General features: G+C 37.7%; 5 protein-coding genes and 1 pseudogene across 7 annotated transcripts in view; 1 reads left to right on the plus strand and 5 right to left on the minus strand.

The window, feature by feature from the left end:
- Nucleotides 1-2,574: 2,574 nt before the first annotated feature.
- LOC117722491 (olfactory receptor 52N2-like) lies at nt 2,575-6,374 on the minus strand (annotated as a pseudogene). Its single transcript, XR_013104877.1, has 2 exons — nt 6,323-6,374; nt 2,575-3,923 (listed from the first exon to the last, which is right to left on the minus strand). The product of XR_013104877.1 is annotated as an olfactory receptor 52N2-like (transcript).
- Nucleotides 6,375-21,059: 14,685 nt separating this feature from the next.
- On the minus strand, nt 21,060-25,590 carry LOC117722365 (olfactory receptor 52N2-like). The gene is made up of 2 exons (XM_076915870.1): nt 25,471-25,590; nt 21,060-23,332 (listed from the first exon to the last, which is right to left on the minus strand). Exon 2 carries the CDS (start codon nt 23,280-23,282, stop codon nt 22,326-22,328), a length of 957 nt encoding a protein of 318 aa, XP_076771985.1. The 5' UTR covers nt 23,283-23,332; nt 25,471-25,590; the 3' UTR covers nt 21,060-22,325.
- A 6,813-nt stretch (nt 25,591-32,403) lies between these two features.
- On the minus strand, nt 32,404-38,961 carry LOC117722355 (olfactory receptor 52N2-like). The gene is made up of 2 exons (XM_076915924.1): nt 38,884-38,961; nt 32,404-34,732 (listed from the first exon to the last, which is right to left on the minus strand). Exon 2 carries the CDS (start codon nt 34,680-34,682, stop codon nt 33,714-33,716), a length of 969 nt encoding a protein of 322 aa, XP_076772039.1. The 5' UTR covers nt 34,683-34,732; nt 38,884-38,961; the 3' UTR covers nt 32,404-33,713.
- A 2,876-nt stretch (nt 38,962-41,837) lies between these two features.
- Nucleotides 41,838-45,639, minus strand: LOC117722189 (olfactory receptor 52N2). Its single transcript, XM_034521102.2, has 2 exons — nt 45,481-45,639; nt 41,838-43,350 (listed from the first exon to the last, which is right to left on the minus strand). The coding sequence occupies exon 2, from the start codon at nt 43,298-43,300 to the stop codon at nt 42,344-42,346; it is 957 nt and encodes a 318-aa protein (XP_034376993.1). The 5' UTR covers nt 43,301-43,350; nt 45,481-45,639; the 3' UTR covers nt 41,838-42,343.
- Nucleotides 45,640-49,731: 4,092 nt separating this feature from the next.
- LOC117722360 (olfactory receptor 52N2-like) lies at nt 49,732-53,327 on the minus strand. The gene is made up of 2 exons (XM_034521438.2): nt 52,706-53,327; nt 49,732-51,172 (listed from the first exon to the last, which is right to left on the minus strand). The coding sequence occupies exon 2, from the start codon at nt 51,120-51,122 to the stop codon at nt 50,166-50,168; it is 957 nt and encodes a 318-aa protein (XP_034377329.1). The 5' UTR covers nt 51,123-51,172; nt 52,706-53,327; the 3' UTR covers nt 49,732-50,165.
- A 13,850-nt stretch (nt 53,328-67,177) lies between these two features.
- Or52n5 (olfactory receptor family 52 subfamily N member 5) overlaps nt 67,178-72,089 on the plus strand; it is a 7,094-nt gene continuing 2,182 nt past the window's right edge. The window contains exons 1-3 of one of the 2 annotated variants that reach the window (XM_076916064.1): nt 67,178-67,313; nt 68,714-68,854; nt 71,191-72,089. The exon at nt 71,191-72,089 is cut by the window's right edge and continues 2,182 nt beyond it. In XM_076916064.1, coding sequence (XP_076772179.1) covers nt 71,232-72,089 — 858 coding nt within the window. In that variant the 5' untranslated portion in view covers nt 67,178-67,313; nt 68,714-68,854; nt 71,191-71,231. The remainder of the gene's footprint in view (nt 67,314-68,713; nt 68,855-71,190) is intronic. The other variant, XM_076916083.1, reaches the window with a different exon arrangement.

Here is a 72,089-nt window from a genome sequence, read left to right on the forward strand (position 1 = left end):
ATCTGAAAAACATATGTTTCAGTTTTATTGTGACTATTATAACCTTGAAAATATTTATTTGTCTGGAAAGAAATTCCAGAGGAAAACATTGAAGAGCTCCACTCTCCCAAGAATGCACAAAGTCCAGATAAGAACCTATAAAGATACTAGCTGAACACTGGAATGCTAAGAAGAAATTGGATATATATTACAGAAAACGGAAAAAGCTGAGGAGCCACAGAAAAATGAAGCAAGGACTCAAGGGGCAGAGGCTATGGTGGAGATCTGAGCCACCAAAGATGCTGACTTCTTGGCAGTGGATTAGGGTTAAATGTTATTCTCATTTAATATCTCAAAAGTGAATGGCAGAGCTGGCTGTCTCTTGTATCCTGTGGAAAAACATACCCCACCCCTCCCAGACAGGCCTTCTACTGCCCTCCTTGCCTTTGTTCTTCCTACTTTCTAAAACATTTATAACCAAAAAGATTCCCTTACCCTTAACATTTAACAGATCTCTTATTTTCCTGTACTCCCTGAGTACTAAATACACTCAAGATTCACAGCCCATATTCCCTGTAAACTCTTCACTCACTGCCTCCAATAAGTAACAATGAACATTCATTCAGTTTTAATTTAATCATCCCAAGACCTCTCTCTCTCTCTCTCTCTCTCTCTCTCTCTCTCTCTCTCTCTCTCTCTCTCTCTCTCTCTCCCTCTCCCTCTCCCTCCCTCTCCCTCTCCCTCTCCCTCTCCCTCTCCCTCTCCCTCTCCCTCTCCCTCTCCCTCTCCCTCTCCCTCTCCCTCTCCCTCTCCCTCTCCCTCTCCCTCTCCTTCTCCCTCTCCCTCTCTCTTTCTGAGACAGAGTTTTTCTAATCTTTACCTGTCTCAGAAAGGATATACAGCTAGGCATATAGAAGTCATTAAAAAAAAAAAAAAACGGCTATACATCAGAGAAGCTTCCTCTAGCAGCAGACAGGAATTAAGGCAGAGACCCATAATTGGGCAATGCACAGAAAGAGAAAGACTTTGGAGCACTCAGTTATAAATGGGATGTCTCTAATCAAACTTCTTCCCTCAAGGTTCACAAATCTATGCAGAAGCAAGGGTGGGGAAGACTGTCAGAGCCAGAGGAGGTGGATGAATCCAAGGAAACAGAATATTCTAGACACAACAGAACTGGTACACATATGAACTCACAGAAACTATGACACACATACAAGACCTGCACATATTCAAACCAGACAAGATCCAAGCACTGAGAAGGGGAAGTAGACACAATACTGCAACACACACCAAAAAGGTTGCTGCAATTGATAGCTACTAGAAAATAAAAATCAGTTTTCTCCAATAGAACCTTACTGGATATATCAACCACACTCCAAGGCAATCCCATGCCAGGAAAAGTGGGGTCAACAAAAAAATTGGACTTCATGTATTTGTGCATCTTTTGTTTGGTATATTTTGTCTAATTTGCTTTGCTATTATTGTTCTTAAACTAATGATTTTATTTTTATTTTGTTCTTTTGAGGGAGAGATAAAGAACATGACATTAGTGGACAGGGAGATGGGGAGGATCTGGGAGGAGTTGGAAGGAGGGAAGAATATGATCAAAATATATTGTCTGAAGAATATTTAAATAAAAATAAAACTATATGTACTGTACTAACATGCTTGTGAGAAGCCAATGAAAGCTCAGCCATAGAAAACTAATCCTCTACTGAATGATTTCTTGTCATTAAGACACTAAGGTTCAGAATTAATGAGTTGAAACTAACAAATCATAAACAATACTGTAATTTATTAAATGATTAGAATGTACCAGAAACCATGTTATGTTATTTCTTAAAATTGGCATATTTATATATGTCATCAGTAAGCCATTTTTATATTTGAAAGAAGTATAAAATTGACATAGAAATACAGAAATTTATTAATATGACATTTCATGTTTAGAAATTAAACATTTTAACCTTCAGACAAACCCAATCCAAGATCAATAAAGCATTCAATTAATTGTCTACTAAGATGTCCATCTTCCAGAGAGAATCATTTTTAATCATCTCTTTTTGGTTTTCATACATGTTTCCTTTCATGTTTCCTTCACAAGTGTGTCTCTTCTCAATGCCCTGTGACATGGTATTTTTGGACATTCTGCTCTGTATCGCTCAAATTAAACCCAGTTTATAGCTAATAGTAGTATTGGTCAATTGTATTTAGTGTCTCAAGAATAAGTTAATGAGTGAAATAATATGAAATACCATAGAAAACTGATTATATAACCTCTTTAATCAACAAAACAATTACATTTCATAAAACCAATTTTCATAGAACTTAAAAACTGAATATTCAGAGAACAGACCTCTTGAACATTGAAAAAGAGAGAGAGTACTTAAAAGCTAACAAATTATTAGAATAGGGATATTCCACAAAATATCAAAATATAGCTTGTCATATATATACATGTACATATACATATACATATATATATATCTGTGTGTGTGTGTGTGTGTGTGTATTGAATTGAAGAACTGAACCTGTTTTTTTTTCTATATCAACAACATACTTGATATAAGAGTTTGTCCTTAACAGACAGGACAAGGTTGTCCCAAATTACTGCATGTTTGTCTTTTAACAACAGAACAAAGAATGACATTTAGCCTCCATGCATCATTTCATTATTTTTCTATTTATATAGAATTCAGTATGCACACATACACACACAGAGAGAAAATGGAATGAGTGCATTGCATTTAATTTCTACATCCTATACTTTGGCAGAGCTTGCCTTATAAAGAATATTTCATAATTTCACTTGTGCAGACTTCAGAACATCTACATATTAGATGACTTAATACTATTTCACCCATACTTTATGAAAATTGTCTCCACTATTTTCCCCATCATAAACAGTATGCCTGGTATTAACATGCATTTGTTTTAGGTAATGCCCATTTTGTCTCCAAGTAAAAACTTGATTACACTTTCCCGAATCTGCTTAGTCTTGACACCATAAATAATTGGGTTCAATGTAGGGGGCAGTAGCAGGTAGAGGTTAGCCACTATGATGTGGATGTGGTGGGGAATTGTGTGTCCTCCAAAACGATGGGTGAAGAAAGTGAAAAAGGCAGGCACATAAGTGATCATAATAGCACAGATGTGAGATGTGCAGGTGCTGAAGGCCTTGTGACGAGCATCAGCAGAGGACAGGCTCACCACTGCTCGAAGTATCATAGTGTAAGACACAGAGATACAGCAAATGTCAAACACACCAATCAGTAGAGCAACCATGAGCCCATAGATTGCATTGACCTTGGCATTGCCACAGGATACCTTGGCCACAGACATGTGATCACAGTAAGTGTGGGGGATAAGGGTGCCTCTGCAATAGGGCAGGCGCTTGGTGAGGAGAGTAAATGGAAAAATGAGCATTACACTCCTCAAGAAAGTAGCAAGGCCAGCCTTGGCAATCACAGGGTTGGTGAGGATGGTGGTATATCATAGAGGGTAGCAGATGGCTACATAGCGGTCCAGAGCCATGAGCATGAGCACGCCAGATTCCGTTCCAGTCAACATGTGGACAAAGAGCATCTGGACAAGGCAGGAATTAAATCCAATCTTCTTGAAATTGAACCAGAATATACACAGCATATTAGGCACTGTGGATGTGCATATTAGGACATCAGTGAAGGATAGTAAGGCCAGGAAGTAATACATGGGCCGGTGCAGAGTCTCCTCATGGGCAATGAGGTAAATAAGCCCACAGTTCCCCATCACAGCAATCATGTACATGAAACAGAATGGCAGTGAGATCCAGACATGTGCATCTTCCAGCCCAGGAACACCATTCAGGATAAAGAATTCTGGGGTCAGGCTGGAGCTGTTGGCTCCAGACATAATGGCTGGCAAGATGAGAGCATTTTATACTCAGTAATAATTTCAGTGTCCTGGGAAAAATATAAATAAAAGATAAGAAATAATAATAAGGTAGAAAATAAATGGAGCCCTGAAAAATGAGAAATTATTAGGAGCACCCTCCAATATGAGAAAATTTGAAGAGTCTTGCAGGATTCTCTTACTCCAGACTCTCCAACCATTTTCACTTAATGTGAACTATGAGGTTTACTAGTTGATTACCCCACTTATGTTTCAGCTTTCACTCACTATAATCAAATAAGTGCATCAAGCTTAGAATGTTGTCAATAACATTTTGAGCTTGCACTTATCATATGATTATGATTTCCAAAAGTATTATTTATACAATGTGCTAAGATGATGAATAATGAATACTTTATAAATATAAGCAGTAATAATAACTATTACACCCTATTACAAAAAGAAAATCTAGTTTCTATAGGCTCCAAGTAATTCAAATTATTCCTGTGTTATATATATATATTATATATATAATAACATATTATTATATGTGTATATATTACATATATATTACATATAATATCATATATATAATATTACATATATATTACATATAATATATGTATATATATGTGTATATATATATATATATATATATATATATATATATATATATATAGAGAGAGAGAGAGAGAGAGAGAGAGAGAGAGAAAGAGAGAAAGAAACCATATCTTTAAATATTGAACAAAATCCATGGAAACCTTTTAAGAGTTCATGAAAGGCAACTATTATTAGCAGGTAACTAAGCTAGTGGCTACTGTAATTTCTGTAAGAGAATTTGTCTCTGTTTGGAACTTAGGTTTAATGGCTCAATCCTAACATAGCTAGAGGGTTCTTATGCTGACTCGTCAAAGGGGCCAGTATATTTTGAGAGGTCTGAACTGTTAGGTCTGCATTCTGCTTGCAATTTAAAACTAATCCACAAGTGCAGAAATCTAACTGTCTCTCAATGCACAGTAACAAAAATCTACCCACAATGCCCATTGTATCACAGACAGACAACTCAAATATAACTCTTTCTTTGCCTCCCCTACTACAGGGAATTTTGTCCCTTATTTCCCACACTGGGCTTCACTCAGCTCCCATATAGTTATTTTTACCATGATTCGTGGCACTAAAAATATTCCAAAGAAGAAAAAGCTAAGTTGCTAAAAGTCTGTACTCTAAAGGTATCAGAGCTTCTTTCTATAACATATTTACAATAGATATGGAGAAATCCTGACAATTAATGCCAGCTTGTTTACAATACAAAATAGGAGGATAGAGTTGATTTTGAAGGAGCAAATGATTTTTTGTACAGTTTTTTAGAACCCTTAAAAGGAAGTAATCTTTAGTACTACAAACTACTGATATGTTTACACAATAAGAGGAGAATATACTCAGTGCCTGTAATTAGGTACTTGATGTATATTATTAGCTGTTACATTAATAATATATGTGATAAAGTATATACTGTCCATTGACTTGATAATTTGATTGCCCTTTATATTCCTGACAGCATTCTATTTTGGGGAAATGAATTAATTAAGCAATTAAGAAAAATCCCATACATTAGGTTACTAATATTTCAGAGAAGGCTGGTTCCCTTATTCAAACCTAAATAACACAGACACATATTATGCCTTCATAGTATAGATTAAAAATAACACAGGTGCAGAATGACAACATTTAAGATGGCAAGGCAAAAAATCACATGAAAGTTTGAATTTTCTACCAAACATTTAATGTTTGTGTCTGAGACCATGAGTGACAGATCCTAATGCTGATGGGAAGTTTCACAAGCTGAGTGTAACAGGTTTAACAAATCATGATGATGTAAGAACATGATTTTCAAATGCAAGACAGACAAACCTTACCCTTAATTGTCACTTCGAGCAGAGACAGGACAGGTGTGTGAAGTGAGCGAGAGTTATTCTCTCACTGAGGGAGCTCTCCACACAGCAATGTCTGTGAGGTAGCTGCAGTCTCATCTGGCACTCTTTGTGAAGATGCTGTGTGACCTGTGGTTGTGTGGCATTTTGTGTAGGAGGAGTTTTCCAGAGGAGCCTCCTTCAGCAAGTCCTCAATATCCTTATTATTCCAGTCTTGGTTTGCATTACTTTCCTCCTCTCCTCACCTAGAACAGTCCCGCTGGATGCAAATCTGAGCATATCTATCAGTAAACGTAAAGAAAACACACTTCACCCTTGTGGGGACCAATGACTAACTGAGTTTCATTGTCTCCACATAATTATGAGGTCAGTTTACTATTGCTTTACAACTGTGGAAGCCTTTCTACCCCTTTCTCACAGGAACTGTGTTATGGGAGCTCAGGGAGAACTTCTGTGATCTACAACTCTTGAGTTTCTTCATCTTAACCTTTTCTCTCATTTTCTAAAAACAAGTGGCATTAGAAGTCACTCAAACTCACCTCAGTGCTAGGAGAGACCAGAGCAGTGCCCATGCCCAAGAGCCCGAACATGAGGGGTTGTACACCCACCCAGCATTCCTGCATCGTTTTCAATGTTCTCCATGCTGGATAGTGTGCACTTGATTGGGTCTTTGCAGTTCAGTGTCCCAGAAGACTGTGGTTGGAGAGATGACATCCTTTGGGATATCTGAGAGATGACATCCTTTGGGATATCTGAGATGATTTTGGCATTTATTTAATCCTCAAGAACAGGAGAAACTAGGAGAAAATTATAGCTAAGTTACACATTCTCTCTCAGGTGTAGATTCTGAAAGAATTTTGATCGATATAAATAATTGTCTTCCATTTTATTTACATTGTTGACATTCAAAACTCAGGACATCACAACATCCACTGTATATGTCTTTATATGTATGTGTGTACATTTTAATTTATATATATACACATATATATCGATATTCACTTTGTATTTGGTACTTTTGAAAAAGAGAAACATAATAAAGACATAATCAAATATAATATGTAATTTGATGTAGAAAAAATTTCTAGTTTATGTTTTATGTTGATTTAATTAATTAATAAGACAGACCTGGCCTGTCACCAGGAGGTGTGGGCCAGCTGTAGTGGCAACTCTAATGAACAAGTATGCTGTGGAGAGATAGGAGGGAAAGAAGCTGTGCTTGTGTGTTCTTAAGAGAGGCAGAACTAGAGACACATGGGCAGTGAGGAATAGCCTGATGTGAAAGTCCTGCACTGCCATTTGAAGCCATAATGATGTCTGGGCCCCTGCTGCAGGTGACAGGCCATATCAGTGTGTGGCACTTCAGCAGCCTCTGTGTTGATATGGTCTCTGTTATCACCAAATGCCAGGAGAAAGTCTATGGTTTGGGCTTACAACTGAGGCCATGTTGATATCTGAGGGCCAAGCCCAATTGCTCCAGCCCTTACCAGCCATTGAAGTTGGCACCAGTAGTGCCAATAGCTCCCCTGTACTTTGTGAGCTACATCTCATCTATGACAGATATTTTGTCTGGCTTAGTGTATATGTCAAGACTTCCAAAAGCACAACGCAGAAAGTCATCTTTCTATTTTTACTGCAAGTGTATCAGTACCAATGTCTGAAATTACAATCCTAACAAACCAACTAAGAAAATGTAAAATGGCACAATTAACTGAGAAATTTCATTAGTTCTGCATATATCATCTCTATGATCTAATGTGATCATTCTTAGATTTTTATTAAAAACTTTGGGCAATAAAGGGATTTGTAGGAATGTTTATGTAACCTAAGTCTAATGGATATGCTATGAATAACTAGCATATGTATACAATGGCATGTAATTCAGAGATAGTAGGTATTTTTTGTTATACTCTATCTATTGGTGAGAATTTGGGATTGAAGACATTCACTACTCTTGTGCTAAGATAGTCTTTCTCTGTAGTAGTAGTTTTATGACAGTAGGTACATTCATGAATAAAATTGCAGTGTATTCTTGATGAATTGTTCCTTTAATCAGTATAATGTAAATGTCTTTCTTGTCTAACTAGTTTTGATTTGATACTTATTCTTTTCAATCACAAAATGAAGCAAAAAAAGTCCTAGGGATGGGGAAACTTCTTTCTAATAGTTGGTCTGGATACACCAATTACTCCTCAAAACAATGCATATTATTAACGCATCATTTAGTTGCTACCCAGGGATTGTTTAGGCCCCATTGATACAGACACTGTACACTTAGAACACAGGACTAAGATGAGTCAAGCTGGATCTGACACTAAGGCCTCTTTCCTGTGGTCTAGCTTCCATGGTTTCATAAAACACTATGAAAGCTGCTGAGGAAAGGAAGCTATTAAACAGTGCTATGAGATGTAACACCTGACAGTTATTAGAATAACAGGATGTGCATAAAGGTTTCATGAGTGGCACTCACATGTTGGTGGCAACCAACAACTGTCTCATTGGATTTAATGTACACTCAACAGGAGGAAAATCACTCTTGGTATTGGAAATCTAAAAAGAGTCCTGGGATTAGCTAGGTCATGGACCTTAGAAAACAAAATTACTATCCAAACTTTGTCAGCCATAAAGTTTAAATCATCCTTATACCTACAGATTAGTGTAGTTACCATCAATCATCAAAAAGTATATCTTCACAGCAAATAGAGACCATCACAGAAAACCATAACTGGATACAGTGCAAAGTTCAATCAATTGTAAGGATCCCAGCTCTAATAGATGTATATACATCATAGCTCCTGCATATGTCACTCGGGGAACATCCAGGAAGAGGGGACAGGAATTTTGTAAGAGCCAGAATGCCAGGAATACTCCTGTGAACACTTTCACCTAGAAATGGCTACATAAACAAGACCACAACAATGGCAATATCAACAGATGTGATCATTTGGAAGGGGGACTCTCACAGGGTTTCACACCTAGACAAGAACTACATGCAACTGAGAGCTGCTGAGAGAAGAATTAGCCTCTTCTAGAAATGACTCCATTAATTGTTTATATAATATAAACACTGGTGAGCTCTGAAACCATATACAAAAACCAAGTAATGTACTCAAGTTGTCTGTGGATACACATACATACATTTACACATGTATATGTGTAATAATAGTAATCAAAGCAAGAGAAGATATAAAGTTGACAGTGGAGCATGAATATGATGTTCTACACAGAGAAGTCTCAAGGGGCTGAGGGAGAAAAGGAGTGAGAAGATGATGGAATTCTATTTCAGTTAAAAACATATTTTCATATGCAAAAATTAAATGGTTAAAAAAATTTCCCTACAAAAGAAACACACACACACACAGACACACAGACACACACACACACACACACACACACGTGGGAGAGAGAGAGAGAGAGAGAGAGAGAGAGAGAGAGAGAGAGAGAGAGAGAGAAAGACCTTGATTGTTTCTTGAATCCTTTTGTTTAGACTACCTTTTGCCATCCTTTGTTTACTTTAAGGTAAAGTGTATTTGTTGGTGGCAAATGTTGGTAGATGGACTAATCACTTAATCCATTCTTGAGGCTAGTCTATGCTTTTGATTTGCTAATTGAAGCTATTAATATTCAGAATTATTATCCAAAGATGTTTATTAAATTACTGACATTTGTCCTTTTTATAGTATTTTGAGTCACCTATTTTCCCATCTGCTTAAACACTGATAGCATGCTTTCTGCTTTCTTGTACCCTCATGGGTATGTTTCTCTTTCCCTTCAGTCTAAAGATCTCCTTTCTAGTATATTCTGTAAAACTGGCTTAATAGTCATGAATTCCTTCAGGGTTGTTTTTGTTTGTTTGTTTTCTGTTTGTTTGTTTGTTTGGAGAGTTTTTTCTCCTTCAGTTGTAACAGATAGTTTTGCTGGATATAGTAAACTGACTTGGCAGTTACTGTCTTTCAGAGCATGAAATACACCATTCCAAGGTTCCCAGCTTTCAGTGTTTCTACAGATAAATATCTTGTTCTGGTGGGCTGGCATTTAAATGTGAATTGTTTTTTTTCTCTTTAAGCTTTCAGTATGTATTTGTTTCTGTATTTTAGTGTTTCATTTATAATGTAACATGAAGAGTTGGTTCTTTTTAGGCTTCTCTGTTTGTTATTCTAAATGCCTCCCATATTTCGATGGTATCACATTCCCTAGATTTGGAAAATTTACTTCTAAGATTTTAATAAAAATATTTTTTATTTTTTCATAATATTTTTCTTCCATGTGCATGGTTCATATATTTGTTCCTTTCATAGTGTCCCATAGATCTTCTGTGTTCTATTTTTATTTTATTTTTTTTGTCATTGTGAGTCATCTATTTTTCCTTCATCTACTGATATTTTTGTTCATTTACTGACTTATGCATACTTTTTTATTTAACTTATTGAACTTTTACAATTTCAGGTTATTTTTTAGTGCTGATACCTGTTATTGAAGTCTGCTTTCACATCCTATATTGACTGCCTCTTTTATCTTCCCCCATTTTTTCTTTCCATTTTATTTTATTTTTTCATTTTCTTAGGATTTTCCAAAGAACACAGGCTGCCTATTGGTGTCTCCATGCATCAACCTCCTGGAACTACAATTACTTCATTCTTCACCTCTCTCTCTTTTGTTGTACCTTGAGGCACAGCTTCCTCATCTTTCCCTTTGCCCCAATTGTTCTCCTTTCTCTCCTTCCTCTAATGTACCAGTGGTAACTAAATTTATTTTGCATTTTTCTTTCTTCTTATAATTGTGGGGGGGAAAAGAGGGTGAATTTTTAAAAAGATAAGGAGATGGAGAGAGAGGGGACAGAGATAGCCTACTAAACTGGAACAGGGCACTAAATAAAGGTGGCATAAATATTAAGGAGACATACTTGAGTGTGGTACAGATTCTGAAATGATCTTTACACTGCTTGCTGGGTCTTGTCTTGACTATTCATATTCTTTCTTGGGTCCCAGATAGCAGTCCTACCCCTGAGCAGTCCTTTAATAGTTGTATCACAGGTTCTTGTTCCATCTGCAGAGAGGTTCTTTATAGTTGAGTTGAGAACACTCATCTCACTCTTGGACAGTTCCATTCAGTGTCTAGCATGCTGATAGAACATGCATTGTGTTTTCTACTGCAGCCTCTGGCTTCCACCAAGACACATATTATTTGCTTCTGATTCACAGTGTCGTGCCTGCATTCTACAGGTATTCTGATGCCATATTTTAGTGTATAGCTCTATGACACCTGCTCTTGAGTTTTTCCAAGACATTAAACCGCTAGACCAGCATTTAAAAAGTATTTTAAAAACACAGTTGGTGTCCCTTCAGCGGAGGCAAGTAGAGGGGTTTCTTAGTGTTTATCCCTCCCACTGCCAGCGCTGTCCTTTGCTTCTTTTATCTTGTCAACCACCACTTTTCTACTCTTAATATTTTCTGTGATGATAAGTACAGTGTAGACTATTCTAGGCTCTGTCTTGAGTTGAGTTGTTGGCTCTTCTGTTTCCTTACTGAATCCCATACATGTATATGTGGGGAGCCGACAGAAGGCGGCTATCATCCTTGCAGCCATCTTGAGCCGTATACCCTGACCAGAGACTTGATTGCATTAGCCTACAACAGCTGAGCACACTCTCATAACATTTTGCTTTAGATACCCAGGAATTTCCCTTGGGTGTGTGAGACATAAAGGTGTGAGACTTAAGGGCGTGACTTAGAGATAAGATTTAGAGACAAGACCTAAGGGTATGACTTAAAGGCGTGGCTTAGAAGTAAGACATATAAAAGGCGAGAGGCAGTCAGAACAATTTGGAGTAACAGAGATTCAGACACTAAGAGTAGGTGTAGACATTAGACACTCAGAAGAGTACAACTGAGAGTACAACTTGGAACTAGGAATTTGGTTATAGAGTACAACTTGGAGTACAACTTGGAACTAGGAATTAGGTTAGACAGTACAACTTGGAGGCACTAGGGACTAGGAACTAGGGTCTAGAAACTCAAGACTTGGGACTTGGACTAGGAAGAGAGACTGAAGAATAAACAGGATTGAATCACACTCTGTCTGGTCTTCCCACGGACCAGAGCAGCCTGGGGCAGTGTGGGCTAACAAGTTAGTTCTCAAGGCTTTTTGGCAGTGCAGGTCCAACATTGACAGAACAGTCTGAGACATTTTGGCCCCCAAGTGTGGGGCAGAGTGGTTCTCAACATTTCTGTCCCCCAAGCGTGGGGTAGCTCGGGCCACAACATGTATACAACAACATGATTTCTCCCCCCTCCCCCACCAAATACCCACCTCTAAACTTTGTGTCTTTTATATTTTAGAATATATAAGTCCATTTGACACTGCCTACATGTCATGAACATAATAATCATTCTTGTCTGTGGCTCTGCTGTGACTCAAGTGCAACTTTTTAGCTCTTAAATATTTGTTTTATGAAACATAGGGAGGTTATATGTGACTGGCCAAATGTATTCTTGACAAGATCAGTATATAAACTTATTTCAGATATGATTATCTCTTGGTAGACAATCTTTATGGGAACATTTCAAATATGTTGACTAGGGTTGAAGAAAAGCATTGTTATAAAAATATGTTGGCATCCACATCCCTGAGTTGTTGAGCCTCAATTTTTCAAAACACACAAATGCGACACGCCACCTCGCCAATAAGGAGCACGTCACACTCAAGATTCTTCTGACAGCGTCTTTTATTGTTACAGCTCTTTTAGTTAGAAGGATGCAAGATGGGGAACAAAGGAAGGACCCCAAGCCCCAGAATGTACTGACTTATATACTATCAAAGAGACATGATCTGTCCTCATTGGCTTACAGACTGGGGTCTCATTTACATATCCACTGATAGTACTATCAGCGGGAGAATTCGCGCCTAGCGTGGGCACAGCTGCAGACACCAAGGCCAAGAAGAACCAGGAACAGGAAGCCAGCGCCATCTTCTAATGGCGAGCGTATAGCTACTTCAGCAAACGCAGCATGGCTCCTAACATACAAACCAATTGATATGTTTTCTCTTTTAAAAAGATTCATTTGTTTCTTTTTTTTTTAATTTATTTTATTTTTTTGTGTTTGAAGAATTCTTTTTTTTTTTTTTTATTGGATTCATTTGTTTCTTATTGCTTGGTTTGTACCACATGCCTGCAGTTCCCATAGATGTCAGAAGAGGGCAACTGATCCTCTGGAACTGAAATTACAAATGTTTGTGAGCCACCAAGTGTATGCTGAGAATTGAACCCTGATCCTCTTCAAGAATGGCCACTGCTTTTAACCTCTGAGCCATTTCTCCAGCCCCTGGTGCATATTTTCTTGATGTATTAATAATGAGTTTGTGTTCAGTATAGTATTTAACAAGATGCTCATGGCCTTCTTGTCACAAACAGAATCACATTTGACTCAAAAGACAAGAGCAGTACTCATTTGGAGAAACAGTATTCTTTACAACACTGTTAAATTTCCATAGTGTAAACTCAGGAAGTAACAATTTCTGGGGTTTTCAGATTCCAAGTGGCTATGACAGGAACATAGGAGTATAGAAGGTACAGATGGCTTAAAGATTGACACAAGAGCAAAATTAATCAGAAATTCTGCAGACATGATGGATTCCCCAAGTCGGGCAGTACCTGACTGGCCCCTCCTTCAGTCTCTGTTCTATCATGTCTGCAGACACCAAACCCAACACTGTTGCTGTGGTCAAGAGGCACTTGCTGACAGAAACCTAGTTAGGTGGTACCTTGGGAGGTCCAGCCAGCAACTGACCAATGCAGATGTGGATGCTTGGAGCCAACTTAGACTGAGCTCAGGGAACATGCTGGGGAGCTGGTGGAAGGACTGGAGGAGCAGAGGGGGATTGCAAGCCCATTGGAAGAACAACATGGGTTGGCCTGACCACCCAGTTCTCCCAGAGTCTAGACTACTAACCAAGGAGTGTACCTGGAATGATCCATGGCTCTAGATACATATGTAGCAGAGGATGGTCTTATCTGACTGTAATGAAAGGGGAGGCCCTTGGTCTTGGAGAGATTTGATTCCCCAACATGGAGGATGCTGGAGGAGTGGGGTGGGAGAGTGTGGGTGGGCGGATGAGCACCCTCATACAAGCAAAGGGGAGGGGAGGGCAAAGGGCAGATGTGAGATGGGGAGGTGGTGGAGGGGTAACTGAGAAGTGGGATCTCTCATTTGAGATATAAACAAATGGAATAATTAATAAAAAATGAAAAGAAAAAAATATGACACTGCTTTAATACCACTAAAATGATGCTGAAGACTACAGTTTTTGGTGTGGGGAAAGTGGTTAAGTATAAGATTATAATCTTTAAAATGCAAATAAGAACTTCCATACAAATCTCAATTCTGCTCATTAATAGCAGTGTGATATTCATTAACTTATTAACCTTATAGTGTCTCCATTTGCCTAACCAAATACCTATTATTTAAACTACCATCTTCATAGTTACTTTGAGAACAAATGAGCACACTGTATTTATGATTAATAGAGTGGTCAATGGCTATTATGGTTGATGTAATTTTTAAATCTTTGGGTTTTTTTTTTTATGAAAATGGTCAAAACTTCAAAAGAAAACAAGTACAGAAGAAGACATAAGAAATCCCCATTTCACACATGAGAGCCTTGAGTTTAAAGAACCTAAGTTAGGATGCTGAACAAGTGAGTAGAGAAGAGAGAAGAAAGCTGAGGAGGAACTGGGAGAGAGAGCCAGGGCTTAATAGTTAACAATCAGTCACAGCTGTCTGAGGGTTAGCTACTGTGAGATGTCAGTTATCAAAGGGGATAAACCACCCCTTATCTGATGACATCTGGTCATGACCCATACCTGTGGTGTCTTGAATAAAAATAACCCCATTGACTCATAGGGAGTGGCATTTTTGGAGATGTGGCCTCATTAGAGAAGTTGTGTCCTTGTGGAGGAAGTTCGCCCCTGGGGGCAGGGGTCAGGAGCTTTATGTTTTTAGAAGCTCAAGCCAAGGCAAGTGTTACTCTCTTCCTGCTGCCTGCCGATCTGGACATAGAACTTTCACCTACTCTCTAAGACCATGTTTGCCTTCATGCCACGTGCTTCCTGCCAGGATAACAGTGGACTAACACTCTGAACTGTAAATCAGCCCCAATTAAATGTTTTCCTCATGGTGTCTCTTCAGAGCAATACAACTCTAAGATAACACTCCAGGCTCTTTCCTATTCAGCCTCTGACTACAAATCTGCCCATACCTTCTGTTCTTCCTCCTTACTACAAGTGGAGTGAAATCCTGATTGTTGTTACTTAGCCATCTTCTTTGCTTATATAGTTTATTTTTCTAATTTATTCCCATCTGCTGCTTTTTAAACATCTGCATACATTCATGATTTGCCTCATATCTTTCTTTTGTAGTAGTCTTTACTCACCTCTGAAATTAATAAGTGATTATCTTGAGTATTACAATAATCTCTGTGTTACAATTAACGTGTGTTGGTTTTAAGGTGGTCATTCTTTTGCCTTTTCTATTCTAGATTAAATTAGAAATTAGCTGTACTTTGTGAAATCCCTTATTTTCTGTGTTTAACTAACATAGATAGTCAATCACAAAGAACATACTCAGGAAAACTTGGTAGCCAATATTGATAACATTTTTGTGACTAGTTAATGAAAGATTCTCCCTAGAAAACTAACCATCTATGTTTTGAAACGTAACATGGGAAACCATACATGGAACAATTTCCCTGCTGACTGTGATGTGCAGAAGGAATCGGTATTGATACTAGCTGCTCATAACATTAGCAGTTTAGTCACTTTGCTAGTGTTTATCAGAAGCTGAGCTGTGAGGGATGTGTAAGTCAACCTTGTAAAGGAATAAATTGGACGGAGAGTGAGTCTCCACAGGCTTTTGCAACTCCTCAAAGAGTCCTGACCTGCCACACACACACATGGCATTAGATCTAAGATAGCTCCTGGCACACCTGTGAGACAGCAAAAAGGAACCCTGTCAGGGTGGTAGCTGCTTCCCCCACTCTCATGGAAGTCTTCATATGTGACAATACTCCCCCAACTCCTCCTGAGTTACTTCATTAGGCAGGGCTTTCTTTGGAGCATAGTGATGATGTGGCAAGATACAATTGGCCAAAGATTTAGGGGCTTAGAATTGGCTCAAATACTGTATATAAGCTTATGGGCCAGGCAATAAACTCAAATCTGAACCCTGATGCTGGTGTCTGGAGTCAGATTTCCCGGGGATTCATCATGTGACTCTGTAGACTCTCACCCCCATCTTTCATCCTATTCCCACATCTGCTGTCAGAACAGGACTCCCCAAAACTCCTGTGTGATGAAAGGGATCTTAGAGAGTAGGCAGCTGATATGTTCTGAAAAGAAACTACCTTTTATGAGAAAGTTCTGGGCTTATGTCCATGGATGCTAGCAAGCAAATTTTGTGATGAGCATACCTGGGAAGAGGTAGTGGTGCTGGTGCAGAGGAATGAACTGGAGGAAGAGCTGCCTTTGCACTTCTTCCTAGTAGTTGGTCCATCTTGAGCTTCCTCTGCTGTTCTGTGCTAGATCCACAATCCCTGCCTGTATTACTGGCGAGTTCCGGGGATGACAATGGCACCCTCAGAAGTCTCAGAGGGCATAGCTGCCTCCATAGATAAAGGGACAGCCAAGCCAGAAAATATTGTCACCCCTACAGATAAAGGCGCAACTCCATTTGGCCCTAATGTGATAGACTTTGAAAAGGAAAGTGGATGGAAATCACCATTTCAGTACCTCTGACATGTAGCTAATAGGAATACATCTGAAACTAATACAACAGCATGGCCAGTAGTGTCTGCCACCTGCCTCTATTCCCTGGAGGAGAAGATGGGGAAGTGAAGGATGGGAAGTGAGCATTCAGGACACCTCTCCAATGCTTCCTCTTTATGAGGCAAAATTGAATCCCTCATCAGTGGCACCCGTACCAGTAGTTGCAGTAGTGTTATATATCTTTCTGTGCTATATCCCTCAGCAGCAGCACCTATACCATCATTCCCGGCAATCTTACATCCCTTACATTCCAATCTTACAATCCCTGGAACTTTACTCTATGGAAGTGCTAAAAAAAAATACAGGAAGGTGGTTCCTGAAAATGGGCTATGTTCTCCCTTTGTGGAGCAGATGCTTGAATCCATAGCCACTATTCTGAATTCCCCACAGGACTGGAAGACTATGAGATCTATATTATCGGGGGTGAATTTCTACAATGGAAGGTGGAATTTTATGACAGGGCTGAGATTCTCAGACGGGGTAACTTAGCTAAACAAGAGGCCATCCCACCTGAAGCTTTGCAGGGAGAGGATAATTATAGCTCTCCTGCTGCTCAAATGTAGGGACCACCAAACTACTTTGATCAGGTCCACTTACGTGCCATGCATGTCTAGAAAGTTACTGAAGGTGCTCAGGTACCACTCAGAGACCTGAAACAAAAGCCCAATGAATATTTTGCAGATTTTACATATTGGGTCCAAGAGACTGTTGGCCATTGGGTAAATCATGTGTCCACTGAAGCTTTAGGTAAGGAGCTTATCTGGGAGGGGGCTACTACCAAGATCTGTAAGGCTATTTCTTGTGCTCACAGTAGGGAAATAGAGGACTGGATCAACTCAACCTGAGACAAAGGGAATTGTTACGGAAATACAGAAAGCCTACCAGCTGCCTTGACCATGCACCTAAAGGTAAGAGAAGAAGATAAGAAAATAAAAGGATGTTTGTTGGAGCTGTGGAGGCCAGGGACATTTTGCCAGGCAATGTCCAAATAAAGTGCAGGAAAAGAAAAAGACCCCCTTTGATTTGCCCTAAATGCAGAAAGGGTTTTTTTTTTGGGGGGGGGGGATGACGACAAGGATTGCCCACCAAAACCTACCAGGAATGGACAATCTTTAAAAAATCTTACAGCAGGATAACCCCAGCCCCTCTAGGGGGAAACGAATTCCTGAAATATTAAGGACTATTTCCATTGGTCATGATCAAGCCAGACTGAGACTCAAGCTCGACTATTCCATATTTAGAGGCATAATTAACAAAGAAGCAAAGTGCATTTGCCTCCAAAAGAAGCGTTACCAGCATTCTGGAAACTCAGCCCTGTGCCTCAAGTTAAGGACTGGGTCAATGGGCTGAGTCAGGAAGAGGGGCTAGGTGCTCACCATGGCTAGACAGGGCACTGCCCCCTTCCACATCCGGGGAATCCTCCTTCACCCAGGCCTGCCCCTCCCCTCTTTTCCTTGTGAGGCCCTGCCATCACCCCCCACCCTAGGGCAGTGCAGCAAGTCTACCTCAAATAGGTGGTCTGGGGAAACCAGCAGGGCAGGGATGGGCAGCAGTGGCAGTGTGGCCATAACACTGAAGAACATGTTTCTTGTTTACTTCCTGGTGTCAGTTGCTGGCTTCCTCTATATGCTGGTGCAGCTTGGCTGGCCTTGTGCCTGCCTCCCTCCACTGTGGGCAACAGCTGAACAGCATCAGCAGAGGGACCTGAGGATTTTCCAGTTGCAAGTTGATCTCTGTTGCCCACCCTCTGCCCTAGCCCAGTCCCCTGAACCCAAGGCCCTGCCTACTGTCTATGTCCTTACCCCTCAAGGGTCGGTGGCTGAGGGAAAGTGAGCCAGAGTGAGTCTGGCCCAGAGGAGAACAACTGAACAAGGTACTGGACTGGCTCTGAGACAAAAGGGGTGCTGTTGTGGAAAAGAAGGACCCACCACTTCCAGGATCCCAAGGAGTTGTGTATTTTGCTGGTCATGACAACTCCCACAGCCAGGAGTTCTTTAAGGAGATGTATTCAAAAGAGCTCCAATTCCCCTATAACTAACATGAACCTCTGACAAATACTATGTTGATTCACTTGCCATACTCTTTAGCACCCACCATTACCCCTTGTGTAGATAGAATATTTCTAACAATCCTCTGGGTGCTGAAAACCTCTTTAACACTTCTGAATTGTTACCCAGACCTAATTGTGATGCCCTTTATTCAGTATGTGCTTTCATGGGCATTTACTCTCACCCTATAGCTCAGGTATTTTTGGTAGCTCTCACAAGAAGCTAGATAATCATTTCCTTAAACATAATTTTCCCATCTTTCCTATGATGAGTGTGCTTTATTTCCTTGCTAGTTATCTTGGGAAGTTAAATAATTATTTCCCTAGACATACAATTTCTCCATCTTTCCTATGATGAACATATCTCATATTTCTGAGAGGCCTGTTTCACAGGCTGCCTCCAGCTTCACATATGCCTCTCAGAATGGTTTTGGTTACATCATATGTAGCTCTAATAATACTACTCCAAAAATATTTAAAGAATACTTGAATGGTTCAGTTCAATTAGGTAAATTGATGGCCATTTCAAGTTTAGGGATTGGCCAAGATCTATCAACATCTTCAGTGGTAGTCAGTATGCCACCAATTAACAGATCTCTACCCGTAGCTTCTGTCAAGACCTCAGGTGGACCCTTACACATGGCCATGATCCAGGTACAGACAATCATTGAGCAAAGAGTCTCACTCACCTTTTTATATCCAACATGTTTGTTATCATCTTAAACTCCTGGGTATAATAATCTCTCAAGGCAGACAAGAAATGAACCAGCTGGTTTGATGTTGTCATTCCCCTTAGAAAAAAAGCTTGATCCCTATAGGAATGCTTTCATAATTCTCCCTAGTCATTACATAGACTTTTCCCTAATTGTACCCCAGCTTCATGCATACATTTAGTGTATGCCTGCTCAGGTGGCAGCTCGATCCTGCCTTTGGGGCTACTACCCCCTCACAACACATCAAACACTGAAGGATTAGGTACATCCTCTCTCACTTAGACCAGACAAGGTAGCCTAGTTAGAGGAACGGGATTCACTGGCAGGTAACAAATTCAGAGACAGCCCCAAGTCCAGTTGTTGGGGGACCTGCATGAAGACCAAGCTGCACATCTGCTACAAGGGTGTGTGTGTGAGGGGGGGTGAGTCCAGTCCATGCTTGCTCTTTGATTGGTAGTTCAGGCTCTGAGAGACTCCAAGAGTCCAGGATAGATGTCTTTTTTGGTCTTCCTATGGAGACCCTATCCTCTTTGGGTCCCTCAGACCTTCACCTGACTCTTCCATGAGACTCCCTGAGCTCCACTAATGTTTGGCTGTGGGTCTCTCCATCTGTTTCTGTCAGCTGATGGGTGCAGCCTCTCAGAGGGCAGTTATGCTAGGATCCTGTCTGCAAATAAAACATAGTATAATTAATACTGACAGGGATTGGGTCTTGCACATAGGATTAGTCTCAACTTGAGACAGTCATTTGTTGGACATTCCTTCCATCTCTGCTTTATTGTCGTTGCCGTGAGTGTATTAGGTGGGGCACTGTACTGCAGTGTGCACAACTGAGCATAAAAAATGTTATGACAATCAGGTTCTACCTACAGTCAGCATGGTTGGACCTTTTAAGGAATGCATAACTTTGACTTTGTGTCATTGATTGGCTCTTTTCAGTTTGTTCTCTCAGGAGACCCAAAGAAAAGGATAAATCCTCTGGGAATCATGATAATTTTTGCACTTATAAGATCTTAAACACCGGTGAAACCAAAGAAAAACAATAGCATCATTTTTTCAAAAGGCCTTTAGAGACAGCACACACAAGGTTCAAAACAAATCAAATCCTTGCACAAAAAAGAGGAAGTGGACACAAACTCCTGTGCTTGACCAGGATGCTATTTGCAACTGATACTTACTGTGAAAGGAAAAATCAATTTTCTCCAATAGAATGTTACTAGGAATGTCAACAGGCAGACAGGCCCCATACCCAGTAGTAGATGGAAAACATAAAACAGACATATTTTTGGTTATTTTGTTGTTGTTGTTGTGGTGGTGGTGGTTGTTTGGGTATTTTTTTTTGTCTTAATTGGGTTTTGTTTGTTTTTTTCTTTGTTATTTGGGAAGGGGGTGTTTTGGAAGACCTGGGATGAGTTTCTGGGAAGAAAAAGCATAGTTAAAATATATTGTATGAAAAAACTAAATAAAAATAGGAAAAATAATATTAAAGTTATGTGCTCTTCAATGTATAGTTTCTAATAACTCTGAAGAATCACAAAAGTTATTTTTTATTTCATTTGATGTATCAAATGTTAATCTTACTACATTCTTATCACCTACTATGTACAAATGCATAAGCATTCACTTGAGTATACACAGACACACATATATACTCCTATTTCATAAAAGTTGTGAAAAGGTGAAAGAGACAGGGAAGGTGAGCCGCACAATCATATATCTTGTAAAACATTACACAAAAATGTGTTCTATTTAGCTTATGTTTATTCTGGGCTTATCAATTATTTAATGAATATATAAATTCACACATGTCTACAAAATCACACATATTTGCTGTCATGGGGATTTGACAATCAGTGCCATATATGCTGCTAGATGTTCTATTAGCTAGATTTTCTCTGAAGCTTTTTGTTGTGCAGAGATTGATACTGAACGGATTTGAAAACAAATTTAAGTGATGTCATTTCAGGTAGTAAATATATAAGTCATTGTCATATTTGAAAAAGGAATAGAAATTGACACTTGTGTATATACAAACTTCATTAATACAATGCTTAGATCCCAGAAACCAAACATTCTAACCTCCAGATTAATTGAATCCAAAACCATGCTTGTGTACAGAAATATCCTCCTTCCAGATACAATCTTTTTTAAAAAACTTCTCTTATCTTGTTCTGCATATATGTTTTATCTTGTGTTTCCCTCACCAGTGTGTCTATTCTCAGTATACTGAAACATGGAATTGTTGGACATTCAGCTCTGCCTCCCTCAAATTATATCAAGTTTACTATAATACAGTTAGTCATCTATATTTTGTGTCTCAAGAATAAGTAAAAGAGTGAAATAATATCAAATACCAGAGAAACCTGATGATATAACCTCCTTAACAAAACAAGTACATTTCATAAAATCAGTTTTCATGGGGCTTAAAAGTTAAATATTCAGGGAAGAACAGAACTCTTGAACATTTACGAAGAAAGAGTATTTATAAACCTAGTAAATAATTAGAATTGGAATAGCCCATAACAAAATAGAGCTTTTCATTCATGTACATATGAATGAAAACCCATATATATATATGTTCAGCACTGAACCCATATTTCCTATCTCAGCAAAGTACTTGATCTAAGAGTTTGTCCTTAACAAAGAAGACAAAATTGTCCCAAATTACTGCAAGTTTAGCATTTAAACACACACCAAAGATTGACATTCAGCCTCCATGCATCATGGCATTACTTTTCTACTTATAGAGAATTTTTTACACACAAAAAGATTTATATAGAATGAGTACATTGCACGTTAAATTCTACATCTTATACTTTAGTAGAACATTTTTTTAAATGGCAAAGAATTCAGAACTTCTACAAATTAGCTGACTTAATACTATTTAACACATCTTTCATGAAAAATTTCTCCACTATTTTCCCCATCATAAGCCATATAGCTAGTATTAACATGCATTTGTTTTAGGTAATGCCCATTTTGTCTCCAAGTAAAAACTTGATTACACTTTCCCGAATCTGCTTAGTCTTGACTCCATAAACAACTGGGTTCATGGTAGGGGGCAGTAGCAGATAGAGGCTAGCCACTATGATGTGGATGTGGTGGGGAATTGTGTGTCCTCCAAAACGATGAGTGAATAAAGTAAAAAGAACAGGCACATAAGTGATCACAATAGCACAGATGTGAGATGTGCAGGTGCTGAAGGCCTTGTGACGAGCATCAGCAGAGGACAGGTTCACCACTGCTCGAAGTATCATAGTGTAAGACACAGAGATACAGCAAATGTCAAACACACCAATCAGTAGAGCAACCATGAGCCCATAGATTGCATTGACCTTGACATTGCCACAGGATACCTTGGCCACAGACATGTGATCACAGTAAGTGTGGGGGATAAGGGTGCCTCTGCAATAGGGCAGGCGCTTGGTGAGGAGAGTAAATGGAAAAATGAGCATTACACTCCTCAAGAAAGTAGCAAGGCCAGCCTTGGCAATCACAGGGTTGGTGAGGATGGTGGTATATCGTAGAGGGTAGCAGATGGCTACATAGCGGTCCAGAGCCATGAGCATGAGCACGCCAGACTCCATTGCAGTAAACATGTGGACAAAGAACATCTGGACAAGGCAGGAATTAAATCCAATCTTCTTGAAATTGAACCAGAATATGCACAGCATATTGGGCACAGTGGTTGTACACAAAGTGGCATCAGTGAAGGATAGTAAGGCCAGGAAGTAGTACATGGGCCAGTGCAGAGCTTCCTCATGGCCAATGAGGTAAATAAGCCCACAGTTCCCCACCACAGCAATCATGTACATGAAGCAGAATGGCAGAGAGATCCAGACATGTGCATCTTCCAGCCCAGGAACACCATTCAGGATAAAAAATTCTGGGGTCAGGCTGGAGCTGTTGGCTCCAGACATATTGGCTGGTGGGATGAGAGCATTTTATATTCAGTAATAATGCCAGTATCCTGGGAAAGAATATGAATAAAAGGTATTTGGAGAGCTTAGAAAATAAATGATCCTTTCAAAATGAGAATTTTTAAAAATTCTTATGATTCTATATAACTGCATATTCTATTTCCATTTTTTACCTGACATACTATATGATATTGACCAGTTGTTTCTACAATTTTTCATCCACCTTTTATTCTACAATGATACAGTAAGTGCATCAACCCCATGTTGACAAGATTATGAAAAAGGATGCTTTTATGCAATGTACTGAAGATATCACTAATGAATATTCCATGAATGTAAGCAGTAGCCCTTATTATAATTACTATTAGTAACCCTTAGTGCATTCTATTTCTATGGCCTCCAAGAGATTAAGATTTGTTCCTGTGTATAATAAACACACACACACACACAAATTAAATCTAGAACAAAATCTGTGGACATCTTATCATATTTCCTGAAAGCCTGCTGTCACTAAAAGATGAGTAAGGTAGTGTCCCATGGCATTTCTGTAAGAGAAATTGTCCATGTGTTTGTAATGTACCCTAAATGTCTCTATACTAATATATCTGGAAGGTATCAAAGCTGTATCATCAAAAGGCCAGGATATTTGGAGAGATCGGAATTCTTGGGTGTGCATTCTGCTTGCAGTTTAACTCTACTCAACAAATGCAGAAATCGGTACTGTCTCTCAATGCATAGTAACAAAAGCTATCCATATGGCCCATTACACCACAGACGGATAAATCAAATGTAGCTTGCTCTTTGCCTTCCTCAGTAGTGGAAATTTCATTTCAAATTTTCCATGCCATGTTTTGGGGCTAAACTTATGGTCATTTTTTTGCACTATTCATGGCACTAAAATATATTAAAACCAAGAAAAACCTAGGTTGCTAAACGTCTATTCTCTAAAAGTATAAGAGCTTCTTTTTATACAGTACTTACAATAGACATACTGGAATCCTGGCTATGAAATAAAGTTTCTTTGCAATACAAAATAGGAGGATAGACTTGAATTTAAGAGAGCAAAGATTGTTTGAACGCTTAAAGGGAAGAAATCTCTAGTACTATGAACTATAGATGTGTTAACACAGCAAAATGAGAATATACTCAGTGCCTAAGTACTTCATGTATATTAGCTCATATTAATAATATATGTGAAAAGCATATACTATTATTGTCTTGATCATTTGATTACTTTTGACATTTGTGACAGCATGTTTATTTGGGATGGAATATAACTTAAGCAGTTAGGCAAAATACCACACATTAGTTTACTAATATTTGAGGGAAGGCTTGTTTCTCTATTCAAACCTTAATAACACTGACACATATTGTGCCTTCGTAGTGTAGATTAAAAAAAAAAAACCACAGGTGCAGAATGACAACATTTAAGATGGCAAGGCAAAAAATCACATGAAAGTTTGAATTTTCTACCAAACATTTAATGTTTGTGTCTGAGACCATGAGTGACAGATCCTAATGCTGATGGGAAGTTTCACAAGCTGAGTGTAACAGGTTTAACAAATCATGATGATGTAAGAACATGATTTTCAAATGCAAGACAGACAAACCTTACCCTTAATTGTCACTTAGAGCAGAGACAGGACAGGTGTGAGAAGTGAAGGAGAGTTATTCTCTCACTGAGGGAGCTCTCCACACAGCAATGTCTGTGAGGTAGCTGCAGTCTCATCTGGGACTCTTTGTGAAGATGCTGTGTGACCTGTGGTTGTGTGGCATTTTGTGTAGGAGGAGTTTTCCAGAGGAGCCTCCTTCAGCAAGTCCTCAATATCCTTACTATTCCAGTCTTGGTTTGCATTACTTTCCTCCTCTCCTCACCTAGAACAGTCCCACTGGATGCAAATCTGAGCATATCTATTAGTAAACGTAAAGAAAACACACTTCACCCCTGTGGGGACCAATGACTAACTGAGTTTCATTGTCTCCACATAATTATGAGGTCAGTTTACTATTGCTTTACAGCTGTGGAAGCCTTTCTACTCTTTTCTCACAGGAAATGTGAGAAAACACTTCTGTGTTAAGGGTAAGGGGTAAGGGGAACTTCTGTGATCTACAACTCTTGAGTTTCTTCATCTTAACCTTTTCTCTCATTTTCTAAAAACAAGTGGCATTAGAAGTCACTCAAACTCACCTCAGTGCTAGGAGAGACCAGGGCAGTGTCCATACCCAAGAGCCTGAACATGAGAGGTTGTACACCCACCCAGCATTCCTGCATCATTTTCAATGTTCTCCAGGATGGATAGTGTGCACTTGATTGGGTCTTTGTAGTTCAGTGTCTCAGAAGTCTGTGGTTGAAGAGCTGACATCCTTTGGGACATCGGAGACAATTTTGGTATTTATTTAATCCCCAAGCACAAATAGAACTAGGAGAAAATTATAGCTAAGTCACACATTCTCTCTCTCATGTAGATTCTGAAAGAATTTTGATAGACAAAAATAACTATCTTTCATTTGTTTTACCTTGTTAATAATCCAATCTAATGACATCATAAAACACATTGCATATGTGTACATGTGTATTTTTACTGAAAGTGTATCAGCACCAATGTCTGGAATTATGATCCTAACAAACCAACTAAGAAAGTGTAAAATGGCACAACTACCTGAGTAATTTCATTAGTTCAGCATGTCATCGCTGTAATCTGATGTTATCATTCTCAAATTTTATTAAAAACTTTGGGTAACAAAGGGATTTGAAGGAATGTTTTTGCAACATAAGTCTAATTGATTTACTATAACTAGCATATGTATACAATGGCATGTAATTCAGAGATAGTAGCTATATTTTTGTTATAATCTATATATTGGTGAGCGTGCAGGATTGAAGACCTCCCTTACTTTTGTGCTAAAGTAGATCTTTGTCTTTAGTAGTAGTTTTATGACATTGATAAACCCATGAATATTTTTAAAATTGCACTATATTCTTGATGAATGTCCCTTTAATCAGTATAACATAAATGTCTTTATTTTGTCTAACTAGTTTTGGTTTGAAGTTTATTTTTTTTAGCTGTTAAAAAACAAAACAAAACAAATAAAATCCCAGACATGAGACAGCTTCTTACAAGTAGATGTTCTGGATACTTCAGTTACTCCTCAAAACATTGTATATTATTAATGCATACTGTTGTTGCCAGTCAGGGATTTTGAGTGAGTCCCTATTGATATAAACACTGTAATCTTAGAACAAAGGACTCAGTTGAGTCAAGCTGGATCCATCCAATCCCTCCTAACTTCCCTCAAACCCCTCCCAAGTTCCCAAACTCTCAGTTTGACAGCCTCTTTTCATTGATTATCACACACACACACACACACACACACACACACACACACACCTGAGCATGCATATGTGCAAGAGTAGAAGGATGGATAGATAGGTAGATAGATAGATAGATAGATAGATAGATAGATAGATAGAATCAAGTGAAGCTTTTTAGCTCTTAAACATTTGTGACCCAACCCGCGGGTCTTGGTTATTTGTGGGCATGAGGAGAGCCACAATCTTGAAAAAAAAGCAGGCGGGAGAGAGAAAAGGACTCAAGGAAGCAAATGCTTGTCAAGAGTCATGTATTTGGGCACAAAGCCCATTTTTATACCTCAGTTTACAAAGGGAGGGGTAAGAGGGATCCAGGTGGTGGCAAAGTACAGAATCTTCTCGGTCTGTGCCCTGAAACAATGGCGGTCTAACTGCTTCTCTCAGAAGACATGGTACAGTGCTTGTAGAACAATCTGTAGCTACCAAGCCAGGTCTTGTAGTTGCCAAGCAGGATATGGCCGTTAGGGAGTATAGTGGGAGGTGGTCTGAAAAAGGCAAGGAGTAAGGTAGGTAGGGGGCTGGGACCCTGGCTTCTGACACATTTGTTTAATGGAACATAGTTATAGGAGATGGGTCAAATCTGTCCATGATGTGATCAGTATATTAGGTTATTTCAGATATGAATATTACTCCATAGACAACTGTGGTGGTTTGAATATGCTTGGACCAGGGAGTGGCACTATGAGGCAATGTGGCCTTGTTGGAGTAGGTGTGGCCTTGTTGGAAGAAGTCTGTCTCTGTGGGTGTGTGCTTTGAGACTCTCCTCCTAGGAGTTAGTCTTTTCCTAGTACCCTTCAGATGAAGATGTAGAACTCTCAGCTCCTTCTGTACCATGCATGCCTGGATACTGCCATGCACCCACCTTGATGATAATTGACTGACTCTCTGAACCTGTAAGCCAGCCCCAATTAAGTATATTTATAAGAGTTGCCTTGGTGATGGTGTCTGTTCACAGCAATAAAACACTAACTAAGACAACAACATTTATAAGAACATTTTCAATGTGTTGACTAGGCTTGAAAAAAAGAGACATTGTTATAAAACATGGCATCTATATCCCGAAGTTATTGAACTTTCTCAAATAACTCGTTCAAAACTTCAAGAACTTTTTCAAAACACACAAATAATTTGATATGTATTTTCTCTTTTTAAAAGATTCATTTGTTTTAGAATTGACAAATGGGACCTCATGTAACTGAAAAGCTTCTGTAAAGCAAAGGACATGGTCAATAGGACAAATCAGCAACCTACAGATTGGGAAAAAAGTCTTCATTAATCCCACATCTAATAGAGGGTTAATATCCAAAATATGTAAAGAACTCAAGAAGCTAAACTACAAAAAGCCAAACATCCTAATCAAAAAATGGGGTATAGAGCTAAACAGAGAATTCACAACAGAGGAATCTCAAATGGCTGAGAAGCACTTAAAGAAACGTTCAAAGTCCTTAGTCATCAGGGAAATGCAAATCAAAATGACCCTGAGATTCCACTTTACATGAATCAGAATTGCTAAGATAAAATCTCAGGTGACAGTACATTTTGGTGAGGATGTGGAGAAAGAAGAACACTCCTCCATTGCTGGTGGGATTGCAAACTGGTACAACCACTCTGGAAATAAATCTGGAGGTTTCTCAGAAAACTGGAAATAGATTTACCTGAAGAGCCAGCTATACCACTTCTTGGCATATACCCAAAGATGCTCCAACATATAACAAGGACACATACTTCACTATGTTCATAGCAGCATTCTTTATAATAGCCAGAAGCTGGAAAGAACCCAGATGTCCCTCAACAGAGGACTGGATACAGAAAACATGGTACATTTACACAATGGAATACTATTCAGCTGTTAAGAATAAGGACATCCTGAATTTTGCAGGCAAATGGATGGAATTAGAAAATTTCATCCTGAGTGAGGTAACTCAGACACAAAAGGACATGTTGATATGAACTCACTAATATGTGGGCCTTAACCAAAAAAAGTACAGAGTATCTAGGATCTAATCCACAGAACTCAAGAAGGGTAATAAGCAGAAAGCCCCAAGGAGGATGCTTCAATCTCATTTGGGAGGGAGAAGAAAACAACCACAGGAGGAAGAAGGAGGTAGGAATCTGGGTGAGAGAGGGGAGGAGTAGGGGAAAAGGGGAACATGATCAGATATGGGGGTCACACAAAGAGAAACCTGGAGAGCCAGCAGAATGAATGGAAATATGCAACCTTGGAGGATGAGAGAGAGGTGAGGGCACCCTCTAGAAAGTACCAGAGACATGGGAGGTGAGAGACTCTCAGGACATAAAGAAGGGACCTTAGATGGAATGCCCATCAGTGGGGAGAGGGAAGAGGTAGAGTCCACCTCTAGTAGAAAGACATCAAATGGAGGGATGGGGTTGACATCCCATAGTCAAAAACTCTGACCCAAAATTGTTTCTATCTAAAAAACCTGCAGGGACAAAAATGGAGAAGAGACTGAGAAAAAGGTGGTCCATTAACTGGGCAAAATGGGATCCATACCAAGGGAAGGCTCTAAGGCCTGACACTATTACTGATGTTATGGTGTACTTACAAACAGGAGTCTAGCATGATTGTCCTCTGAGAGGCCCAACAAGCAGCTGACCAAAACAGACACAGATAGTTAACAGCCAGCCATTGGACTGAATTTGGGGACCCCTGTGGCTGAAGTAGGGAAAGGCTAGAAGAAGCTGAGGAGGGTGACCCCATAGGAAGACCAGCAGTCTCAACTGATCAGGACCCTGAGGTCTCTCAGACACTGACTACCAACCAGGCAGCATACAGGCATCTGATCCGAGGCTCCTGACACATATACAACAGAGAACTGCTTGTGGCCTTAGTGAGAGATTTGCCTAACCCTCTACAGACTTGAGGACCCAGGAAGTGGGGAGGCCTGGATGGGGGAGCATCCTGTTGGAGACAGGGAGAGGAGGAATAAAATGAGAAACTATGAGAGGGTGGACCAGAAATGGGGCAACAATTGGACTGTACAAAAATAAAAGTAATAAAGAAAAAAATGCATGTAACAATGAAGAGAACAGAAAAAAACCCTGTTGATCAGTTTAATGATAGTTTTAGTACCATTGTAATCTCTTTAATATCTTCATAATTCCTTGTAGAATCTCTAATAAAAGAAGCAGGGTTATCTTTTTAAAAAGAAAAGAAAAAGAAAAATGATTCATTTGTTTTTATTGCTTTGCCTGCACCACATGCATGCAGTTCTCATAGATGTCAGAAGAAGGCAACTGATCCTCTGGAACTGAAGTTGCAGATGGCTGTGGGCCACCATGTGCATACTGAGTATTGATCCCTGGTCCTCTGGAAGAGGGACCAGTGCTTTTAGCCTCTGAGCCACTTCTCCAGCCCCTGGTGCATATTTTCTTGATGTATTAATAATGAGTTTGTGTTCAGTATAGTATTTAACAAGATGCTCATGGCCTTCTTGTCACAAACAGAATCACATTTGACTCAAAAGACAAGAGCAGTACTCATTTGGAGAAACAGTATTCTTTACAACACTGTTAAATTTCCATAGCGTAAACTCAGGAAGTAACAGTTTCTGGGGTTTTCAGATTCCAAGTGGCTATGACAGGAACATAGGAGTATAGAAGGTACAGACGGCTTGAAGACTGGCACAGGGTGGTTTGAATAATAACACAAGTGCTAAAACTAACAATCAGAAGTTTTAAAACTTTTTTATTCATTCACTTTATTCACACAGTATCAGCTCCCCTTTTCCTCCCAGTACCTTCTAACACAGATCTCTCCTCCCTCCATTCCCCTTTTCCTGTCTTCTCTGAGAAAGAAGAGACTGCTCCCAGTATATTTTCCCCTTCCCCAGCACATCAAGTCCCTGCAGTACTAGATGCATCCCCTTCCACAGAGGCCAGACAAGTCAGCCCAGTTAGGGGGATGGGATCTACAGGCAGGCAACAGATTCCCACTCCAGTTGCTGGGGCACCCACATGAAGAACAAGCTGCACATCTGCTACATATGTGTGATGGGCCTAGGTCCGGATCATGTTCACTCATTGGTTGGTGTTTCCGTCTCTGGGAGCCCCTAATGGTCAGATTAGTTGACTCTATTGGTCTTCTGGTGGAGTCCCTGTCCTCTTTGGGTCCCTCAAACCTCCTGACTCTTCCAAAAGACTCCGCAAGCTCCATCTAATATTTGGCTGTGGGTATCTGCATATTTTCCATTGGCTTCTGAGTGGAGCCTCTCAGAGGACAGTTATACTTGGCTCCAGTCTCCAAGCATAACAGAGTATAATTAACAGTGTCAGAAATTGGTTCTCGTCCATTGGATGGGTCTGGATTTGAGCCAATAATTAGTCGGCCATTCCCTCTTCTCTGCTTTTTCTTTGTCCTGGTGCTTGGAAAATCTAGACAAAATGGATGATTTTCTAAAAAGGTACCACTTTCCAAGGTTAAATCAAGATCGTTCCTATAGCATAACCATTCCTATAACCACTAAAGAAGTAAAGACAATCATTAAAATTACAAAGTAAATCTCAGTTCTGCTCATTGAGAGCAGTGATATTAATTGACGTATTAATATTTTAGGGCTTGAGGTTGCCTAAATAAACATGTATTATTTAATATACCATCTTCCTAGTTACTTCCAAACACATGAGCATAAAGTATTTATGGTTAGTGGCTATTGTGGTTGATGTAGTTGTTAAATCATTTTTTTTTTTTTTTTTTTTTTTTGGTCAAAAGAAAACAAGTACAGAAGAGGACATAAGAAATCCCCATTTTCACACATGAGTACCTTGACTTTAAAAAAACTTGAGTTAGGATGCTGAACAAGTGAGTAGAGAAGAGAGAAGAAAGCCGCAGAGGAAGCAGAAGAGAGCCAGGGCTTAAGATTTATCAATCATCAGCAGCTGTCTGAGGGTTAACTACTATGAGATGCCAGTTATCAAAGAGGATAAACACCCCAAATCTGGTGACATCTGGTCATGACTCATACCTGTGGTGTCTTGAATGAAAATAACCCCATTGACTTATAGGGAGTGGTATTTTTGGAGGTGTGGCCTTCTTGGAGAAGTTGTAATCTTGTGGAGGAAGTTTGTCCCTGGGGGTGAGATGTGGGCTTTGTGCTTTTCGAATCTCAAGCTAAGGCCAGTGTTATTCTCTTATTGCTGCCTGCCAATTTGGATGTAGAATTCTCAGACTACTATACTCTCTCAGAATTCTATACTATCTAGGCCCATGTTTGCCTTCATGCCACCATGCTTCCTGCTGGATGACAATGGACTAATCCTCTGACCTGTAAGCCAGCCCCAGTTAAATGTTTTCCTTTATAAGACTTGCTGTGGTCACTGTCTATCGTCACAGCAATAAATCTCTAACTAAAACAACACTCAAGGCCCTTTCTTAGTCAGCATCTGACTACAAAGCTGACTACATAACTTCTGTTGTTCCTCAATTTTACAAGTGGATGTGAAATCCTGATGTTTATTACTTAGCCATTATCTTTGTATAGAGATTTTTTTTCCAGTTAATTCCCATCTGCTGTTTCTTGAACATCTGCATACATTCATGATTTGCCCCACACATTTCTTTCATACTAAAGTTTTTATTCACCTCTGAAATTAGTAGATGATGTATCATCTACTATTGCAATAATCTCTGGGTAACAACTAACAGGTTTTGGTGTTAAGATGATCATTCTTTTGCCTTTTTTTATCCTTTACTAAGTTAGGAGTTAGCTATACTTTATTTTATTTATACTTTATTTATACCTTATTTTCTGTGTGTGTTGAACATTGAATCAGTCACACAGACCAAACACAGAAAAACTTTGTAGCCAATATTAATAACATACTTGTGGTCAGTGAATGAAAGATTCTCCATGGAAAACTAATAATCTATTCTTTGAAATGGAATGTATTAATTCATACATGAAATGATATCTCCTCAGACTGTTTCATGCAGAAGGAATCAGCATTGAAATTAGCTGCTCATAACAATAGCACAGTTCCCTGGATTTGCTAATCGTTTATGAGAAGCCATGCTATGTGGTGTGAACGACATCAGAATGCAGTTGACCGATTGATTACTCTTTGTAATAAGAATTATTTGCACAGCAGAAGAACATGGAAAGTGATGTGTGAGAAAGTAAGTAACTGAAGTACAGACCCTAGTAATTAAAGAGCAGAGGAAGATTTTAAACTTTAGGACCAATTGGATTCAAAATTGTCAGAACATTTCTTTTGTTCTTACTAATGCTTGGTTCTTCCATATTGTATGCATTAAAAACTCACGTCTTTTTGTTTTGTTTTGTTTAATACATGCTTTTTCTTCTGTTTCTACGGCCAACATTTACATGGATACTCTGAGACTCAAGTTTCCATGGCCAACATTTACTTTGAGATCCAATGCTACAAAGTTGGTTTCTCAAGAAGAATTAATGAATAAATGAACAAATGTACAAATTTACTAATAACTTTTTTCCTGCTTAGCCTATAACATAATATGTTTTAGACCTATTTTTAAAATACAAGTTCTAGAGTAATAACACAGAAAAAAGAACTCTTAGACATTTTTGCATGTGAAATATAGGCTACATTTAATAAATTAGCAACTCAAGTGGGATATTTCCAGTGTATCAAAAATATAAGTTGGAAAATATTTATGATATTTGGCCCAACTGTTATCAAAGCAATAATGACTTATCAATAGTGGTCAGGATGTGTGACCATATACTATGACAGCCTCCTCTCTAAACACAATGCAACCACGAGACTATAAATACTATGAAAAATAAGCTCTGTAATGCATAAATACATTATCTCTTAAACAGTAGTTTCTGTGATTTTTTTCTCAAGAAAAGTGTCATAGCCTAAAATTGCAATTACAAAAAAATTTACAAATAAGACTGATTTAAAATCATCTTTTTTCACATTTGTTATGAATTTTTTCTACAGTGTTTTCTGTGTGTTTCTGTCTATTGAAATATATACAACTAGATGAATTGACACCATTCCTCTTCATATTATATGAAATTATTCTCTATTTTTCATAGTTTAAGAAAACCACTTGTTTTTTAACCTTTTATATCAGCAATGCTACTCTTGTCTCCACTAAAAAATTTGATTACACTCTCGCGAATCTGCTTGGTCTTGACTCCATAAACAATTGGGTTCATAGTAGCAGGCAGTAACAAGTAGAGGTTAGCCACTATGATGTGGATGTGGTGGGGAATAGAATGTCCTCCAAAACGATGAGTGAAGAAATTAAAAAAAGCAGGCACATAAGTGATTACAATAGCACAGATGTGAGATGTGCAGGTGCTGAAGGCCTTGTGACGAGCATCAGCAGAGGACAGGCTCACCACTGCTCGAAGTATCATAGTGTAAGACACAGTGATACAGAATATGTCAAATGCACAAACCACAAGAGCAACTAACAGACCATAGACTGCATTGATTTTGACATTGCCACAGGATATTTTGGCCACAGACATGTGGTCACAGTAGGCATGGGGGATGAGGTTTCCTTGGCAATAGGGCAGACGCTTAGTAAGGAAAGTGAAAGGGAGGATGAATGCCACACTCCTCAAGAAAGTAGCAAGACTAGCTTTAGCAATCACAGGGTTGGTCAGGATGGTCCCATAGCGCAAAGGGTAGCAGATGGCCACATAGCGATCCAGGGCCATGAGCATTAACATGCCAGACTCTGTTGCTGTGAAGGTATGCACAAAAAACATCTGGGCTAAGCAGGCTTTAAACCCAATCTTCTTGAGGTTGAACCAGAATATACACAACATATTGGGTACAGTAGTGGTACATAAGGTTATGTCAGTGAAGGAGAGCAGGGTTAGAAAGTAGTACATGGGCCGGTGCAGAGCTTCCTCATGGGCAATGAGGTAGATAAGCCCACAGTTTCCCACCACAGCAATCACGTACATGAAGCAGAATGGCAGAGAGATCCAGACATGTGCATCTTCCAGCCCAGGAATTCCATTCAGGATAAAGAATCCCGGGGTCAGGCTGGAGCTGTTGGCTCCAGACATATTGGCTGGTGGGATGAGAGCATTTTACATTCTTTAACAGTGTCAGTGTCCTGGGAAAGATTATAAATCAAAGTTAAAAGCAGAGGTTTATGAAAATACATGAGAAAAGTATCACTGAAAAGTTGACTTCTATGAGATGTCTGAAAGTAAAAGTGATTAAACTTCCTGTAAACATTCTCTCCAGCTTCATGTCCTACTCTGTAACATCACAAACATAAGACACTGGCAAGTTGCTCAGTCACTCATGCCCCATAATTTTCTGTTTATAATTATTATTGAACCATATTCACAGTGTTGGTAGGACTATCCAACAGAAAGATTTAAAATGGTGCTAATATTATATACAGTGAATACAGCATCAAAAACTATCGTTGTTGGCATCATTAGAATTCCATTCTGTCTTAGTTTCGAGAATCCTCTCAGCCTAATCTTCTCTTGACTGATATATTTCAATTTACGTGGGAGTTTTTCATCCTGTTCAAACTCCAGACTCCTTATGGGTTTACCTAGCAAATAATAGTGTAAGATATTGAAGCTTCCCTTATAATAGTGAATCAAGTTTCAACTTTCGAAAGGAATGCAAGTTAACCAAGGCCTTCAAGAGTGAATATATATTGCTGGTTGTCTAGCTAAAGCATTGTAATCTAGAATGAAATGGAAGCCATCTCACTTTTAGATCCTTTCCAGGACCCTCATACAATGAAATGACCAAGCAAGTAGCTACTAAAATTTCCACTGGAGAGTTGTTCTTTATAAAATACCATTTTATATGTCTCTGCTTCTTTTAAAATAACCAGAGGGCACTCAATACCAGAAAGAAGATGCCAAGATACATGGAGAAGAATGAGCTGCAGGGTTTTCATTGGTGACTTATAAATAAAAACTGGCAAAGTACCACAGAAACCATCACTGTATTTCAAGAATTTTTGTAGAAAAAAAACGCCATCCAGTAAATCACAGACAGTTGTTCCACTTCCTCAGTACATACATCAGTCTCTCCTTCTAGATCATCTCGAACTTGTGTGATACCTGCAGATCTGTACAACCATTCTCTGCCAGGGACCCACAGTGGACATACTAAGTAGGTGACCTTTACTCTCCTTCCTGTTCTCTATTCAGCTCTCTCCATACATGTCTTTAATCCTGCTGCAGTCTGCCTACTTGATGCCCTACACCTATCTCAATCACCTTGAGACACTACCTCTTTGTTTAGATCTCCAGTGTCCCCTTAGTTCTTTCTCACTGCCCCTGTCAGCTTTTTCCTCTAGCTCATCTCCATTTCTTTGTGATTCTCCATCAGTTCACAGATCAGCTGTCTACTAGTGGGTCCACACTTGCCACATTAGCTGGGTACCAGAAGTGCTAAATTCTAGGGACCCCACAGACACCACACTTTGATGGGACTTAGGGACACCACCACTCCCACACTTGACTCTGACCCAAAATGGGCTACAATAGCTTAAGAACAGAACACCTACTCAACAAAGACAAATCCAGATAGCTACACCAAGAAATATTACAAACATTATAACTCCAGAAGTCTAGATCCCAGTGCAGCAAAAAAGGAATATGAACAATCAAGATAATATGATTCCCTCCAGAAGTCAGAAACCCTATTGTAATAGGATTTAAAAAAAACTAATTTCACTGAAGCATAGTGACAAGGACTTCAAAATAACAATACAGAAATAGTGTCAAGGATATGAATAAATGTTTTAATAAAGATAATGAAAACACAAACTTGACTGAAATAAAAAATCAAGACATGACAGTAGAAAAAAATAGAATCACTAAATAAAACCCAAAATGAAATAAAGCTGGAAATGAAAAACTCAGGAACTCAGGTTTCGTCACACCAAAACTTGGAGGTAGGCTTCAGTAGATGCAAAACCACAAAAGAGAGAACCTCAGGTCTTGATGACAAGGTAGAAGGGATAAGTAGTTCAGTCAAAGGAAATGCATATGTAGACCTTCCTTTTTCAAGTTTCAATGAGCTTCAAGGATCTTCTACACTTTGAAATACATTGATAGTACTATAGTATATATGAAAGAAGAGAAAGCAAATTATTAAATGTCTCTCTCCAAAAATATATTAATGACCTATTTTTATTGAATGCTTGGTATAAGAATGTGTGAACTGAGAGTCTAGATTGAACTTTGTCTCTTAACTTGGTTATCTAGATCATCTTGAGAAAATCACAAAGCTTTCGTTGAACAATTATAATACTCAAAGGGTAATAATGTTATGGTTTCTTATGTGGGTCTGGACTGTATCTGAATGTGAGGATCACAGGAAATCAGACCAAGTGTGTGTGTGTGTGTGTGTGTGTATATATATATATATATATATATATATATATATATATATATATATATATATATATTGAGCATATAACTTCCAGTTATAGGTTGATGATTAATCCTAACAGATCTTAGGTATTTATGCAGTATGTGCCTGGGTGGCATTAGAACACTTGGCCATGGCCTTGGTTCTGGACACAATATATACACTTTGCACTGTGTAAGCCATTACTCTATAGAATAATAACACTGCCCAAGTCACCATGACTTAGATTCAAGTATATTGTTTTTTTATGAATTGCATTTCATTGTTTATGCAAGGTCCTTTGGGTTATATAGAAAAAATATGGTTTTGTTACAAAAACAAGAATTTTTATGTTTTTCTGCATGTAAGAATCAAATTAGTATCTCTTTGTATTCCATGATATTATAATGTTTGAATTTAAATATTGTTATTTGGACTATTGACTTGAGTTTTTTAGGAAAATTAATGAATGATTTAGGCTGAATTTCTAAAAACACCATAAGTAACACATTTCTGTTTTGTGATTCATTGTTATGTTCAGTAGCCTTCTCAGTCTTGGTAATTATAGGACTAAATATTCAAGAACTCTGAAAATTACTGATTATTCTCTGTGTCCTACAGTATGAAATATTCAGCCAGGCATCAAAAATAAATAAACACATGTATCTCATGAATACATTTTTTCTTTTGTTCCTAATAAAATGATATACATACCAAAGTTTTAAAATAAATTTCTTTCTGATTTATTTTTGGTGTTTGTTTTGTATTCCTATTTTACATCCCTATGTACTTGAGTTATGTAAAAAACTTCCCATGAGAAAAGGAGTCATAAATGAATTGGGAAACATTCTAAAAGTTCTGCTCTGTACCATAGACATGTTAGATCAGCAAGATGAGAAGTATTTCTCCAACCAGTTTCTGGAATACAGTCACTAATGCAAATTATATATTATAATAATCAACAATGTGTTAAAAGAAAAGTTTTACCCTTTCACGCTTTCCTTGTCTTCAACATTTCTTAAAGTATTTGAGTTTCTCAGAATACATTAATCAATCAAATACATAGATTATGTTTTGTATGCTAGGATTCCAGTGCAGGCTGAGTCCTTTATTCAGCTGTACATTGTACAGATATGTCACTCTCACTGTATCACTGTATAAGAAAGGGAATGTAGGCTTAGGGTGACTCAAAACTACCTTAGCCCACAAAAGCAAATATTGGCAAACTATGAGTTTCCAGTTGAAAGTTCATCAGTCTCTATCACTATGGTGACATAAGCCATAATGAGCTCATGATATAGGAAGAATGGGATATTCAGATGCAAAGAGGGGGAAAAAATCTTATTTTTGGTTGTATCTTAGGGAAGAGAGACAGAGAAAGAGTTGGCCCTTCACTGAAGGAGCCCTCTACACAGAGACTATCTGTAAGATTGCCTCATTTTCTTCTCTGCACCAATTCACACAGATGCTATGTGAATCCTGCTTCATGGGGGACTGCATTGAAGAACTTCCATAGCAGGTTTTCTTCTCCAAGGTCTCCCAACACATCCTACTTTCTGGTCTTCTACTTTTGGGTAAATTATAATTTTCATGCCAAGATCATTCCACTAGAAGCAAATCTGAGCATAATTACCTATGATTAGTTAAGGCAAAAATATTTTCTTCCTACAGGAACCTAAAGCTTCCCGAACTTTGCCATCTCTGTGGAATTATGGGTAAATTAAAATTTATTTTGTTTTTTAGGAAGGTCATGTTTTCTTTTTATTCCCCAAAGGAATAGCCATGTATCATTGTCCTCATCAAGTATCATACACCAATCATTACATTCATTTTCATTTTCAGCAGTAAGAGTCTTTGGAAGTCATCCCAACTCACCTTAGAGTAAACAAAGACCAGACTAGTGTGCATGACTGAGCATCAGGAATTCTATGACAGTCAGGATCTACCTGCAGCCAGCATGGTTGGACCTTTTGAGCAATGCATGACCTTGACTTTGTGTCTGATTGGCTCTTTTCAGTTTGCTCTCTCAGGAGACCCAGAGAGGATAGATCCTCTGGGAATCATGATAATTTTTGCACAAACTAAATCTTAAACACTGGTGAAACCAAAGAAAAACAGTATCAACAATTTCAGAAGGCCTTTAAGGACAGTACACACAAGATCTACACAGGTTCAAACCAAATCAAATCCCAGCACCAAGAAGAGGAAGTGGACACAAACTCCTATCCTTGGCCCGGATGCTATTTGTAACTGATACTTACTGTGAAACAGAAATCAGTTTTCTCCAATAGAATGTTACTAGGAATGTCAACCACCCACCAGGGCAGGCAGGCGCCATGTCCAGTAGTAGAAGGCAAACATAAAATGGATATGTTTTAGTTATGTTGTTGTTGTTGTTTGGGTATTTGGCTTTTGCTTGTTTTTATTTTTATTTTTGTTTGTTTGTAATTTGGGGTGGGAGATGTTTGGGAGAAACTGGTATGAGTTTCTAGAATGAAAAAAACATGACTAAAATATATAATATGAAAATAAATAAAATTGAGAAAAATAATGTTATAGTTATGTGTTCTTTGTAAGGCTTCTGACTAATAACTCTGATAGTCATGGATTTATTTTTCATTTCATTTATCTTATCAAAAGTTGATCTTACTATACTTTTATCACCTACTAAATACTTGTGTTGCACATGAGTATACACAGATACATACATATTGTACTATTTTATAGTTTTTGAAAAAGTGAAAAAGACAGAGAAGATGAGACAAATTCATATATATTGTAAAAAGTTACACAGAAATTTGTTCTATATAGGTTGTATTTATTCTGAGTTTACAAGTAATTAAATGAATACATAAACTCATGAACATCTGCATAAACACACAAATTTGCTATCTAGGTGGACTTGACAATTAGTGTCATATACCCTTCCAGATGTTTTCTTTTAAACATTTTTGTATGCAGAGATTGATGCTGAATAGATTTGGAAAATAAATTAATTGGTGTTGTCATTCCAGACAGTAAATATGTAAGCCATTGCCAAATTTGAAAAAAAAAAATATAAAGATTGACATTTGGAGACATACAGACTCTGATTAAAAGAAAAATGTTTAACTTTGAGAAATCAATTATTTTGAATAAAAAGTCCAAGTTTTTCTATAAATAGTAAGAAATGTATCATTAGTGCACATATCAAATGTTCTAAACAACACACAAAATCAAAAACTTTGTGTATTTATTTTATACAAATATTTTCACAAAAATGAAGTAAACAGAAAACCTAGCATTAGACATTAATATAATTAAATTTTTTCTAAAAGTTGACATGAGCAATACAGATAATAACAATTTAATAAATTCAATATGGTATTTCCCTACACAATAATTAGTATAAATAAATGGCAAATGTGACAATGTACATAGATAAAGTAGAAATATATTTTATGATAGAAATTAATTATTAAATTGAGTAAGATTTATGCTAACTTCATTAATGTTGAATATATTACTGGTAATGAGATTGACTCATTCAAAAATTAGAATCTTCTAATTTCTTTTTCTTTGTAATTTAGTTTGTTTACATCACAAATGCTCACTGAGTCCCTCTCCCCTTCTTCCCTCTCCTTCTCCTCTAAAGAGACCTCAGAATCCAACTGAGCATGTTAAAATAGAGGAAGATGAGGGTCAATTGCAGAAGGATTGAGCTAGTGTCCAAATTTTAGTAAAATTCACAGTTGTAGAATTTGGAAGCATCATTTTGCTTATTGTACCTTGACCATCTGAGATGTTACACAGGGATCCTATTTTATATTAACACATACTTTATAAAGATATATTTCTGCACCTAGACCTCAAATACATATGTTATATTCTCTAAAACTTTTTAATTGTGAGACTAGTTTCCCTGTGTTCACAGAGATATAAAATACAATAAAGACTATGATTATTTCAAAATGTACCTTATATTAAAATTAAATTATAATTTAATTTTGTGTAGAAAAATAAAGAAATCAAGCATTTTAACCTTCACACTAACAAGATCCTAAAACAATAAAACATTTTAATACTTGTCTACAAAAATGTCCTTCTTCCAGATTGCATCTATTTTTAATCATTTCTTCTGCTCTGTGCATGTACATTTTCTGTTTCCCTGCCCAGTGTGTCTAGTCTCAGTGCCCTATGACATGGGATTATTTGATATTCAGCTCTATGTCCCTCAAATTAAATTCAGTTTATAGTTAGTAGTATTAGTCAATCTTATTTAGTGTCTCAAGAATGAATGAAGGGTGAAATAATATCAAATATCATAGAAACCTGATAATGTAACATTCACAACAATACAATTACATTTCATAAATCCAATCTTCATGGAGCTATGTCTTACTCGGTGTTTCTATTCCTGTACAAACATCATGACCAAGAAGCAAGTTGGGGAGGAAAGGATTTATTCAGCTTACAGTACCACATTGCAGTTCATTGCCAAAGGAAGTCAGGACTGGACCTCAAGCATGTCAGGAAGCAGGAGCTGATGCAGAGGCCATGGAGAGATGTTACTTTCTGTCTTATTTTTCATGGCCTGCTCAGCTTGCTTCCTTACAGAACCCAATACTACCAGCCCAGGGATGGTACCACCCACAAGAGCCAGCCTCCCTCCCCCCCCCCCACTTAATCACTTATTGAGAAAATGCCTTATAGCTGGATCTCATGGAGGCATTGTCTCAACTGAAGCTCCTTTCTCTGTGATAACTCCAGCGTGTGTCAACTTGACACACAGGGCCAGCCAGTAAAAGCTAAAACACTGAATATGAAGGAAAGAACAGAACTCTTGGACATTTAAAAATAGAGTGTATTTATTATAAATCTAACAAATAATTAAAATTTATATACTCCACAAAATATCAAAACATAGCTTTTCATAAATCCACTACACTGAAACATGTTTTATACATCAGCAACATACTTCATCTAAGAGTTTGTCCTTAATAGAGATGACAAGATTGTTCCAAATTACTGCAAATTTATCTTTTAACCATGGAGCAAAGATTGACATTAACCATACATCAATCAATTCATTCCTATTCTACTCATATAGAATTTTGTAGCCACAAAATGATTTATAAGGAATGAATACCTTGCATATCAATTTCTACATTCTATACTTTGTCAGACTTTCTTTATAAAGAAATAAGAAATATGAAATTTCATAATTTCAATTTTAAAGATTTCAGAATATCTACAAGTTAGATTGCTTAATACTACTTCAATCACCTTTTATGAAATTTTTCTTCACTATTTTCCCCATCATAAACCATACAGCAAGTATTAACATGCATTTGTTTTAGGTAATGCCCATTGTGTCTCCAAGTAAAAACTTGATTACACTTTCCCGAATCTGCTTGGTCTTGACACCATAAACAATTGGGTTCATGGTAGGGGGCAGTAGCAGGTAGAGGTTAGCCACTATGATGTGGATGTGGTGGGGAATTGTGTGTCCTCCAAAACGATGAGCGAAGAAAGTGAAAAAGGCAGGCACATAAGTGATCACAATAGCACAGATGTGAGATGTACAAGTGCTGAAGGCCTTGTGACGAGCATCAGCAGAGGACAGGCTCACCACTGCTCGAAGTATCATAGTGTAAGACACAGAGATACAGCAAATGTCAAACACACCAATCAGTAGAGCAACCATGAGGCCATAGATTGCATTGACCTTGGCATTGCCACAGGATACCTTGGCCACAGACATGTGATCACAGTAAGTGTGGGGGATAAGGGTGCCTCTGCAATAGGGCAGGCGCTTGGTGAGGAGAGTAAATGGAAAAATGAGCATTACACTCCTCAAGAAAGTAGCAAGGCCAGCCTTGGCAATCACAGGGTTGGTGAGGATGGTGGTATATCGTAGAGGGTAGCAGATGGCTACATAGCGGTCCAGGGCCATGAGCATGAGCACGCCAGACTCCATTCCAGTCAACATGTGGACAAAGAACATCTGGACAAGGCAGGAATTAAATCCAATCTTCTTGAAATTGAACCAGAATATGCACAGCATATTCGGCACAGTGGTTGTACACAAAGTGGCATCAGTGAAGGATAGTAAGGCCAGGAAGTAGTACATGGGCCGGTGCAGAGCTTCCTCATGGCCAATGAGGTAGATAAGCCCACAGTTTCCCACCACAGCAATCATGTACATGAAACAGAATGGCAGAGAGATCCAGACATGTGCATCTTCCAGCCCAGGAACACCATTCAGGATAAAGAATTCTGGGGTCAGGCTGGAGCTGTTGGCTCCAGACATAATGACTGGCAGGATGAAAGCATTTTATATTCAGTAATAATGCCAGTATCCTGGGAAAGAATATAAATAAAAGGTATTTGGAGAGCTTAAAAAATAAATGATCCACTTAAAATGAGAATTTTTAAAATTTTTATGGTTCTATATAACTTCATATTCTATTTCCATTTTTACCTGACATACTATATGATATTGACCAGTTGATTCAACAATTTTCATCCACCTTTTATTCTATAATTATACAGTAAGTATATCAACCTCATGTTGACAAGATCATGAAAAGGATACTTTAATACAATGTACTGAAGATATCACTAATGAATATTCCATGAATGTAAGCAGTAACCCTTATTATTATTGTGCATTTTATTTGTATGGCCTCCAAGAGATTAAAATTTGTTCCTGTGTTTCATACACCCCCCCCACACACACACACAACATTAAATCTGGAACAAAATCTGTGGACATTTTATCATATTTCCTGAAAGCCTGCTGTCACTAAAAGATGACTAAGGTAGTGTCCCCTGGAATTTCTGTAAGAGAATTTGTCCATGTGTTTGCAATATACCCTAAATGTCTCTATCCTAATATATCTGGAAGGTATCAAAGCTGTATCATCAAAAGGCCAGGATATTTGGAGAGATCGGAATTGTTGGGTGTGCATTCTGCTTGCAGTTTAACTCTACGAAACGAGTGCAGAAATCGGTACTGTCTCTCAATGCATAGTAACAAAAGCTATCCATATGGCCCATTACATCACAGACGGATAAATCAAATGTAGCTTGCTCTTTGCCTTCCTCAGTAGTGGGAATTTCATTTCAAATTTTCCATGCCATGTTTCTGGGCTAAACAGTGATTTATGGGTTTTGTTTTTTTGTTTTGTTTTTTTTTTTTTTTGCACTATTCATGGCACTAAAATATATTAAAACCAAGAAAAACCTAGGTTGCTAAACATCTATTCTCTAAAAGTATAAGAGCTTCTTTTTATACAGTACTTACAATAGACATACTGGAATCCTGGCTATGAAATAAAGTTTCTTTGCAATACAAAATAGGAGGATAGACTTGAATTTAAGAGAGCAATGATTGTTTGAACTCTTAAAGGGAAGAAATCTCTAGTACTATGAACTATAGATGTGTTAACACAGCAAAATGAGAATATACTCAGTGCCTAAGTACTTCATGTATATTAGCTCATATTAATAATATATGTGAAAAGCATATACTATTATTGTCTTGATCATTTGATTACTTTTGACATTTGTGACAGCATGTTTATTTGGGAAGGAATATAACTTAAGCAGTTAGGCAAAATACCATACATTACTTTACTAATATTTGAGGGAAGGCTCATTTCTCTATTCAAACCTTAATAACACAGACACATATTATGCCTTCATAGTGTAGATTAAAAAAAAAAACACAGGTGCAGAATGACAACATTTAAGATGACAAGGCAAAAAATCACATGAAAGTTTGAATTTTTTACCAAATATTTAATATTTGTGTCTGAGACCATGAGTGACAGATCCTAATGCTGATGGGAAGTTTCACAAGCTGAGTGCAGTGGATTTAACAAATCATGATGATGTAAGAACATGATTTTCAAATGCAAGACAGACAAACCTTACCCTTAATTGTCACTTAGAGCAGAGACAGGACAGGTGTGAGAAGTGAGGGAGAGTTATTCTCTCACTGAGGGAGCTCTCCACACAGTAATGTCTGTGAGGTAGCTGCAGTCTCATCTGGGACTCTTTGTGAAGATGCTGTGTGACCTGTGGTTGTGTGGCATTTTGTGTAGGAGGAGTTTTCCAGAGGAGCCTCCTTCAGCAAGTCCTCAATATCCTTACTATTCCAGTCTTGGTTTGCATTACTTTCCTCCTCTCCTCACCTAGAACAGTCCCGCTGGATGCAAATCTGAGCATATCTATTAGTAAACGTAAAGAAAACACACTTCACCCCTGTGGGGACCAATGACTAACTGAGTTTCATTGTCTCCACATAATTATGAGGTCAGTTTACTATTGCTTTACAACTGTGGAAGTCTTTCTACCCTTTTCTCACAGGAAATGTGTTATGGGGGTCAGGGAGAACTTCTGTGATCTACAACTCTTGAGTTTCTTCATCTTAAACTTTTCTCTCCTTTTTGAAAACAAGTGGCATTAGAAGTCACTCAAACTCACCTCAGTGCTAGGAGAGACCAGGGCAGTGTCCATACCCAAGAGCCTGAACATGAGGGGTTGTACACCCACCCAGCATTCCTGCATCATTTTCAATGTTTTCCAGGCTGGATAGTGTGCACTTGATTGGTTCTTTGTAGTTCAGTGTCTCAGAAGTCTGTGGTTGAAGAGCTGACATCCTTTGGGACATCGGAGACAATTTTGGTATTTATTTAATCCCTAAGCACAAATGGAACTAAGAGAAAATTATAGCTAAGTTACACATTCTCTCTCAGGTGTAGATTCTGAAAGAATTTTGATAGACAAAAATAACTATCTTTCATTTGATTTATCTTGTTAATAATCCAATCTAATGACATCATAAAACACATTGCATATGTGTACATGTGTATTTTTACTGAAAGTGTATCAGTACCAATGTCTGGAATTATGATCCTAACAAACCAACTAAGAAAGTGTAAAATGGCACAACTACCGGAGAAATTTCATTAATTCAGCATGTCATCTCTGTTATCTGATGCTATCATCCTCGAATTTTATTAAAAACTTTGGGCAACAAAGGGATTTGAAGGAATTTTTATGCAACCTAAGTCTAATTGACTCACTGTGAATAACTAGCATATGTATACAATGGCATGTAATTCAGAGATAGTAGCTATATTTTTGTTATAATCTATATATTGGTGAGTGTGCAGGATTGAAGACCTCCCTTACTTTTGTGCTAAAGTAGATCTTTGTCTTTAGTAGTAGTTTTATGGCATTGGTACACCCATGAATATTTTTAAATTTGCAGTATCTTCTTGATGAATTGTCCCTTTAATCAGTATAATATAAATGTCTTTATTTTGTCTAACTAGTTTTGGTTTGAAGGTCATTTTTTTTTCAGCTGTTAAGAAACAAACAGAACAAAACAAATAAAATCCCAGACATGAGACAGCTTCTTACAAATAGATGTTCTAGATACTCCAGTTACTGCTCAAAACATTGCATATTATTAATACATACTGCTGTTGCCAGTCAGGGATTTTGAGTGAGTCCCTATTGATATAGACACTGTAAACGTAGAACAACAGACTCAGTTGAGTCAAGCTGCATCCATCCAATCCCTCCTTCCTTCCCTTAAACCCTTCTCAAGTTCCCAAACTCTCTGTTCTCCAAGTTCTCTGTTTGACAACCTCTTTTCTTTGATTATTATCACTGGTGAGCACGCATACACACACACACACACACATATACACACAAACACATACATGCCTATATGCATGAGTAGAAGGATGGATAGATAGATTGGTAGTTAGATAGACAGATAGGTAGATAGATAGATAGATAGATAGATAGATAGATAGATAGATAGAACCTGCTGAGTACATTTTTGTTGGTGGTGTGTATTTCATTCAAAATTGATACTTTGTACTAACTAGCCAATAATGTGTCTCATTCCTGGAAGAGGCTAATTCTAGTCCCAACAATCAATATTTGACTGTAGTTCTTGATTATGGGTTTCACTCTGTAAAATTTCCCCTTCAATGTTAAAATGTCAATTAATATTGTCATTGTTTTGGTCTTGTTTATACAGCATTTTAAGACAGGTGTCTTTCAAAGCAGATTTCCTGGTATTCTGGATTTTACTATTTCTGCCCCTTCCTACATAAAAAAAGGACTTCTGATGTAGATGTATATTTTGAGGCTTGCCTGCTCACAATCTGTTAAGTTCTACACTGTGTCTAGTTGTTCCCCTTTTATTACTCATTTATTTTTTGAGCATTTGTATACAATGGCATGATTATTCTTCCCCCAAATACCCACTCATCAACTTAGTGTCTTATATTTTTAAAAGACACTAAGTCGTTTTAATCCTGGCATAATGGAGTGGACAAAATATTCAGTCTTGTTTATTGCTTTGCTGTGAATCAAGTGAAGCTTTTTTTTTTTAGCTCTCAAACATTTGTTTAATGGAACATAGTCAGTTATAGGAGATGGGTCAAATGATGTGATCATTATATTAGGTTATTTCAGATATGAATATTTTTCCATAGACAACTGTGGTGGTTTGAATATGCTTGGACCAGGGAGTGGCACTATGAGGCAATGTGGCCTTGTTGGAATAGGTGTGGCCTTGATGGAGGAAGTCTGTCTCTGTGGGTGTGTGCTTTGAGACTCTCCTCCTAGGAGTTAGTCTTTTCCTAGTACCCTTCAGATGAAGATGTAGAACTCTCAGCTCCTTCTGTACCATGTATGCCTGGATACTGCCATGCACCCACCTTGATGATAATTGACTGACTCTCTGAACCTGTAAGCCAGCCCCAATTAAATGAATTTATAAGAGTTGCCTTGGTGATGGTGTCTGTTCACAGCAGTAAAACCCCAACTAAGACAACAACATTTATAAGAACATTTTCAATGTGTTCACTAAGCTTGAAAAAAAAAAAACGTGTTGTTAAAAAACATGGCATCTATATCCCAAAGTTATTGAACTTTCTCAAATAACTTTTTAAAAACTTCAAGAACTTTTTCAAAACACACAAATAATTTGATATGTATTTTCTCTTTTTAAAAGATTCATTTATTATTAGAATTGATAAATGGGGCCTCATGTAACTGAAAAGCTTCTGTAAAGCTATGTCCTATTGACATCCTCAATAGGACAAATTGGCAACCTACAAATTGGGAAAAAAAACCCTTCATTAACCCCACATCTAATAGAGGGCTAATATCCAAAATATGTAAAGAACTCAAGAAGCTAACCTCCAAAAAGCCAAACATCCCAATCAAAAAATGGGGTATAGAGCTAAACAGAGAATTCACAACAGAGGGATCTCAAATGGCTGAGAAGCACTTAAAGAAATGTTCAAAGTCCTTAGTCATCAGGGAAATGCAAATCAAAATGACCCTGAGATTCCACTTCACATGAATCAGAATTGCTAAGATAAAATCTCAGGTGACAGTACATTTTGGTGAGGATGTGGAGAAAGAAGAACACTCCTCCATTGCTGGTGGGATTGCAAACTGGTACAACCACTCTGGAAATAAATCTGGAGGTTTCTCAGAAAACTGGAAATAGATTTACCTGAAGAGCCAGCTATACCACTTCTTGGCATATACCCAAAGATGCTCCAACGTATAACAAGGACACATATTTCACTATGTACATAGCAGTCTTCTTTATAATAGCCAGAAGCTGGGAAGAACCCAGATGTCCCTCAACAGAGGACTGGATACAGAAAACATGGTACATTTACACAACGGAATACTATTCAGCTGTTAAGAATGAGGACATCCTGAATTTTGCAGGCAAATGGATGGAATTAGAAAATTTCATCCTGAGTGAGGTAACTCAGACACAAAAGGACATGTTGATATGAACTCACTAATATGTGGGCATTAGCCAAAGAAGTACAGAGTACCTGTGGATACAATCCACAGAACTCAAGAAGATTAACAAGCAGAAAACCCAAGTAGGGATGCTTCAATCTCATTTGGGAGGGAGAAGAAAACAATAAATCTCTAACTTAAACAACACTCAAGGCCCTTTCTTATTCAGCATCTGACTACAAAGCTGTCCATAACTTCTGTTGTTCCTCCATATTACAAGTGGATATGAAATCCTGATGCTTATTACTTTGTTTGTATAGAGATTTCTTTCCAGTTAATTCCCATCTGCTGTTTCTTGAGCATCTCCAAGAAGCAAGTTGGGGAGGAAAGGGTTTATTTAGCTTACACTACCAAAGGAAGTCAGGACTGGAACTCAAGCAGATCAGGAAGCAGGAGCTGATGCAGAGGCCATGGAGGGATGTCAATTTCTGGCTTGTTTTCCATGGCCTGCTCAGCTTGCTTCCTTACAGAACCCAATACTACCAGCCCAGGGATGGTACCACCCACAAGAGCCAGCCTCCCTCCCCCCACTTAATCACTTATTGAGAAAATGCCTTACAGCTGGATCTCATGGAGGCATTGTCTCAACTGAAGCTCCTTTCTCTGTGATAACTCCAGCGTGTGTCAACTTGACACACAGGGCCAGCCAGTAAAAGCTAAAACACTGAATATGAAAGAAAGAACAGAACATTTTTTAATATTTTTAAATTTTTAAATATTTAAATTTTTAAATTTTAAATTTTTAAATATTTTTAAATATTTTTAATATTTTTAAATGTCTTGGACATTTAAAAATAGAGTGTATTTATTATAAATCTAACAAATAATTAAAATTTATATACTCCACAAAATATCAAAACATAGCTATATATATATATATATATATATATATATATATATCACTACACTGAAGCATGTTTTATACATCAGCAACATACTTCATCTAAGAGTTTGTCCTTAATAGAGATGACAAGATTGTTCCAAATTATTGCAAATTTATCTTTTAACCATGGAGCAAAGATTGACATTAACCATACATCAATCAATTCATTCCTATTCTACTCATATAGAATTTTGTAGCCACAAAATGATTTATAAGGAATGAATACCTTGCATATCAATTTCTACATTCTATACTTTGTCAGACTTTCTTTATAAAGAAATAAGAAATATGAAATTTCATAATTTCAATTTTAAAGATTTCAGAATATCTACAAGTTAGATTGCTTAATACTACTTCAATCACCTTTTATGAAATTTTTCTTCACTATTTTCCCCATCATAAACCATATAGCTAGTATTAACATGCATTTGTTTTAGGTAATGCCCATTTTGTCTCCAAGTAAAAACTTGATTACACTTTCCCGAATCTGCTTGGTCTTGACACCATAAACAATTGGGTTCATGGTAGGGGGCAGTAGCAGGTAGAGGTTAGCCACTATGATGTGGATGTGGTGGGGAATTGTGTGTCCTCCAAAACGATGAGCGAAGAAAGTGAAAAAGGCAGGCACATAAGTGATCACAATAGCACAGATGTGAGATGTGCAGGTGCTGAAGGCCTTGTGACGAGCATCAGCAGAGGACAGGCTCACCACTGCTCGAAGTATCATAGTGTAAGACACAGAGATACAGCAAATGTCAAACACACCAATCAGTAGAGCAACCATGAGCCCATAGATTGCATTGACCTTGGCATTGCCACAGGATACCTTGGCCACAGACATGTGATCACAGTAAGTGTGGGGGATAAGGGTGCCTCTGCAATAGGGCAGGCGCTTGGTGAGGAGAGTAAATGGAAAAATGAGCATTACACTCCTCAAGAAAGTAGCAAGGCCAGCCTTGGCAATCACAGGGTTGGTGAGGATGGTGGTATATCGTAGAGGGTAGCAGATGGCTACATAGCGGTCCAGAGCCATGAGCATGAGCACGCCAGACTCCATTCCAGTCAACATGTGGACAAAGAACATCTGGACAAGGCAGGAATTAAATCCAATCTTCTTGAAATTGAACCAGAATATACACAGCATATTGGGCACAGTGGTTGTACACCAGGTGACATCAGTGAAGGATAGTAAGGCCAGGAAGTAGTACATGGGCCGGTGCAGAGCTTCCTCATGGCCAATGAGGTAAATAAGCCCACAGTTCCCCATCACAGCAATAATGTACATGAAGCAGAATGGCAGAGAGATCCAGACATGTGCATCTTCCAGCCCAGGAACACCATTCAGGATAAAGAATTCTGGGGTCAGGCTGGAGCTGTTGGCTTCAGACATAATGGCTGTCAGGATGAGAGTATTTTATACTCAGTAATAATGTCAGTGACCTAGGAAAGGATATAAACAAAGGGTAATGGAGGGCTTAGAATATAAAAGTTACCAATAAACCTTTTAAAAATATAATTTAAAAGTTTGCAGCATTATATAAACCTTCATAGTCTATTGCAGTTTTTCCACTGGACATAATTTATGAAGTTGACCATTTGACTAAGCACTTTACAGTTCACCTTTCACTCTCTACAATGCTATAAGTGCACCAAGCTCAGAATGTTGGCAAGATTATAGAAAGTATTATTTTATACAGTATACTATGACTATAATTAATAAGTATCCATGAATATAAGCACTCTATTATTATACACCGTATAACAAACAGAAAATTCTAGTTTCTATGGCCTCCAACCAATTCAATTTTTTTCTGTGTTTTACACTGACATGTATCTAAAAACATATCTTTAAATCTGGAACAAAATTCTGTGAAGTTGTGTCAAATTTCCTGAAACTCACTAAAAGGTGACTAAGCCAATGACCACTGTAATTTCTGTAAGATAATTCGTCCCTATATATGGAATATACCTTCAATGTCTGGATCCTAACATAGCCACAGGGTTCTGAAGCTGCCTTAGACAGGACAAAGGCAAGGACATTTGAACTGTTGGGTCTGCATTCTGCCCACAACTTCAAACTAATCAATAAGTAAGGAAATCTGCACTGTCTCTCAATTCATAATGAATAGCAAAATCTACCCACAATCCCATTGCATCACAGACAAACAAGTCAAATATAGCTCTTTTATTGCCTTCCTCAGTACAGGGAATTTTGTCTCAAGTTTTCCATGTAAGGTTTCTGGTCTCCACAATGATCTATTGTTATTTTTAGGACATTCATGGCACTAAAATCTACCCCAAAGAAGAAAAAAAACTAGGTTGTCAAATTTATTGTCTAACAGTGTAAGAGCTTCTTTTTATAACGTATTTAAAATCGACATGTAGGGACCCTGACTATGAAATCAAGCTTTTCTTGCCATAGAAAATAGGAGGATAGACTTGAATTTGAAGAAGCAAATGACTCTGAAAGAGAAAAAATCTCCAGCTCTACAAACTATAGATGTATTCACACAGCAAAATGAGAATATACTCAATACCTAGAATTTAGTAATTGCTGTATATTAGCCCTTATATATGTGATAGCACATACTATTAATTGTCTTGATAATTTGATTGTCTTAGACATTCCTGAAAGCATTATAATTTTGGGAAATAGATTAATTATGCAACTAGTCAAAATCTCATATATCAGATTATTGGTGTTTCATATAATGCTGTTTTCCATATTCAAACCTAAATAACACAGAAACATGCTGTGTCTTCTTTGTGTAAATAAGAAAACACATGTACAAGGTGACAAAATTTAAAATGCCAAGGCAAGAATCACATGAAAGTTTGAATTTTCAATCAAACATTCAATGTTTGTGTCTGTGACCATGAGTGGCAAATCCTAATGCTGATAGGAAGTTTCACAAGCTGAGTGCAACAGGTATAACAAATCATGATTTTTAAATGTAAGACAGAGAACCTTACCCTTAATAGTAAGAAATGTAGGAAGTGAAAGAGAGTTATTTTCTCTCTGAGGGAGCTCTTCACACAGCAACCGTCTGTGAGACAGCTGCAGTCTCATCTGGGACTGTTTGGGATACACTGTGTGGTCCCTAGTTGTGTAGAAATTTTGCAGAGGAGGATTGTCTTTTTTTCCAGAGGAGCCTTCTTCAGCAAGTCCTGCCAATATCTTTCAGTATTCAACTCCTGTTTTGTCTTACTCTCTACCTACCTCCACAAAAGACAGTTCTTCTGGAAGCAAATCTGAGAATTAGCCAAAGTAAAGAAAATAAATTTCTCTCTTGTCACCCATTACTGACTGACTTTCATTGTCTCCGATGAATTATGAAGTCCTTTTACTGTTGCTTTACAATTTTAGAAGCCTTTCTTCCTCTTTGTCTCAGTTGAATAGAAATGTGTTGTAGGGTGCGTGGAACTTCTGTTATCCGCATTTTTAAGAATTCTTAATTTTTTTCTCATCTTCTGAAAACAAGGTTTATTAGAAGTCACTCAATCTTACACCAGTGCTAGGAGAGACCAGAGCAGTGTCCATACCCAAGAGCCTGAGCATGTGGGGTTCTAAACTCACACAGCACTTCTGTATCATTTTGAGTGTTCTCCAGCCAGGCAAGTGTGCACTTCGTGTTTTTGTATGTCATTGTCTCTGAAGACTGTGATTGGAGAAATAACATCCTTTGGGACTTTCAAGATAGTTTCAGCACTTATTTAATCTTCAAGCACAAATGAAACTAGAAGAAAATTATACCAAAAGTTACACACCCCTCCCCATATATTGATTCTGAAAGGGCTCTGATAGAAATATTTGTTTTCATTTCAATTTCATGATGTCTCAAACCCACTACTTATGTATATATGTATATTTGTGTACATTTTAATTTATACATACACACACACACACACACATATATATATATATTCACATGTATTTTGTAGTTTTGGAAAAGAGAAACACAATAAAGACATAATTAGATATGACATGTAAGAGTAATGTAGAAAATGTTCTTTAGTTTCCATTTTATTTGATGTTTATTGATTAAACTGATGAATGCAACAGTCTTTTCCTGTCACAGCAAGATATGGGTGCCTATGATGAACAAGTACATTATGGTGAGATGGGCTAGAAAAAGAAGTCAAGCCAAGCAGCTTATGCACTATGAACCTGAGACATAAGGGTGGTGAGAAACAGCCTGATGTGAGAGACCTGTACTACTACCTAAGGCCATGGTAATGGCCTGCATTCTTGTTGCTGAGGCCATATCTGGGTTTTTGGATCTGCATCAGCAGGGTCTGTGTGTTTTTCTGTGCCCCTTGTTATCACCAAATGCCTTGAGAATGTCCATGGTCTCAACTGCCAACTGAGGCCATGTTGATTTCTGAGGGTCAAGCTGAATTGCTCTGCCCCTCACCAGCTACTGTATAGTGGTTCCAGTGGTGATAATGTGGGCTTAGGAGAGCTGGCTCCTTCCCTGTTCACTACTGAACTCTGGAGAGCAGGCCCCATTCCTCACCTTGGCAGCATAGTAGAGCTGGTGCCCTGGGGTCATGGAAGCAGGAGAGCTCATAGGTTTACCAACTCAGCTACCACCCAGGCCCAGATCTGATGTTTTGAGCTGACCCACTCCAACATCTACTCCACCTATGAGCTGATCTAAAGCTGCAAGAATCTCCATGACTCAGGCAACAGCAAGAGGAGTCTTGGTAAGGATCCAGTATTGATGGTATATCAAAAGCCAGGGACTTCAAACAAGATGAATCACTCATTACAGTAGCTTTTGCAAGTAAAGCTGTTTGGACAAAAGGATATACTGTGTGACATACTTTGGTACACTGCAACTTACACAGCAAAAAATTTGTTTGGTTTTATTTTTTATTTAATTTTAATTTCGAGGGGAGATTACAAGAATGGAGGGTGAATATGGGAGGACTGGGAAATGAGTGGGATTGGGATACATGATGTGAAATTCACAAAGAATCAATTTTTTTTAAAAAAAATAATGAATACATATGTTTACATCCACACAAACACTCAAAAGTATGTTTTGTATTTGTATCTCATACACCTGCATGTTTCAGTGGTTGGGTGTTTTTTTCTTTTTACTATTTCATTGTAAAAAAAAAATGATACTAACAATTTCAAAACAAATTATAATGGTGTCTGTCATGGTGAATGTATGAAGAATTCTTTTTTAACTCACCTTTTGTTTGAGAATTTCATGCATGTACATAATGTATTTTGATCAAGCCACTCCTCATTTCCTTTCATAGAGTTCTTGCTGATGTCCCCCATACCAATTTCCTCCAAACTTCATGGACTCTTTTAAAAAATATTTTGTTTCCTTAGTGGTACCAATATGTAGTAGAGCATGGCTAGCCTGTCAGGAGCTGTACTACTGAAAAACCGAAAAGCAAACTCCACCTAGCTATTTCTCTTCATTTGTGATCATTTGTCAATAGCTCCTCTGTACTTTGTGAGCCCCACTTCCTCACCTATGTCAGGTACTTTATCTGGCTTAATTGTGTGCAGGTCAAGACTTCCAAAAACACAATGTAGAAAATCATCTTTCTATTTTTATTGAAAATGTATTAGTACCAATGCCTGCAATTATAAGTCTAACACACCAACTAAGAAAATATAAAATGGCATAATTATTGGGGAAATTTCATTAGTTTTGCATATATCCTGTTATCATTCTAAATCTTTATTAAAAACTTCGGACAACAAAGGAATTTGTGGGAATGTTTATGTAACCTAAGTCTAATGGATTGGATATGAATTACTAGTATATTTATACATGGCATGTAATTCAGAGATGGTAGGTATAGTTTTGTTATAATCTATATTGGTGAGGGTTGTATATTTAAGACATTCACTACATTTTTTGCAAAGATAGATCACTCACTAGCTTTAGTAGTAGCTTTATGGCATTGGGTATACTCATGAATATGTTTTAAATTGCAATGTCTTTTCAAAGAATTGTTCCATTAATTGATATAATGTAAATCTTTTATCTTGTCTAGTTTTAGTTTGAAGCCTGTTTTTTTTCAGTTATTAAAAAAAGCAAAAACAAACAAACAAAAACAAAAAACAAAAAAAGCAATTCCAAGCAGGAGAAAGTTTATGTCAAAAAGTTGGTTACTCCAATTACCACCCCAAAATGTAGATTAATATATATGATATTAGTATAGCCTTTAATTGTCTCTCAAGGCTTATGTATGGGCCCCTATTGCTGCAGACACTGTACACTTAGAACACAGGACTCAGATGATTCAAGCTGGTTCTTATCTTTCCTGTGCTGTAGCTTCCACAAAAATAAAATACTATATATTTCATAAAATATTATGTAAGGTGTTTAGGAAGGGATGCAATTAAACTGCCCTATCCACTCCTACCCAGTTGCAACCCTTATAGACCATAACATTGCTATCATAGAAATCATGCATAAAGGACCAATAATTGGCACTAAACAGTGCCAATAAGTGGCAATAAACAGTGGTCTAAATCGATTTAGGGCCCACTCAACAGGAAAGGAACCATGCTTGGTACTGGAAATTTAGCCAGCTTCCTGGCATTAGCTAAGTCATGTAACTTAGAAAAGAAACTATTATCTCCACTTTGCCAGACCAGAATAATTCCTTGTACATTTTGAACTATCTTTATATGTATGAATGTTTATGTACCCTGTGCAGAGTTTGCCCTTGTAACCTTTGTATTATTTCAAATGCTGATTTTTTTATCCCACTATCTATTTTCAATCTGAACACAGTTTTGTTATGTTTACTCTTCAAAGCTCCACTCTCAAGTTTGTGTAAACATTGCTTCTCATTCATTCTTTTCTTTACCTTTCCTATAAGAGCAAAAGAGTCATTACAGAGCTTTAGATAGAATGAAGTACGACTTCTGATTGGGAGTTGGGGGTGGAGAAAGAGACAGGAAGTGAAGGAATGAGCGACAAGGAGAGGTGAACGTGTCATCAGGAGAAGAGAGCTGGATCAAGAAAGGACAAAAAATTGCAAGTAATATGGGGATATTTTGTCTGGGAGGAAGCCTGGCTAGCTTGGAAGTTTAGAATGAAGTAATAATTGATCAGTATTTGGCTCAAGGTGATTTTTTATAAAATCTTAGTCTATGTGGTTATTGGTGAATTAGCTAGTTAAGGAATAACTGCCACCATACTAATTTTATGAATCTTCCTGGTCAGATGTGTTGAACTTAGGATCCAATGTCTTTAACCCAACAGCTTCACATAGCAGGGGGGAAGTCAGTATTGGTAAGGTAATTCTAAGTTACAGGTAGAAAATGAAAACCTTTTCTTGGTGAGCTGAAAAAACAGGGAAGAATCACTGACAGTATGAAACAGAAGTCAAACAGACAAAGAAGAAAACTTCCAATGTAAAAATTATTTTAAAAATCATACTTTCACCCTGAAGACAAAAGAAATTGAATATAAAACATCATAGTTAGATGGAAATACATTAAAATTGATAATTTAAAAAAACAAAGCACATAAAACTAGGAGACACAATAACACAGACTTCTTAGAACTTGGCTGAAGCTCTCTTATATGGTCCAAAGATAGAAACAAATGAGAGATTAGAAATTATGACTATTATTACATTAACAATCTTCATTTTACTTTAATAATTAGATTAGCCTTTTATGTCTTCTCAAAGATGAAAGCTTTATTAAAATAACAGAAAGAGAAAAATGAAATATGTAAACAAGGCTTAGAGGTGATATCAGAATTACTATATACAGGAAAGCTAAAAATATGCAAGCAAGGCTTAGAACAAAAAAATATAAGAACTTATAGAGCAGAATGAACAGCAAAGAGATAAAATAAGACATGGAGACAAGGCTAAGAGGAGACAGTAGATCAAACAGTAAATGTTATAGGTCATGGTAAACAACAGAAAGAGGAAAAATGAACTGTGAAGATGAGGTTTAGATTAGACATTGAAAAAATCAAAAAGTACAGATTTTATAGCTCAGACTGAAAAACAGAAAGAGAAAAATGAAATATGAAGACAAGACAGAGGGGAGAACTTACTAAAATTAATAAATCAAAATAAAGTAGATAGTAAAATATCAGAATTACAAAATAAGGAAAAAATAAAATACAGAACCAAGGCTTAGAACAGAAGATACAATAATTTATAGAACATAATAAACAGCAGAAAGAGAAATATAAAATGTTGAGAAAAGGCTTAGAGGTGACATTAGAACAGAATGTGTAGAACTTTATACATTACAGTGAACAAAAAAAAGAAAAGAAAAAAAATGAGATATGGAGAAAAGTCTAAGAGGTGAGTTGTTTTGTTTTTGTTTTTGTTTTTTTTTTGTTTTTTTTAAAAAAAGTCCTATGATTCAGGTTGGATAAAATGCTAGGATATCAGAGACACAAGCACTAGAGACATAAAAATATAGACACAGACCATAAAAGAGTAACTTAAAACATTAATTAGGGAAAATATGTGGAGACAGATGATAAAAATAAAGAGAGCTAACCAAAGGTTGTTAGGAAACAAACTTTAGTTTATGCACTTAGTATACAACAAAGGCCAGCAGACTAATCATCCACAAAATTATCAGGAATTTAATGGCAACCTGTCAGTGTATTGAATTTGAGAAAATTTAAGGAAAGTGTAGCTAGTTTTGGTATGCATTCACCATTTGAAAAAAAAAAAAAAAAAAAAAAAAAAAAAAAAAAAAAACCTTGACTTCTTGGGCTATCAAAAGTAGAATAATCCCCCAAGATTAGAAATATGTGACAAGAGCAATATTATAACATGGGCCATATTCACAATAGTTTTCATGTTGGCAAAATAGAGCCAGAGGTTTCAATATTTCTAAGGATCAGCTGCTTGGTGATGGTCAATATGCTGAGGTGGAGATGCCAGCTCAATATAATAAAGAAACCTTGACATTGTGGTGCATAGCAGCCTTAAATGCCTGGAACAAAGTTGAGGAAATAGGAAAAGACTTGAGCCATTTTCTCAGGTTATGTAAGCTTCAAAAGAAACATTGACTGATTTTTCTTTTTTTAAACAAAGATTGACTTCAGCTGTGGAGAGAAGTATAGCTGATCTATTAGCTAGAAAGGCAGTAACTTAATCTTTAGCTTTTAAAAATGATACTGCTAAATGCAAAGACACAATCAGGCCATTAAGTGCAGATAGACGAATGGATTCAATGTAGCAGTTGGGGATGGCAAACTGGGGGGTGGGGGGGGAGTGTTTGACCACTAGAAAGTCCCAGATGTTCTCAGGACCTAACAGAAATGACATTAGCTGAAATACACAACAGAGGGGAGATAGAACCTGAAGAGACCACCTCCAGTATATAGGCATGGCCCCCAGTTGAGGGATGGGGCCACCCACCCATCTCAAATTTTTTAACCCAGAATTGTTCCTGTCTAAAGGAAACACGAGGACAAAAAATGGAGCAGAGACTGAAGGAAAGACCATCCAGAGACCACCCCACCTTAGGATCCATTCCATCTGCAGACACCAAACCCCCACACTATTGCTGATGCCAAGAAGTGCTTGCAGACAGGAACCTAGTTTGGCTTCATAGCCAACCATCAGACTGAGCCAAGGCATCCAATTGGAAGGGTTCAGGGAAGGACTGAAGGAGCTGAAGGGGATTGCAACCCCATAGGAAGAACAACAATATCAACTAACCGGGACCCCTCCAGAGCTCCCAGGGGGGAAAAAAAACACCAACCAAAGAGTATACATGAATGGGTCCATGGCTCCAGCTACATATGTAGCATAGGACCTCCTTGTCTGGTATCAATAGGAGGGGAAGCCCTTGGTTCTGTGGAGGCTTGATGTCCAGTATAGGGGGATGCTAGAGGGTGAAGTGGGATTAAGTAGGTGGGTGGAGAAGCACCCTCTTAGATGCATAGGAGACTGGGGATAGGATGGGGAATTTGCTGCAGGGAGACCAGAAAGGGGAACATTTAAAATGTAAATAAATTAAATAACCAATTGATAGATAAAAGAAAGGAAGTAAAAAGGAAAGGAAGGAAGGAAGGAAGGAAGGAAGGAAGGAAGGAAGGAAGGAAGGAAAGAAGGAAGGGAGAAAGGAAAGAAGGAAGGAGAGAGAGAGAGAGAGAGAGAGAGAGAGAGAGAGAGAGAGAGATGGTTGATATTCGACCTAGTTCACCTAATATGGCCTTACTAGGAGAAGCTACCACTAAGAACTTGGAGAGAATCCAAACTCTCAAATGTCTTAATTGTTGTGATCAAGGTCATTTCAAAAGGAATTGCAAAGAAAACGATATCAATTCCAAAAAAAAAAAAAAAAAAAAAAGAACCTTCTGGAATATGCAAAAATGTGGCCAAGGCCAACAGATTAGTGCATGTAAATAAACAACAGACAAATAGTAACTCCTTATCAAAAAACTCCAGGGGGAATCTCTCAGGTCCCAATACAATTAAAGTTCTCTTCCACAAGACAATTAAATACAACTGCTTTAAAAAACAAATATTATAAGGCTAGATATCAAAGTCAGAGCAAGTTCTGTAGATAAAACAAAACAAAACAAAAACCAAAACAATCAAAAAACAAAAGGTGCCAAAACCTGAATATTTTGTAAAATTTCTATAGATGATCAGAGGAGAAAACTAAAGGCATTTAAAAATAATATTGAAATTTAAGGAATGGTTGACACTGGATCAGACATCATCATTATTTCTCCAAAATATTGGCCTACAGATTGGCCACTTCAAGAGGTAGATATCCAATTTCAAGGAGTTTGTCGGGCCGTGGAAGGGTATCCTGGTTCTTGGATTGTGGATGTTCAGCCATGCCCCAGAACCCAGGCTCCTGACACAGAGGTCTAATCTCCATTCAACCTGCACCCTTCAGTCACTTAGGGCACAGGTAGAGGGCATGATTAACAGGCCTCATGCCCTAGAGAGATTTACATACTAATGAGGTACCTGAAGGCCAGAGGGTGGAGCCAATTAAGCATTCCTCCCCAGCCCCTCCCCCCTCTTTCCCTCCCTATTTAACTCAGGACTGCCCTGGGTTTTGGGGGGGCGGGGGGTGGTGGTGCATCCAGATCCATCCACCATCTGTCATGACATTAAAGCCTGTAAAAACCCATGGACTTTCTTGTGTTTGGTGCCACTCTGTGAAGAACCGTGGAGCCACAGCAGCCCGTCCTAACTTCCAGCTGGAGGAACCCAGAGCATTCCCAGACAACTACCCACAGCTTGGCTTGAGGAACCCTTCGTTCCCCAGCTACAATTACTTACAGTTGGGACTTTATCCTAGATAAAACAAAGTGAAAGACCCCCAAACGGGGACCCTCACCCAAGTCCGGACCTGCACGAACCCAAAGACACACGAGAAACCATCTTGATGCAATTGCAGAGGAGGTTTAATGACGAGGGCCCTCGGGCCGTAACATATCTCACGCAGGAGATAAAGATTCCGACCTGGACCCAGGAAACTTGGGATATTTATCGGTAGGGGTTGGGGAGAGCGGGAAAATTTGGCTCGGTTACATATGATTGGTTGCACTTTCGCACGGCTACACATGATTGGATATTTCAAACATCAGCAACTTACAGAACTGGCAGAACTTGCAGCACCTAGGACCTTCCAGAAAGGGAGGGAGAGAGAAGTAAACACCAGATAGCCCATTACTCACTTGGGCTTGTTTGGACTTGTCTGGGCACGCCCTTGCATGCCTTTATTTTTGGTCACCCTGCCCCTGTAGGGACTTAATATTTTATTATGACTAAATTTAACAAATTGTTGGTGGTCTTTGCTGACCATGAATGTTTCAACGCTGCTTTCAAATTTTATTTTCACAAAAGTACCAGATGGCTTAAATGTTCAGGGCTTGAAGGTCAGATAGGAAAATTAAGACCATGTGTGGCTTATATACCCATAAACTTATGTGGAAGAAACCTGCTACAACAATGGAAAACATAGATCAACATCCTTCCAACTTCAGAGGCAAGCCACAAAACCAGCGATTCTCCTTATTAAAAATTAAATTAATTAAAAATGTTATCAAAGATAGTTACAGACTGGCCAGGCTGATATACCAGATATACCAGAGGCTGACACTTCAACTTTATATTAGGGAGCCACTGCTGATGAAACACTAACAACCTTACCACTAAGGAGGTTGACAGACCAACCTATTTGGATTGAACAATCGTATATGACAAAAGAAAAACTACAGGCACTAGAACAGCTAGTCTGAAAGTAGCTGGAGGCTCAACATAGAGAAGAATCCACCAGCCTTTAGAATTCTCTTATATTTGTCATTAAAAGAAAATCTGACAAATGAAGAATGTTGACAGCAATTAATGAAATTATTCAGCCTATGGATTCTTTATAGCCTGGAATTCATTGTCTTCCTTGTTACCTACGGAATATCATAATAATTGATCTAAAAATTTGTTTTTTCACAATTTTTTTACATGAACTTGACAAGGAAAAATTTGCTTTATCAGTACTGACTTTTAATAGAAGTTGTCAAATAAAGAGATATCATTGGAAAGTCCTATCACAGGGAATGTTAAACAGACCTATCTTGTGCCAATATTTTGTACAATACCCATTGGAGATAATTCATAAACAATTTCCTCAATCCATAATTTACCCTTATATAGATAATATCTTATTGTCTAATTCAGTTACAAGTACCTTGGAAAGAATGATTGATAAAATAAAAAAAAAAAAAAAAAAAAACCTTACTTCATTTGGGATTACAAAAGGCCTCCTGATAAAATACACAGAGGAGTTTTTATTAATTATCTAGGATATAAAATACATCCACAAAAGGTCAGGCCACAAAAGGTACAAATTAGCAGAGACCAGTTAAGGACTCTTAATAATTTCCAGAAATTACTGGGATATATTAACTAGGTGCAGCCTTACAATTTGGCCACTCAAGAGCTAAGCAATTTATTTCAAGCCTTACAAAGTAAAAAATATTTAAATATTCCAAAAAATTATCAGCTAAGGATGAAAAGTAATTGGCCAATGGGCAACCACTTTAAGCTCTGAAAAGGCTGATTTTGTAATTATATATTTATTAGAAATTATGGTAATTATGTCTAACCTAAACAAATTAAAATTGACAATGCTTCAGCATATGTCTCTAATAATATAAAACAATTTTAATATGTTATGATATAAGGCATATTACAGGTATACCACACAATACTACAGGATAAGCAATCACTGAAAGATTAAATCATACATTAAAAGAAATGGTTAATAAACATGAAGAGGTATCTAAGACTCCCAGAGATAGATTACATAATACTTTATTGGCTTTAAGTTTCTTAAATGTTAATAAACAGAAGACAAGGGACAACAAGAGACATTGAATTATAGAAAAAGAACTGATGAATTATATCATCCTATTTATTTCAAAGATATCCTAACTGATCTCATAATTGATAGCAAAAAATGTGTTACACTGGAGAAGGGGCTTTGTATATGTTTACACAGGAGAAGAAAAAACTGTAGATCAGATTTGACCAGGGAAGACTCCCTGAATATCTTGGCTGCAGAAAGGAAGAATGAAATGAACTGGACCAAACAAACAGGTGATATATATGTTAGTCTGTCTATTTGGGAATAATTCTGAGATGGGCTGGGACATAAAAATGTCTCCTGTAAAAACATCAGCTATGCATGGCCAATATATCTTATTGGCTACAGCATTCTCATGACTTTGCATGCCCTCTTTTATATGGCATGAATGGAGATTTATATTGCAGGTTGGTTATATAATCAAACCAGCTCATAAAGACAGATGTCTTTCATCTACTCAAACAAAGAGCAAAGTAGGATAATTCCTGTATTGATCTGTGCACACTGCATATTCCATGCTTATTATAAAACTGTATATGGTTGTGAGAGTTTATATGTTTACAGAACAAAAAAGAATAAACACCAATGGAATGGAGACAGCTTTGACAAGAGTCATACTAAAGGATGCCAAAAGACTGACATATTTATTCCTGTATCCTTGATCCTATCACAAACTGCCTTGGTAGCTATACTCTTAAAAATATATCTCCAGAACAAGTTAAAGCAGCTAGCTCAAATCATCCACAATCACAAACTGTCCCAAACAGGACTTCAGTTAAGCCTGTATTTTCACAACATGTAGAGATTAGACAACAAATGTTACTGCTAGCTTCATAACCATTTTTCCTGATTTTATTTGGGCCCCCAAAAGGAATCCTATGCCCCAAATCAGGAGGAAGCAATCTCTGGAAGAACAACAACTCATTCCTTTAGATTGGGGTAGGTAGATTTTTGTTGTACTGTTGGGCTGTAGATGGCTGTCATTTAGGGGAGTCGATTACAGGTTATTAAAATAGTCTTGATGAGGGGAAAAAACAAGATTTAAGAACTTAGACTCAGGAATTTCTCTCTTTCCTTTTTTTTCTCTATTCTTCTTTCTTAAGTAAAGGGAAGGTGGGCTCAAAAGAAATGTAGGGAATATAGGAATAATAGGATAAAAGGGTAGATTATCTACTCTTCAACTTACAGCTATTGCTGTTCACAAATAAAGTTATTTTGACACATTGGTACAGAATTCTGTATATTGATATAGAAACAATGTTATTTTTAATATCTTGATACAGAATTTTGTGTATTGATACAAAAATAAAGTTATTTTTAATTCATTGGTGTAGGTTATATATTGATAACAAATTTATAGTTATATTTGATACATGTAATGTACATGTTTTCAATTTTTATGTGAAATATTTTACCTATATATTTCTTAAAGGGGCAATGTAAAGTTATAGTCCCTTTGAAAGTTGCTATTACAAATTGTTAGGGATAAATAAGAAATACAAGTTAATAGTTGTGGGGAGCTGACAGGAGGCCGCTATCATCCTTACAGCCATCTTGAACCATATACCCTGACAAGAGACTTGTTTACAACAGCCTACAACAGCTGAGCACACTCTGATAACATCTTGTTGTAGATACCCAGGATTTTCCCTTGGGTGTGTGAAACTTAAAGGAGTGATTTAGAGCAGAGACTTAAGTGTAACTTAAAGGTGTAATTTAGAGATAAGACTTAAAGGTGTGATTTAAAGGCGTGACTTAAAGGTGTGGCTTAGAAGTGAGACATATAAAAGGCGAGAGGCAGACAGAAGAAAGTATTAGGCACTAGTACTTGAGACTTGAGACTTGAGACTTGAGACTTGAGACTTGGAGCTGGAAGGACAATAGAACTTGGAAAGAGAACTTGGAACTGGGAAAGAGACTAGCAACTAGGAATTAGGACTAGGATAAGGACATGAGACTTGTTACAGCTGGAACTGGGATTAGGACCTGGAAATTGGGACTGGGAACTAGGGACTTGGAGAGAAGAGAAACTGAAGAATAAATGGGATTGAATCACACTCTGTCTGGCCTTCATTCTTCTCATCCTCACTCTCTCTCTTGCTGAACCCCGACCCTCAGACCAGAGCAGCTTGGGGCAGTGAGGACGGCTTCTAATATTGATAGAGCCATCCGTGACATTTTGGCCCCCAAGTGTGGGGCAGAGCAGTTTGCAACAAATAGTCAGACAGTCAAACTATTGTCATATTATCTAGTAGTTTAATTAATTACAATAAGATGTTTTCAAGGTTATTCAGATAGTAAATAGCTAAGAAAAAACAATGTTTGACAATTCAGACATAGTATAGATAGATAGTTTTTGTCTTCCAAAACTGCAGAGATCCACAGAATCTGTGGCATTTGAATTTGTTTCATTATTAAAAGATCTTTTTTGACTTTAGATAAGTCTGTCCTTGGCAGGATCTCCATTCCACTTTAAAATGCTGTTTGCCCCAAATGTGGCAAGATGTTACCGGGCATCGAGCTGCCCATGCTTCAGTTGCAGACAAATATTTTCTAGAAAGGATAAAGAGATGCAGGGAAGTTGATTGTCAAGCTCTTCTGAGTGACAGTAAGCAAGTTCTTCATAATTCCTGCTTTACAAATCATCTGTCATTTGTCACCTTTTTAAACATTGATAGCATGTTTCATGAGTTAAGGAGGAGCTAAGAATAACTCAGGAGTCAAGTGAGTTTGCTCATCTCACAGAAGACCAGAGTTTGATTCCAAGCAGCCATGTTGAGCACTTACAACTGCCTAAAACTATAGCTCAAGCAGATCCAAATTCTTGCTGCCTCCAACATTGACTGTAGTCACACATACACATAAATATAAATAAAAACATTTTTAAAGTTAAAGAATTAGATACAACTTATATCACATGATAAAATTACAACTCTCAACCTCTTTAGCCATCTCAACACAAATCTCCCTTACTAGCTTTTCAGTATTCTACAATTAATATTATATGCTGACCCTCACTAGAAAGTAATGGAGAAGGAGGAGGAGGAGGGGGAGGAGGAGGAAAAGAAGAAGAAGACGGAGAAGGAGAAGGAGAAGGAGAAGGAGAGGAGAAGGAGAAGGAGAAGGAGAAGGAGAAGGAGAAGGAGAAGGAGAAGGAGAAGGAGAAGGAGAAGGAGAAGGAGAAGGAGAAGGAGAAGGAGAAGGAGAAGGAGAAGGAGGAGAAGGAGAAGGAGAAGGAGAAGGAGAAGGAGAAACAGGAGGAGGAGGAAGAGGAGAAGGAGGAGTAGGAGGAGAAAGAGGAAAAGGAGGAAAAGGAGGAGGAGGAGAAAGAGGAGGGAATGAAGGAAGGAAGAAGGGAAGAAAGAAGGAAGGAAGGAAGAAAGACCCAGAGACTTCTACGTATTTTGTTCACTAACTCATACCTCCATGATACAAAAGAAACCCCAAGAACTATGGACATAATACTTAGAAAAAAATTAACCATTCATAGATATAAAGATAAACAAAATCTCAAGAGCATGTATTTCTATTAGAAATTTTTATCAGAAATTTCTATTATTTAAAATGTCTTTATTGTTTTTCTTTTAGCCAATGATCATCTACTATTTTTGAGCTCACAGTAATAAGTAATTATCTATGAAATCATGTACATTGATAATATTATTTTTTATTTAAAAAATAGTAAAAAGTATTTTGACCATGTTTTCCCCTAAATTCTTCCAGAACTTCACCTCCTCTTAAATACCAAATAAACATCAAAGAACAAAAAAACAAAAATTAAAACAAAGAATAAAACAAAAAAAATCCCTGACAAAATAAAACAGACACACACACCATAGAGTTCATTTTGTTTTTAATTATTCTAATCAATAATTTCTAACCTCTAATCCCACCGTTAGATGGAAGTTACATCCTGAATCTCTCTCCTTTGGGGGTTTAGTTGTCATTAAGGAAGGCCTTTTAAAAAAATCCCCATATCTGCAAAGCCTTTTATTTCCCATAAGGCTTTATGATCCCTTGGGCCTGCTAGCCCATTTTACATATAGACTTGGCACTTCAGAGGATATAAGATTATGTATGTTTCCCGTGGATTCTCAGCTGGGCAATATACTTTCTGATCTTCAGTCTAGAAAGTGAAGCCAGCTGCTGCCATCGTATAACCCTGAATCCTGTCCCTGACATGAGCAGGCTTCAGCCTCCTTTTCTGCAGTTTTATTTAAGGTAAAAGTTGATCTCTGCTATCCAGGCAATCCTATACTTGGCTTGTTGTGAAGTAAACCTGAGTGTCATTTCATCCTACCTGTGTCATAACAAGAAACAAATGTATCAGAAACTGTCAAGGATTCAGTCTGAGGAAATTAAGAAGAGTATGTTCTTGCTATATTCAAAGTAGATACAGTATTGTGTAAGACAGGTAGTCTCATCTCACAGTGAGATGCTCTCAACATCTCTTTTAAAATATAAAAAAAAAAAACCTTCATTTATTTATTCACTTGTTTCCAGAGATAAATATGTAGGATTACACAATAAACTCACTAAAACCCCTTAAATCAACGGATAAATGGATTAACACGACAACTAACTCGTAGGATGTCTTTACAGTCTCATTCCCTTCCTTCAATTCAATCACACAACATGCACTCAATCAACACACTAATTGACCAGGGTATTTTTTAATGTAGGTATTCCTCTCACCTAAGTATAAAATTAGTAACAGATTTAACCAACACACTAAAGTAATACACAGATCAATGAATGGATACCCTATTAATTGTCCTAGTACAAGTGTTTAGATTACCACCAGTGTTGAAATAAAGATGTGTAGGTAGCAAAGAGAAAGAGGGAATTATGGTTATGTGTTTGTTTCACCAGTATCTAATTAGACATCACAAAACTCTATGTCCTTGTGAAAGCTGTTGGGTATACTCTCTTTGTTAAATGTTACAGCTGTGGTAATTTATGAACTCAAGGTAACATCTAATGTAAATACTAATTAAGAAATAGTGAGGACTATAAACCAAAAGGAACTGCTACATTTTTTATTCAGGCTTATTGACCAATATTAGACGTAAATTTGCTTTTTATGGGGAAAGGGAACCTAAAAACCGCTGAGGATAGACTTAGATTGTCCGTCAAGAGCCAGCACGGGTGCTGTTGCCATGTAATAGCAGATACCTGATGGTTTTTTCAAAGTATAGCAAGATACATTCCATACACCTAAGACATTTAGGCTCGGTGATGGCACATCCTTTTGTCACTTTGGAACTGACATTTTGAAAGAAGAACAACAGTTAAGTAGAAATTGTATCAGAGAGTCTAAACACCCACTTCGTGGACCTGCTTATTCCTGATGGTTTTCTCCAGTAGATTGGAGAAAGGAGTGGTCAGATTGATCATAAGATTATATTTTGTGACTTTGTTCCTGGATTCCCAAGATAAAATGTTTCTGGCCTGGATGTTTACTAGAGATGTTACTAGTAGGAGGAAAAAAAAAAAAAAACCAAAACCAAAACAAAACAAAACAAAAAACCAAAACACAAAACTGAGGCCAGTCTTTTGTCTCTTTTGACTTGAACACTGGGACCAAATGATAATACAAAGGAGCCCGTTTTCTCTTTCAGCAGCCAGAGGCAAGCGTGGGTGCAGCAGGGCTTGGCATCAAATGATTGCCCAGTGCAGGATGAGGACCCAGAAGAAACAGCAGTCATAGCATCATGCTCTGTGCTTCCCAGGAGATCCTGACGCTCAGGTACCTGGATCAGGTAATGCACTCATTGTCACCAAAGGGGTGTAGAAACTGCGAGTGCTATGCAGAGCATATGGAGTGTTATGCTGTTTCATTTAATGCTAAATTGAAAAAAAAACAAGAGAGTGACTCACTCAGGCTGTGGGCCACAAGTCTGGTGTTACCTTCTTAAGAAATTTTAATTAGTGGAACCAATAGCTTGTCTGAGTATGAAAAAAATCACAGGATTTTGCCCAAATTAATCACTACTAGCAGAAAAATTAAAGGAATTTCTGTCTAACTGGAGGAGCCCACCCCATGCTCTTGAAAGCAGTTAGTTCTCTTTGAAAGAGTGACACTCTAGCCATGCTCCAAAAACAGATACCAAGATAAGTAAACAGCATGCATATCTATAGAACACTTGTATTTAATCGTGCATATGGTAAAAGATATGAATATAATTACAGTCTTCTGCAGGTAGACAGAAACCTGTTCTACTACAATTTATTAAAGGGAATTTCCTTGCTTATTTACATGCTTTTGACATCCTTTTAAAAAAAAGTTTTATGAGGTCTTATCCATAGACAAAGAACTACAGGCAAATACTGGGCACTGGAAGGAGAATTAGCTTCTCCCAGGGATGAGGCCCCTAATTGGTTGTCAACCACACAATGGTCAGCCTTGAAATCATATATCCATCAACAAAAATGGATTTAGCACATTGAATTTATATATGTATATATTTCACACACAAATGTATGAAACTGATAGTGGGGACATGAGAGCGTTTGAGAGTGGGCATATTGGGGGGCCTTTAGGAAAGAGAGAAAGAGAGGAAGGAGAAAATTATGTAATCCTATTTCTCTTAAAACATTAAAGTATTAATTGGGTTACTAATCTGTGTATGTATTTCTGAAATCTCTGCTCTGTTCCATTGGTTTATGTGTCTTTATTTTATGCCAATGTGATGTTGTTGAAGTTACCACAGTTGTGATATATTGCATTTATTGTATACTGTGATATTTTGCATTTATTGTATACTGAGCAAACCTTTCCTCGTGTGTTCAACAGTGTTTGGTCATAACGAGTGACTTTTTTAATGTTCTAAAGTTGCTAGTATTGAAGGTTTTTACACTTTGGTTCATTAAAGATATGGACCAGTTTCCTCTCTCTTTTTCTTTTTTTCTCCACTACACTCTTTTCTCTTTCTTCTCCTTCTCCTCCTCCTCCTTCTTCTTCTTCCTCCTTCTCCTCCTATTCTTCCTCCTCCATCTTCCTCTCCCTCCCTCCCCCGCTCTGTTCTTTCATTCTTTCCTTTATATTTATTTTCCCTTATCTCCCTTTCTAGATATCTATCTGCCTTTGGCATCAGGATCATGATGGTTTTGTAAAGTAAGTTTAGAAATATTCCCTTCTCTTCTTATTGCCCACTGTCTAATTTACTGGTAAAGCTAAGGAGTGAACATACCAGGTTCTAGGCTTTACTTTGTTACTGATCTAATCTCTTTAATGGTTATTGCTTTGCTAGTATGCTATGTTTTTCATTATAAACTCTTCTTACATTATGCACAGTAAATCACACTATTGCTACAGAATGAATGGAAATACAAATAGAAGTTATGTAATAGAAATAATGATAATCTTCCCATTACACATTGACACACAAAATTAATTTAATATGAAAAGATTAAGAGTGATCTTCACATATAATAACTTATTACTATAACTTGTGTCCTCTTTAAAGGCAAGTTATACAGTAGAGAGACTAAGAAGTACCTGTGTCTTACATGACTACTGCTTTTATTAGTATATATAAATTATATATAACAGATTTTATTGTATTTTTATTATATACTTAAATAATGTGTGTTTTAACCATATTCCTCCATTGTTCTCCTTTGTCTTCCTCCAATGTGTACTGATACCCTTGGCTTACTCATGTCTTTTGAAAACTGGTGAATCACTGAGGTTAGTTAAGGCTAATTACCAGACTACAGTGAGGAGAAAGTTACAAGAGTATGTCAGCTTACCAGTAGCTGATTCTGAGTGCATACGTGCTCGTGTGTGTGTGTGTGTGTGTGTGTGTGTGTGTGTGTGTGTGTGTGTAAGAAAGAGAGAGAAAGTAACCCTATTAAACATCTCAGTTCCTCAGTTTTAGCTTATATTTCATAGTAAAAATTAATCTAAGGCTTAGGCTTTAAATTTTCATTTAAGTAGTTTTTTAAAACATTAAATTATTGCCTAGAATATTAGTATTATTCAGTAACTGCTCCTTTAGCTGACCCTACTCATACATCTAATTCTATTAGAGTTTTAAGTTTTCATCTGGAAAGCCATTAATTAAGTATTTATGTTTTAATTCTTTTTTCTCAGGATAGTCTTCTGGAACAATAGCGTGTGTCCATTGAATTACTATGCTGGTTTTCAACAGCTCAGATGCAGCACCACAGACTTTCATTCTTAATGGAATTCCTGGTCTGGAAGCAGTGCACATATGGATCTCTCTTCCACTCTGTACAATGTACATTATCTCCCTAGTAGGCAACCTTGGCCTCGTGTACCTCATTTACTATGAGGAATCCTTACATCACCCAATGTATTTCTTTCTAGCCATGCTTTCTCTCATTGACCTGTTTACCTGCACAACCACTCTCCCCAATGCCCTCTTCATTTTCTGGTTCAAACTCAAGGAAATTAACTTCACTGCTTGCCTAGTTCAGATGTTCTTTGTGCACGGATTCACAGGCGTGGAGTCTGGGGTGCTCATGCTCATGGCCCTGGACCGCTATGTTGCCATTTGCTACCCGCTACGCTATGCTACCATACTTACCAACCCTGTCATTGCCAAAGCTGGACTTGCCACCTTCTTGAGAGGTGTGTTACTGATGATTCCTTTTCCATTTTTGGTTAAACGTTTGCCCTTCTGCCGAAGCAATGTCATCTCCCATACATATTGTGACCACATGTCTGTGGTAAAGTTATCCTGCGCCAGCATCAAAATCAATGTCATCTATGGTCTCATGGTTGCGCTCCTGATTGGAGTGTTTGACATTTGTTGTATATCTGTGTCCTACACTATGATCCTCCGGGCAGTGGTCAGCCTGTCCTCTGCAGACGCTCGACAGAAGGCCTTCAGCACCTGCACAGCCCACATATCTGCCATCATCATCACTTATGTTCCAGCCTTCTTCACCTTCTTTACTCACCGTTTTGGAGGTCATACCATCCCTCCTTCTCTTCACATCATTGTGGCTAATCTTTATCTTCTTCTT

The sequence above is a fragment of the Arvicanthis niloticus genome, chromosome 1 (genome assembly GCF_011762505.2).
Source record: "Arvicanthis niloticus isolate mArvNil1 chromosome 1, mArvNil1.pat.X, whole genome shotgun sequence".
NCBI lineage: Eukaryota > Metazoa > Chordata > Mammalia > Rodentia > Muridae > Arvicanthis > Arvicanthis niloticus.

Coding starts and splice junctions, on each gene's coding strand:
- LOC117722355 (XM_076915924.1), bottom strand. CDS start 34,682: ATGTCTGGAGCCAACAGCTCCAGCCTGACCCCGGGATTCTTTATCCTG.
- LOC117722360 (XM_034521438.2), bottom strand. CDS start 51,122: ATGTCTGAAGCCAACAGCTCCAGCCTGACCCCAGAATTCTTTATCCTG.
- LOC117722365 (XM_076915870.1), bottom strand. CDS start 23,282: ATGTCTGGAGCCAACAGCTCCAGCCTGACCCCAGAATTTTTTATCCTG.
- LOC117722189 (XM_034521102.2), bottom strand. CDS start 43,300: ATGTCTGGAGCCAACAGCTCCAGCCTGACCCCAGAATTCTTTATCCTG.